At 41.0% G+C, this 72,089-nt stretch overlaps 1 protein-coding gene across 1 annotated transcript; it reads right to left on the bottom strand.

The window, feature by feature from the left end:
- Positions 1–32,091: 32,091 nt before the first annotated feature.
- Tnfrsf11b (tumor necrosis factor receptor superfamily, member 11b) lies at positions 32,092–58,722 on the bottom strand. Its single transcript, XM_005381906.2, has 5 exons — positions 58,471–58,722; positions 40,264–40,633; positions 37,030–37,221; positions 35,123–35,347; positions 32,092–33,313 (listed from the first exon to the last, which is right to left on the bottom strand). Exons 1-5 carry the CDS (start codon positions 58,501–58,503, stop codon positions 32,925–32,927), a joined length of 1,209 nt encoding a protein of 402 aa, XP_005381963.1. The 5' UTR covers positions 58,504–58,722; the 3' UTR covers positions 32,092–32,924.
- Between the last annotated feature and the right edge of the window lie 13,367 nt (positions 58,723–72,089).

Here is a 72,089-nt window from a genome sequence, read left to right on the forward strand (position 1 = left end):
CTGGTGGTTGGCTTACAGGGCCTCCAGGGAAAACAAGACAATCGCTAGATGGAGAACATCTCTAATTGGTTCCAGCTCCGTTTTTTGTCATGTGCCCTTCCAGAGTTTATTTAACTCTATTAGTAACAAACTAAAATCATGTTTCAGGGTACTTATCTGATCCACTGCCCACTCAAATATCCATGTGTTAAGAATACAATAAAAGTAAGCAAGATTTCTTTGTATGTGTAGCTCAGTATCATTTTCTATGACTTGCTTTTTATTTTAAATCGTAGAACAGGGCACTTGGTTTAAAAGCTGAGAGAATGACAGGTCATATATTTCTTTCATTGTTTATTACTTGAGTTTTTCATATTTCATGTCCTTTTGTAATGGTCATGCCAACGTCTTCTTATAATGTTCTTTGAATTTGTAACTATTTAAAAGCAAAGACGAGAAGGAAAACTCTCTGTGACCTCTGTAATTACTTTCCACATTTTCTGACCTTTTCTTTGCATGTGAACATTGTTAAACTTACTTGTATATAGGCAACACCATTTAGGAAGAATTCTCTTGTTTGAGTTCTGTGTTCATTCTTCCATTTTTAACACCTTGGTGGTAGATAACCATACAGGAAACACGTTATAAAGAAATCTGTCAGGAGAGAGTAAAAGGAAAATGCATACTCTCATGGGTAAATGACTATTGCAAAATGGTCTGATAGTAGTATTTAGAATGTGCTCTCAATGAATCTCAATTCTACTTTACAAAGACTTATGGAAAAAAGCTGAATTAGAAAGTATTGGCAATTTATGTTCTTCTGAATTTTGTTATTCTTGTACATTCCTTTCTGAGAGGAGAGGATACATGAGGTCTTGTTTAAATATGGAAAGGGCAGACAGGTTTAGGAAAATATTTTTTTATTTGTATAACATCTGTCCTTTTACATGTATTTGCATTTTTCCCATAGGAGTAAGTAGTTTAAAATTTGACAGATATCCCTTTTACAGCTGTTTGTTTGTGGAAAGTTTGAAGTAAGCACTTGGATAATTTATGAAGGAGTGTAGAAAGTTTCCTACAAAGAAAATTCTCACCTAGCTAAATTATCTATTAAGGGAAACCTGGATTATCCAAGCTAGATATCTTCTTATGTCCATTTCATTGACGGACTTAGATCCAACTTTGCTGCCTTTAGAGAACTAATTATTCCTTTGTTGCTTCAGTGAAATGAAATCAGAGTAGACCTTAAATTGACCTGTTTTTCTTTCTTATTTCCATATTTTGGTTCAGAATAGGAAGAAGCAGGCATTTGGAGGTGTTCTCGTTTCTCTTGGTTAAAGCATTATCCTATATTGGTTATCTGGTGTTGTTTCTATCTTTTAGGGACTAGCAGTTTTTAAAACATTTTCTGGTAGTAGCACTCTGATTTTCCATCAGCAAATTGGTCCATTTCACCTCCAGTCCCTCTGGTTTGAGTGAGGCTAACCACTACTGTCTCCACTTCTCACCCATCCCAGCACCAGGTCACATGACCCAGGTGGACAATAAAAACACCCCATTCTCACTGCCAGGATGGACACAAGATCTAAAGCCAACTATCTGGCCATATAACTAGAATATTTTCTTAAGGGGATAAAGAGGGTTGTGCCCTCTCTCTCTTGTTTTAATTCATAAGTGGCTATATGCTGAACATTTAAATGAAAAATCACCCTATCATTCTCACTTTTATTTTATTAGTATGTAGCTGGGCATGGTGGCTCATGCCTGTAATCCCATCCCTCAAGAGGATCAGGCAGAAGAAGCTCTGTGAGTTCAAGGCCAGCCTGGGCTACATAGTGAGTTGAAGGCAGCCTGAACTACAGAGTGAGACCCTGTCACAAACAAAACAATACAAAACAGAAAAGCAGTATGTTGGGGACTGCATTTGCTGCTTTTGAATATCATCCAATTATTATTCCCCAAATAACTCATAAATAGATACTTCTGTTATCTCCACTTTACACAGGAGAAGCTAAGACTTAGAAAGACCAGGTCGTTTTGTGAGGATCCCATGATAATAAGTAAATAGCCTTCTGTCTTGATCTTAGTGGTCCAAGCTGAGCAGCATCTGAAGATATTCTAGTGAGCAGAGGGAAAGACCAAATTCAACCATTCTGCAAACTGTATGCTTGGAAGAGAGAACAGGGAAAACGGGGGCAAATATACAGTGGAGTCACCAGTCAGAGGCCTTAGTCTGCCAGTGATTGGAGAGCACACTACAAACATCTTGGACAGTCACAGGATAGAAATGGGTTAATACTCAACTAAGTCGAATCCTGGCTAAGCCCTTGCCAAGCTAAATGTGCCACTCGAAGCAGTCTGAGGGGTGGCGCATCCCCATCAGCTTAAGGGGTGGCCTGGAGTGTTCTGAAGTTTGCTAAAATGAAAATGATAGGGCTGGCTTGTTTAATGTATTTTTAATTCATTATTTAACTAATTCACTCACTCATCCATTCATTCATCTTTGCTGTTTCTACACTACAGCAATAAATGTGAGTGCTTTTAGTTTAAAACAAAAAGAACGTAGAATAGATGTGGTGATGAGGGTTGTGTTATAACATACAGGTAAGTCCAGGAATATCCTTCTAATATTTAGTGTTACTGATTGCACTTATGCAATTGCAGGTAAATTTAATTCTACATATATTCTTAGATGCCTTTCCTTGCTGAGAAACATAACAGTTGTACATATAGTATCCTTCCCCCTGAGCTGGCAGGAAGTCATCAGAATTCTACAGCTCTTTCACTAGAAGCTACATTTAGAAGATTTTATACTGAATATCATGATATAATTGGGGGAAACACAAGGAATCAGGTGCATACAGGTTCCTATTCACTCTATGTAGGAGTATGTGATATTGGGCAAAATATTTCAGTATCACTGACTGAGCATATGCTTCTGCAACTATAACAAGGGGATTGATAGTCATGTTGTTCAAATGGATTTGTCAATATGAAAAACACTGTATATTCACATTCACCTGTCCAATAGATATGTTTTCCACCTTTCTATGATTTCCCAGCTTTCTCATTTGTGAACCTGAGCTCATACTATTTACTTGTAGGACTGATCATTTAATGAGAGAGCATAGTAGATCCTCAATAAATGTCAAGGTCTTCTGAGTCTTTGCTGAGATTCTTAAAACTATGAATGGCTTCATATCTTCATTGGAAAAATAGTTCTCTAGTAAATTCTAAAAAAACACTAAACATCTGAATAATTACATTTTTGACTCAAAATTCACTACAACACTGTACTTTATCTAGGAAGGCAAAATAGAGGCTTAAAGGCAAAACAGAGGCAGATTAAAAATCATATAATATATAATGGAACTAATCAAAACTTTAACTAGGATAATCTACACCTAGGCCCTCCATGGTTTGGTCAATATTGTTCTAATACTGAACTTTCAAATAAGAAGAGTGCTTTGGGACCACAGACAGAGCAAAGAAAGATCATTTGCTTTATTTGTACTTTGAATGATTTGGAATTGAAATGGTTAACAATTTGTGACATATATTTGTATCATATTAGGCCCCAGCCTTGTGGTTGACAGTCTAGTCATACGAAGGTGCTCTTCCTGTTGAAAGTAGTTTTCTACTATAAATCCATTCTATGTTCACTTTTTTTGGAATGTTGAAGAATGTGTCAGCATGCAGTTGCCTTTATCCCTGATCCGATACTAGCAAAGGAACTCCGCCATTGAATAATAGCCAATCAAAATTCAGTGTGGTATACATGGGTGGTGCATCTGGTCAAAAGGCATAAACTCTCAACCCTCCCTGTGATTGCTTTAGCAGAGGATTCCTAGACATTCCTTCCAATGATCTCAGCCATGTGTTACCAGCAATCTGGGAGGTCCAGTTCCACACCCAGCTCCCTAATGCGTTGGCTGCCGCTGAATATGGTTTTATTTCCCATTCGTTGAGCTGGAACATCCTCTCAGATTACAGAGAAGGCAATCTTTTCAGTTTATAAGAATAGCTCTATTAGAAATGAGTAATAATAGCATGGGCCCTGATTTTTTATAGCCAATTTCATTTCTACTTTGAGGAACACATTATTCAGTGCATTTGTAATCAGAGGCAGGATGGCTCTTGGTAAAAGTTAAAGCATAAATAGCACAGGAAAGGATAACTGAAATCACACATTTGAATCTGATTCCATTTGATTTATTTCCAAACAGTTATTAATCTCTTCCTATATGCAAAATAGTATGCTCAATGCATATGTCAAATTAACTTTGTCAATATTTATTATTTAGATTGTTCTGGCTACACTTGCTATAACCTCAACTTTATGGAGTTTTGCAATTTAACTTATTATGGATAACTTTGATGACCTTGTTGTCTTTTTATTGTTACCCATAATTGTTTGAAGGCTAATCTCCTGAAGGAAATCTTCTGTTAAGATCCTAGGAGGATATCAAAGAAATAAAAAAGTTTCCAGTTTAATAAACCAGCAACCTAAGATTGATCCATGTGTTGAGCAGATTCTGAGATGTCTTTTAATGATCCCTGTCTCCTGGTATGTATGTACACCCCTGCATGAGTCCTTCCCATCGAGTTCAGGTTTGCCTAGTGCTTTGCTTGGAACCACTAGAACAGAAGAAGGTGATGGAATGCCACTTCTGCCATTAGATTACGTGGCATTATGACCTCCACCTTGCTATCAGATTGTTTCTTCTGCCTTCTCATTTGGAATACTGGTAAAGCAAGTTGCGAAGCTAGATATGACATATACCTTTAGTTTACCAGACAGTGAGAAACATAAACCCTCAATCCAACAGCCCTAGACAAACTGAATTTCACCATCAAATTCATGAGATTAGAGGCAGATGTTTTCCCAGTCAAGCTTCTTTATTACACCTTGTGAAAAACTTGGAAGCAGAGAACTCAGTTTAGCTGTTCCTGAATTCCTGGTGCACAGAATCTAGGCAATAGCGTGTGCATGATGCTTTTTGCTGCTCTGTTTGTAGTACTTTGTTACACAGCAATAATTAACACTATTAGATACTAGCCAAACCTTTGTTTGAATTCTTACCTAGTCCTATCCAAACTTTACCAATACTTACTAAAAAAGGTAACTTTTTACTTGCTATCTCTTAATTTTCTTGTGAGAGCATCAAAAAATCATACAACAGTCAGAAGACTATGAGGACATCCAGATTACTCTTGCAGTCTCTAACATCTTGTTTCAGGCTAACCATTGTAGAAGCTTGGTTGTGATGTAGTGGGGAAGGTTTGTTTTGCTGCTCATTTTGTATTTAACCTGTTTGACCCTTAGGGGTTTTTTTTTTATATAAAATTAAAATAGTAACATTAAAAATAGCCAATTTCTGCAGAGCCCTATATTGTACTGGGTGTCGTATTTTTGGCATTAATTTCATAGTCACAATAAATCTTAATTTATTTTCCCAGAATCTCTGAGACAAAGACTCATGGAAGAGTCTTTGACTAGAGTATATTGTTGAAGTGATAAGAAAAAGTATATGATCACTAGAGAGTATGTTATCAAAGTGGTACCAGCAAGATAGCAGAACAAAAAATTCTGGACTTTCCTTCCTCCTACAAACACATGGCTGACAACGTGGGCAAATTCCCTGTGGAAGAAATCGAGAAGATGAGCACCAAACCAGTCACAGCAGATAGGCAGGGAAATGAAGAGATATTTTCAAAGCATACATCTGACAAGTACTTAACATCTGTAATATATAAGCAACTTCTACTTCGCTGTAGGGAATACACACAAAACCCTCCAAAACCAGACAAAAGGTCAACTAAATACATACCTCCAAAAGAAAATCAAACCTAATAGCCCAGTTAAAGATGGGCTAAGCATTTGCTTAGCTATTTCTCTCAAAAAGAGATACGGACGGCCAATAAGTACACAAAGTGAAGGTTATGTTGTCAACGCTATGGCTCTGTGACGAAACACAGACTAACTACTGAAAGAGGAAAGAGATTTTTGGCTTCTGGTTTTAGAGGTTTCAGTTCATGGCTGTTTGTCCCCACTGCTTGCGGCCTGTGGTGGCGTGGCACAATTTGCGGGACACTTTGCTCCCATAACCGTAACAGTGTTCATCATCACTAAGTGTCAGAAAAAGGCAAATCACAATCACAAGGAGATGTCACTGTGCACTTGTTAGGATGGCTTATATCAAAAGAAATACAGACAAGTGCTTTGGAGGATATGGAGAAATTGCTACCCTTATAAATTGTCAGTGAGAATGTAAAATAGTGCATCTTCTACAAGTAACAGCATGGATAGTCCCCCAAAAATTAAAATAGAAGTACCATTTGAACTAGCAATCCCACTGCCAGGTATTCAAGTGGAAAAGACTTGATATCAGGATGGTGGTGAGAAATTAGATATTATTTTCATTGTAATATTATTCATAATAGTCAAGATGTAGATATAGCCTAAAAGACCATTAACAGACAAACAGATAAAGAACCTGTAGTATATTTATAAATTGGATTATTCAACTTCAAAAAGAGAATCTTGGCATATGCAAAAATTTAGTTGAAGTTGGGGGAATTTAAGTGAAATAAGCAAGTCACAGAAGAACAAATTTTATAGAATTCAATCTATCTGAAGACTATAAATAAACTCTCAAGCACAGAGCATAATCAGTGGTGGCTACTAGCTCCTGGGGACAGGGAGGAGGAAACACAGAGCTCCTACTGAAAGGGTAGAAAGTTTCAGAGAATAAATTCTAGAGTTCTACCGTGCAACAATATGCCTACGGTTAACAATACAGCGTTGTACACTAAAAATTTTCTATAAGGGCCAATCTCCTACTGAATTCTCTTAAGACATTTTTAAAAAGAGTATAATATCTAGTGAATACTTTGGATGGTAAATGGAACTTAATCCTGTTGAGGGCAAGGGGAGGCTGCACAACACATGCACTACAGTTTCCTTTGGGAGACTTGGGGTAACCCACAGTTACGCATCCACTCCACTGAGTCGTGAGGGAGGCCTGCTGGAAGAAGGGAAGTGATGTTCTTTCCCTCAGAACCTTCAGCCTTTCCGTATATGAATGGGGTATTTTCTGGTCAGGGGACAGCTCAGGCAGTCAGCCCAAGGTGCTGTGCTTGGAAGCTGGCCCAAGTCCGCATGAGTGTGGTTAAGTGCTGAGTAGATACAGGCAGGATATCAAAAGTATCTTCCACACCAAAGGTGCTACCTATTCCGTTTTGCAAAGCAGGAAGGTAATTAAGAAGAGGTTTACTGGAGCGGAGCTAGGATTAAAACCCAAAGAGATGTGAAACACTCCTCTTAGACTTTTAATGGGAATAACTGCATCTTATTTTAAATGTATGTAAGTAGTGAACACTCAGTCAATAACAGGTATTTTGTAACTTTTCATTCTTGTATGCCTGGTGTTCTCCAAAACCAGACTGGATAACACAGTTCACAAAGTACCAGTTTTTGGGGAACTGTACTCTTAGCAATAGCAGCAAATAACAACATGCGGACACTGTAATAAATCTACCCATCTCTTCGTGCTACGGTAAGAGATGGAAGGTAGAAAAAGCTGCTCTTCCTCATCCTTAAATTTTTAATATTATAAGAAAATAAAAATCTTACTGTTATTATTTTTGTGCATTCTTTTCCAATTTCTTCTCACAGGGACATGTTTACCCGGTTGTTATCAGGTTCTGTAGATGTTACTATATGCAACATTTTAATGTCACTTTGAAAAGTGTTAGAAAGAGGCTCTCTACACCCTGAGAACAGTGTGTTACCAAATTTAAAAATGTTTTCTCTGTCTGACAGGAGAAAATGACACTTCAGTGCAAATTCTCTTACTGGAAAGATTGAATACTTCTCAATGTGGTTAAGGGCCATTCTTAGTTTTTTTCTTTAATAATATGCATTTTTTCATTGAAGTAGGCAGAATTCTAAGATGAGAGCTCAATGTAGCTGACAATTTTATTTCCGTCTATGAGCCTGGGCAGAGACTTCTAACCTATGGATTTATGAAAAATACAAACACTTTAAGTTGTTAAGTTTTGGAGAATGTGTTGTACAGTCATAGGAAAGTGGTGCATTCATGTTTCTTAGAACTTTTTCACATTTTTTTGATAGCAACCTAGATTATTGTGACACATTTGGTGTAATAAACCATTTCCTTACAGTTGAACATTTAGGTTGCTTTTAACCATTTGCTATTATACATATGACAGTGATAAACTATTCATGCATATAACTTTCCCTCTCCTTGGCATTGTTTATTTTATTGGCTTTTGTATTAAACAGGTAATCTATTTCCTGCTCCAAAATCCAATTGTACAAAGTGATAAAGAACAAAGGATTTTCTTTTTACTTCTATGCCTTTGCTATAAACTTTGCTCTCCCCCTATATCCAAGTATTAAATTATTTTAAGTCCTTCTGGAGATATTTTTACCTAACTGAGAGCGTGTTACTCCCACTATTCTTGCTTTTCAGTTAAATAACGTATCTTAAGATTATTCTATATCAACATCTAAGGGACCTCCTTTTCATGACTGAATATTTCTACTCTGTAAATGTACTGTAATTACTCACTATTGTTGCTATCTAGCCATAGTGCTAACTACAAATAAGCCATGCATTATTCTATGACATGAATATACTCTTTTTTATTACTACAACTTATTTATTGATAGACATATAAAACATATTTAGAATTTTGTTTATTTTCATGCTGAACTAGATAATATAGACGAAATTTCCGTAGAACAAAAATCCTGGGTAAATTTTTTTAAAAAAATAATGCCTGTTAATCATTTGTATTCTTTATTTTGAGAAGTGTCTATTCAGTTCCTTGCTCAGTTTGTAGTTGGGTTACTTATTTTTTTGTTAGGTTGAATACTTTATATATTCTGGGTATTTGTCAGTATCACTAGCCATTAAGGGAACAAGTCCCAGCATTAAAAAGAACCATATGGTGTTTCCTCAAAAAACTAAAAATAGATCTACGATGCGACTCATCTATCCCCTTATATATACACACACACACACACATATATATGAGATACCCACCTGTCCATGCTTACCATGGTACTATTCACAGTAGCCAAGATATGAAACAAGTATAGTTGTCCATTACTGGATGAATGGATTTTAAAAACTGTGGTACATACAAAGTGTGAACTTAAAATACAATGAATGTTTAAAAAACTTTCATTACATTAAAATTGCATTTGCACCCATCTTCCTCAACATCTCCCCCCTCGCTTTGAAAATGCTCTCCAACATTCTGGACACTTCCTAGGGCAGTCCTGGAAGTCCTCTCGCATGAGCGTCTTTGGTTGTGCTGTAATGGCGCCTTGGTAAACTGAATAGACTCAAAACTTTCATGGAAGTTTCTGTCTAAACATGACACTGAGTCTTCATTCACCTTGTTCATTATTCTGGCACTGTGTGACTTCTGGCTCTTCCCCCAAGCTAAAATGACCATGAAAGTCAGACTCAATGGAGTATTACTTGGCCATAAAGAAGAATGAAACCCTTTGACCTGGAACAAAATGGGGTTCAGAGGACTAAAGGTCATTGTGTTAAGTGCAATAAGCCAGACAACAAAAGAAAAAAACCACATACTCTTTCTCATAGGAGAGTTTTAAAAAAAGCGTCAACCTGAATAGTGGTTACTAGAGTTTGAGAAAAGAAAGAGCAAATAAAGGGAGACCAGATTTGATCTGCGCTTGCTGTGTACATGTGTTAAAACACACCTGAAACCCTACTAACATGTATATATAAAGAATGCCTGGCTAGTGATTTTCAAGGGTTCAAAGCAAAGCAGAGTGAGAAATTACTGTAGAGGAATGGAACAGAAGGAAGTCCAGGAGTCTAAGTTTAGTGTGTGAGGCGGGTTTCCACGGGAGTGAGATGATTGGAAGGACTTTGTATAGCCTCGTGAGGTTAAGAGGAGTCCTGGGTCCTCTGTACAAAGGAGCTGTTGGGGTGCCCACAATAGCTTGGAGTTGGTACCCCGACTGAATGAACTCTGGGGCAAGGGTGAATCCCAGCTGCATATTTCCTACTTCCCGAGAATGGATAGAACGACTCTGAGATCACTTGTAGCTGCTGCTGGAACCAAAAGCAAGTCTTCAGAGCAGGTAGCAACAAACTAGGCTTCGTGTTATTTTTAGGAGCCATTTGCCAAATACCAAGTCCCAACCACAAAAACCAAACAAACAAAACAACAGGGAACGAAGAGACATGACAACCAGAAAAAAGAAAGAAAGCAAAAGAAAAAAAAAAAAAGAAATAGATTGGAAACAATAGAAGACAGACACAGACCCACAGAGATCCCAACAATGCAGACCAAACTGGAAATAAGCACTGTTATAATGTCCAAGGCCATGGAAGGTGAGAATGAAATGTCAGTGAATTGGAAACGATGTTGCTTTCAACGTTTTGCTCTTATGAACAGAGCAGAGAGCACATGTGTGCAAATATATTTGTAGAGAAGATACGGAGATCTAGAATTTCTGTGCCAAACATATCTGTAATTATAACTTTGGTAGCTACAAAAAGTAAATTCTCCTCTGGAGGTATTGTCAATGTACATTCTCACTAGCAAGGTAGGAGCGAGTTTCCCTAACCCCTTGACAGCTCTTACGCTAACAAATTGTAATGTTTTCTTACTTTGTCTTTGTGTTCCGCCTTTGGTTATTGGTTACTTCCAGCCTCCACTGCTGTGAGAAATAAATTTCCATTGTTTACAAGTTACCTGGTCTGAGGGGCTTTGTTACAGCAGTGTGAACTGCCTAAGATACTAGAGTCAGGATGAAAAAGGGGCACAGAGTCAGGGTCGGTGCAACAATCATTTCAAAAACATATTTGCGCATTTGTTTAATGAACAGTGTATTATGTGTTAGGCACCGTGTCTCGGTTACTTTTCTCTCGTTGCTGAGACAAAATACCCAACGCCCAAAATGAAGGAAGGAAAGGTTTATTTAGCTTACAGTTTGTGGAGGTTTCAGTCCATACTTGGCTGGCTCCGAGGCAGAAGATAGCAAAGCAACAAGAGCAAAGGGGGAATGGCAGCCAAACAGCAAACAGCCAGAGCAAAAGGGAGGAATGGCGGCAAGCAGCTTCTTTCCCTCCCTTACATTGTAAACAGGCTACCCCCACCTAAGGGGCCTGTAGCTCTCACATAATCTCCATGCCCTCCTCTTCCACAGGCTCAGGATGTATACAAAGTAAGCACCCTGGCTTCCTGCTGAGTCACTTAGCCAAACCTCTAGACTCCCCAAGTTGACACAATGTATCAACCATAGCACACCGTAATAAATGATGGTGATACAGGGATGAGTAAGAGTTACCATCATTAAAAACACACAGCTTGGGGAGAAAGAGGCACGTAAAAAGAAATAAATTGCAGGTATCCCTATAGCAATATTAGCAAAATGCCAGGGGATGAAGGGTCTTCTATTTTATCACTCAGATTTTCCAGAGTTAAATTAATTTCTGTATTCTATTGATGACATTTTCAGAATCATATAAAAATGTGATCGAAACACTCACTGTTGGATTCAGTCAATTAAACATTTACCAGTGATTCATTTCATGGTTGTGCCAGGCATTAGGGATAAAAAATGTAAACAAAGGGACAAAATCAAGGGACAAAAATCCTTCAAATATCCTTCAAAGGGCAAAAGGTCATTGTCTGATTAGTAGTTGATTATGATCATATAGCACAGTGATCCAGAAGGTTTAACATATTCCTCAATCATCCATGTTGAATGTCAGGCATTGTAATATGTGTGTATACACAAAGGTAAGCACTTTAGTTTTGTTGTGGTCTTTACATAGAGCTAATTTCATTTGATTTTGTTAAGAAAGAACAAAGATGTACTAAAAAGAAATGCTGGACATAAGGCAGGTAGTTCTCTGGGATCTGCTCAGGCAGAGATGTCAAATCAGTTCAGCATTCTTCCACCACTGTCCCAGGCAGAAGGACACCTCCATCCATGCACAGTAAGTCGGGAATGTTTGGATTTAATGATATGTAACTGCAAAGTATGGGTTGATTATACAAAATCCAAGAGGAATCTTAAAAGATAAATGATGTCAATTTTAAAAGTAGATACAGTAATTTTATTTCTAAGGCACTGGTGGGGTCCTTGAAAGGCCAGCAACTCTAGGAAGTAGCAGTTTGTAATGCTCCACCTTTAAATTTCCACCAGGAAGTATATTGGCCCCTGAGGTTGCTTCCCACTGTCCATTCTAGTCTTTGCCCTTGAGGTATCAGCCGAAGTTTAGGTGGGATGAACTTCATCCCCAAGTCGGTGGAATAACCTTGTCTTCCTACCATAGTGATTAGCTTGTTAGCAGCCAGAGAGGGCTACATGGAGGAGGACAACTGAACTAAACTTTGGGGTGTAGAATTTTGCTAAGTGGAGCAAAACCCCCAGCAAAATTGAAGAGACAAGAACATGCAAGGTTTGTTCAGGAGAAGTGAGCAAAATTCTTTTTAACTAGAGCAGCATGTTATATTGCTTTTTTTTTTTTTAATCTCCCAGAGCTGCCTAGGTGATTACACTCACTTCTTACATTCAACAAGCAATTATTGAACGCAGCATAGTACTGAACCAAGTAATAGACAGGCTTCACAGGAAGCTGCCTTTAGGATAAGAAACCCCACTGCAAAGATAAACCCATTGATTTTAGAAGTAAAAGTGCCTAAGAAATAATCTAACACAATCCATTCATTTTCAAGTACAGAAACTGAGGCCCAGATAGCTTAAGCAAGTGTAAGCAGCAATGCATGCAGAGAAGTGCACATGTTTTAAGAGTCATTCATAATCCATCACCCACAAAGCAGCAGTAATAGCACAAGAAGTTTAGTTGGAATTCAGGGAGACAGCGCATGCAAAGCTCCAGACAGATAATAAATACACAGCAATTCTTTCTTTTGTTTTCTCTCTTTCCTGTATTAATAGTAGCATAGCAATTTGGTGGCAAAGTCAGACAACAGAACACACTGCCTTGATTCTCCAAGAGAGTGTCCTCCTGCAAATACAGAGTTTCGACATTAGAAATCCTGTAAGAACTAACACCAAAGGAGTCCAACTTTCTCCAAAAAGGACCAGCTATCCTCGCAGACTCCTTTCTTTTCTTGTTGACCCATGCATGTAGTAATCACTGCTCTTCTTAAGACCTGTGGACACCCTGTTTCCAGACTTTCCCTCCTGAAGGAACATTTTTCTTCCTTCCACCAATCTAAATCTGCTCATTCATTCATTTACTTATTCAAACAATGGGTCCAAAGAGGGTTATCAAGCATGCGTTGGGTACTTCCTGTATGGTGGGCACTGGTAAAGAGTCTGAGACCACAAACTGAGGAGAACAGCCCTGTGTCCACAGCATCTAGCTGGGAGAGTCTAGATGGAGCACAGACATGTACACCCATGAAAGATAAGGATGATGCTGCGGAGGTATTGGCCTGGTTTTTGGTCACATGGATGAGGGAAGACTGTGGTCATCTAAAGAGGTCTCTCCCAATTACAAATCCATCCTTTCCCACTGTGCCTCTGTTGCATATAGTAATGGCCACACAGCTGAGCTCAAAATGCTGTCCTGGTACTGGTGTGAAGATGTGGGTAAAAGTAAAATTTATCTAGCTTTAAAAGAAACAGGGCAATCCAGACAAGCAGGTATGTCAGGGGTATTTTGGGTGTATCTAGAAAGGCAAAGTTCACACCCAGGCGTAGAGATAAGACAGACAATTCCTTCACCAACAAACTTTAGTAATGGCCTGCTTGACACAGTGTTTCTAAACCTTATCCAGGGAACATTTGAAAAATACAAATGCCTGGACCCCACCTTGGACTACACAATCATTTGGGGACAAAGTGCCAGAATATGGACTTTCAAGCACCACATGGTGCTTGACTCTGTTGACAGACTAGCAAAAGTCGGGAAGTGCTTTTTTATATTCTACCAACATTCCCAGAATACTGAGGATACCAGAAATGGATGAAGTATAGCCAATCTTCTCCCTGCATTGCAAGAACTTCTTTGTCCAGGCAGTGGGGAGATAATATATCCTTGGCACAGAAGAACAAGAAGAGTGCTGTTGGAACACAGACATGTAGAAACAACCCTTTCTCTCAGCAAGGAGCAATTCTCTGTGGGGAAGGGCAGGAAGCTCCCTGGAGGACCTGGCCTTTTGGACGGGGTGTAAGGGAACTCCCAGGACTCTCTCAAGAGAAAGAAGTAAGGAGGAGTCCAGGCACAGGCCTGAGTGCTCAGCTCCTTTACGAGCAGCCAGCAAGTCTGAGAGCTGTGTGAGGGAGAGATTTCGGGCACTCGTCCCCTAAGGCCCGAGACTGTGCCTTTGATCTGTCTTGTCGTGGGTTTACCTCTGCTTCATCTACCATTTCCTTTTCATGGATATTTGCCGTGTACCTCTGTACCTAAGCGACACTTCCAAACAGAATCTGCAGCAGGAACCAGGAAGGAGACAACAATTTTCTTCAGTTTGAAGCCCAAGAAAAGCTTCCTGGGATGAACATGCCCAGGTAAAGAAAGAAAAACAGTGTTTGTCAAAGCAGGGAAGGACAGAAAAGGGCTGAGTCATTCTGCAAGTGAGAGGTATGGAAACAGCCTGCCCATTCAAGGACACCTTTAGGGTTGGCTGTTGGAGAAGGCAGTGCGAAGACAGGCAGCCATGGTAGGTGAGGCTGGAGGGCCACATTTGCCTCTTCTGCTCTGCAGGACATGAGAGACTTTACGCAGGTGGTCTGGGGAGCCTGGTTATTTCTTATAGGGCGTTAACTGTTTCTCATTTACTTTTCCAAAAAGTTATTCAGTTGTGGTTACCTCTTGACTTTTATTTATTTTGTGTTTGTTTCTTCATTTTTTTCATCAACAGCGCTTAGCAGGTGAGGGAGACACAACAAAAGGTCAAGAGCTCATGGCTCCAGTGATTTCGAGGTGCAAACACAAACTTGGGTTCATGTCGCAGTATGACGTCTTAGTGAATTTTATGTTGCTAATAGTACAAGGCCATAGATTGGGTGAATTATGAAGAAAAGACATTTATTCTGGTTCCGGTGCTGGTCCAAGATGAAGGGGCTGCATCTGGCGATGATCCTCTTGCAGGCAGAGTCCTGGGGTGGTGCAGGACTCATGATGAGAGAGGGACAGCGATGTGAGAGACCGAGCCAACTACCCTTCCTAACAGATCCAATTTCATGACAACCCGTTAACCCAGCAAAAGAACTGATGCAATCGTGCACCATGGAAAAGCCATAAATGTCTCCCCTTTAATATTTTACAGTGGGAATTAAATTTCAGCATGGAGTTTGGAGAGAAAAAGCCACATTCAAGCCATAGCCTATGGACACTATCCGTCCTTCGTGTTGTGGCTTATGTTTAAATAGCTCAAACTATCATAAATGGTGCTTCTTAATTTTGAAATGCACACCATTTTGAAAAGCTTCTAATACTGGAGTTCTTTATGAACTGAGGTGTTTTCTCTAAGGATTTTAGAAATGAAGAGCCTTTGCCTTGAGAAACTCCTCCCTGGCTAAAGCTCCCCGCAACTCCCTTTGGACGGGTTTTCAAGGTGATGGCATGTCTTTGATGCCTCATGGGGAGCCGTTCATACCATTTGCCTTTAAGGGAATTTCTGAGAGTGCTGCCAGCGTCTTCCTTGATCTGCCAAGCACTGAGTCCCACCAGAAAATCCATTAGTAACAGTGGAGTAGATAATAGAACAGCAGATAAAGTCAGAGGGCTCTAAAAGCAGCATGTTATCAGCGTGTAATTTCTTTGGGCCCATGTAGAATAGCATCTTTGGGCGGGGAATTTTTTAAGTTTGAAATTTGATAGCAGGCCCATTTGTAGTTTCTTGGTACTTTCCTCTTTTTGTCTGTTCACTTTCATATGCCCACTGCCGTAGGATGGCAACTGCAGTGTTCCTTGGACCTCACCAACATACATCCATGTTGGCTAGAGAGAAGTCTGCTGGCTGGATCCAGATCAGTACTTCCAATGGGAGCTTGGTCTTTATTTTGCAGTTCTCTGACATTTCTTAGTGACTCTCAGGGAAGCTTCAGGACATGTCTTCTCTCATCTTCGTTGCTAATGTGGGTTGTTGTGTAGATGTCTTACATCATTCAACAATGGCCCCACAAAGGCTGCTCACTCTCACACAGCTCCCTGAACTCTGCCACTCTCTTTCTTGTCCACCCCATGCACATATATGGTCCCCCCAGCCATTGGGTCCAAACTAGCACCCCTTTATAAGCCTCAATTGACAGGCAATCCAGGGTAGTGGCAGAAAAAATTGCCTCTGGAGACAGAATGTTATATCAACAGCTATCTGATTTGGACAAAATACTAACTGCTCTATACCTTATATTTCTTACCTGTAAAGTGAGAATCACTAGAGTTCTATAATGCCAAGATTGTTGAGAAAATAAGGTACTCCATTTAAGCACCTAACACTTCATTCTTGGCACCTAGAAAGTGCTCAATAAATGCTGGCCAGTATTCACCGCTTTTCTCTTTATCACCATGGGCAAGCTTCATTTTTCTTTTACCACAGCCCAGCTGAGACCAGTAAATACAGTCTAACAGGCCATGGCTGATGGCACAAGTACAAGAGGGGATTAAAATAAGGCACAAGTGCAACTGCTCTTTCATATGGAGACCCATTGGGCCCAAGTGTTTGTTTCTGAGATTTCTTTGAGGGACTTCTTGCTTCCCTGTATATGTCAGAAGACTTCTTTCTCTGAAGTCAAAAGAGTATCCTTGAATTTATGCAGATACTTATGTGTGGACTCAGAGATTAGGACCACCAGCCTGGGGGTCCTTCCCTTTTAAGATACCAGGTCTTCTGAGAGTTGGCAGAAGGACTCTCCGTGCTGTTCTAAAAAGAGATGATGCACCTCCCCGGGATGGAGGCTGGTGTCGCTTCCCCTCCCCAGCCTTGCTGCAGCACTCTCTCTTCCCTCCCTATGAAGAACAGCCGAACCGCCCCCATCAGTCCACACGCGGTCTTCTCACCCTCCCCAACACACAGCCTTCTACAATCATAGCAACAGCGCACCGATCCCATCTTTTCCTTGCCCCACTGCATTTAAATGAGGTTTGCAGAGCACACTTTTTATTTCACATCTTGCTGAAGCCACTTGCTGCCTTCTGGCACTTAAGGGACAGAACTTCTACTGTAAAAGGCTCTTTGCACTTACTGCTTTTGTTCTTCAGATGGACTGTCTTCCCTTCTTTTTTTCCTGCGCAAATGCCTATTCACTGGCAGGGACCACCTCAACTCTGACTAGCTTTGTGGATTTTTCTCTGCAGCCTGGCTAGTAGCCCCTCTCCCCAGATCCCAGCCATGTACCCTGTCTAGGCCCCCAAGACACCCTGTGGCATTCCTCCATTAGCATTGTGCTGTGTCATAATTTCAGCCCGGCCTCCCCCGTTTAAATGGAACTCCATGAGGAAGGAGACCGTGTCTTAATTGCAGCTTCCAGCACTGAAAACAGTGTCTGGTCATAGGAATGGCCCATGGATGAACTAAGATTCATTTTGTATGTTATGGAAATTGCACTCAACTTCTCTGATCCTCCCTCAGTGCCTGTGACATAAATAGGGCAAAGACTACTGGCCTTTCCAATTTACGTATGAGCAGAAGAGGCTCAGGGAGCCAGGGACTCACCCATAAAGTAAGGAAAAAGAGAAATAAATTCCAGCTTAGTTCTTCAGACTTTAATGCCAATAACCATTTGTGCTACTTTTTTATGCTTCCTCTTGACAGAAACTAAAGGGTAAGATCTCAAGGAAGATATAACGCAGGGCCAAGGAAGATTTAGGGGCAGTGATAACCCACTCAGAATTCCTAGGACTCTGCAGGAGGGCAGCTGGGTGGGAGATGCCCTAGGGCATGCTGTTGGCTGACTTTTAGACATGAAGGAAGATGCCCTTCGATTAAAATAAAGGCAGTAGGAATGCCGGTTCAGGGACACACCAGGAAAAGGTTATTGTGCAAATCCAAAATGCACTTAAAATCTAGTCCTGAGCACCACTTCATAGAGCGTTGTTCCTTTTCAGCAGCTCTCTGGATTGCTCTAAGTGATGGGGGATAATTTTATAAGTCTTAAACTGTAAGAAGACTTTTTTTAAAGCAGAAAGCAAAATAAACACCAAGTCCTACGGAGCTGAGAATAAGCTCTGGAGACAGTGAGGGAGGTGGAAATAGTCACCGGAGTGGAGACAGAGGACATAATGTACCCTGTACCAAGCCCCACGGCCACAGTCACCGCACCCACTTGGAAGCCCTGCGGACAGGCTGAGCCTGGCTGAGGGGCAGCCGGGGGACGCCAGGACCGAGAGCTCAGAGCTATTTCCGGCTGGAGGCCAACGTCCAGGAGCCCTCGAGTTATGTCATCGATGCTGTCTGCACTTGGGTCCCTTCATGCCAGATGCGGTTTCCAGAAAAAGGATCCACCGTGTACTTGGAAGCCCATCATAAGAGTCATCTCATCACTGTAGTGCACGGATCTTTTTATTTGTGAAGAGCATATTGTTTGGCTTAATTATGGGCTGGGGAAACAGCATTGCCATGAGAAGGCATGGGCTCTGGAGTTGGAGAGCCAGGGTTTGAATCAGGGTTCTGCCACAGCAGCTCTGGGACACTGGCCTGGGGGCCTCAATTTCCTTGTCCTGGGATTTAGAATAATTTGGGAATGATCAGCTCTGTCGTAGGGAGTTTACTAGGATTTGATGACTGATGCATGCCAAAGTCCTACACTGTCTGCTATTTAGCTGTCTGATAACCAGTAGCCATTACTAATAAAGTGCCTAACTTTAACACAAAACCATTGGCAGATGAGATTTGCCTTTCACTCCCAAAACGCATGTATGTAAAACCTCCTTTTGCTTGTAGAATACTGTTTCTATCAAATTTCCATTTCCCTAGGAGGTTTTCACAGACGAACTCTTACTGACGCTGACTTTCAGCACCTTGACAGTTTGTTATTATAAAGTACTTATAGTTTCTTTTGTAATCCTCCATACCATAATTAATTGGGCTTTTCTCAAGTAAAGGGGGCACATACAGGAAGGAGACAAGACCAGAAGCTTTCATCTCCATCACTCTGTCACTCTCTGTCTCTGTCCCTGTCTCTCTCTCTGGGGAACACATCTGGCCTGTGTATTGTACAAAAGTTTTGTTTTATTTTGCCAGAAACAAAAATCAGGTCAGATTTTAATTAGGAAAAGATTCTGAAAATAGAAAGATACATAAATGCAAGATATGGCACCTTTTAGCAACCCCTTCCCAGGTGACAGGAAAATTCCTAGTGCTGAGGGCACTTGCTGAAGCTGTTGATCGCTGGTGTTGGGTGCCTGGGAGACACCTTGAGGTCACTTACAGCCTCTTTCCACCACTGGATGGAAGGGACTAGGCCACTTTCCTGAGTCACGTTTCTTGCAGGGCCTGTTGTGACCTGTGTGCTGTCCCCAGTGAGCAAGGAATTCCTCTCTGGAGATGTTTGAGGAATATCCCCGGACTTCAGCTTTTGCTTGTTTGTTTTTACTTCTTCCATAACATCTGCTTGAGTATTTACATGATGGTGTAGACTAGTTTCAGATCTGCTATAATATGTTTACATACTCTAGGAATGACGCAAAATACTACTTTTCCAATGAGATTCTACCCAAGATACCACCCTTCTTTGGAGACCTAGTTGGGATGAAAGAGGGAAGCACATAACAGAAAGGCCAGCAAGTGGTTAAGAAACCTTTCAACTGTGAGGCATCAGCTTTCTTCCCTTATTCTGTCTCTAGTTTCTCCCTTGGCCTTCTCTCTCTCTCACTCACTTACTCTCTCTTGCTCGCTCTCTCTCTCTCTCTCTCTCTCTCCCCCTCTCTCCAGAACTGCATTCTTAGGCATAACTCACTAGCCTGATAGAAGTAGTCAGAACATGAGCAATCATAGCCATTTAGTCCAGGCCTCAGATTCTCGTTCCTTTCTGTGTTTGTAATGACCTGGAGAACTTAAAAGATACTGGTGCCTGGGCTCCCATGGAGTTATTATCTCTGGGGGAGGTAGGCCCTAGATTGATGTTTTTAAAAAGCTTCAAAAAGATTCTAATGTGCATCCAAATTGAAGACATTTAGGAAGCAAAGATTGGGCAAAAGTACCTTAAAATTAAAGTAAAATAGGATTTCTGGCTCAAAGAGCTGCAATCCTGTGGTTTGGCTACACTTTCTTGTTTCCTTTCAATCAAATAACAAGTGTTTTCTGAAAGCCACAGAAGAAAAGAGTTGGTCATGACCAGGCAAATCTTCTAGGCAATTTTACTGCTAGGTGCTGTGCAAAGATAAGGCCATGTAGCACTTTTAAAGCTAATACTGTGCTGGATGAGGGCACACTCATCTCCATGCTGAGCTGAACACTTTTACCATCATTATCTCATTTGATCCCCCCTGCCACTCTCAACAAATGGGGAAATAGGAACATCAAGAATTGCTTCACCAGCGTAGGACTCAACCACTAGTCCGAAGTCAAGCTGGGGTATTTGAACACAGCAGAGTGCAAAATCTCCCTGAAAGCATTATAGTCTCCTTTTTATACTGAGACATGGATAAAATTATAAACTTTTGTTACAGCACTGGTGCTCAATCTTATGTATGTAAGAAGAACATTGAGGGACAGCTTTGAAAAAAACTCCAGTTGCACCCCTCTGTGTTAAGAATAGGACCCAGACATTTTAAAAAAATGTTCCCAGGTGAGTGGAATGTACAGTTATGATGCAAAGGTGGGACTGAGGAAAGAGGACAGTAAAGGTAAGAGTCACCAGGGAGGGCATCCTAGGCAAAATGGTACCAGAACATGGCCGGTGATTGGCAAGATGCCCTCCCAGCAACTCAAGAGGTTCACAGCCTAACTGCTGGGCATTGTGAATCAGACCGTACAGGACAAAGGAAGACGTGACCTGCAGAGGAATGAGGTTCTTAACCAGCTGACCCTAAAATGCAGAACTAGCTTGGATTTCCCAGGTGGGCCCAATGTAGTCCTAAGAATCCTTAAAGCAGCAGAAGAAGACAGAAGTAGGAGACACAGACAGACAGCAGCAGGAGAAGGAATTGGGCCAATATTGTAGGCTTTGAAGATGAAAATGGTCCAAGGAATGCAGTTGGTCAGGAGAAAAGTCAGTAAACAAGGTCTCCCCAGAAAGTCCCCCAGGTTCACAGTCTTGCCAACATCTTACTCATAACCCACGGAGGCCCTTTTAGTGCTTCTGGTCTTCAGGACTGTGAGAAAAGTAATTCTGATTGTTTAAGGCACTACTGGTGATAATTTGTTTCAGCAGGAAATTAATATAGTGTCTTAACAAGAAGATAGAACTTAGAAAAATGTGTGGTTAAGAATGAAAAATATCAGCCAGCTGCAGATTAGATTTCCTGTTGGAGCACACAATATAATAATAATTTGGAGAAGTACATGAGGCTCTTGCCAGCCAGGCTAAAAAATGTGATTATACCCATAGAAGTAAATGCATTGGAGTTTAATAATAAGTAGTGGTATGTGGTAGATCATCTGTATCCTAGGTGCCATGCATATCTACTCTATGCAGTGTCTCTGCAGTGTAGACTCTAGAATCAGTGCTTGTCTTAGTTACTATGCTGTGTGTTTTTCTTCTTGCTAAGACCATTTGGAACTCTAGCACTTCTTCTGATTTCCCCTGAGTATAAGGCAAGAAAGTGTGATGTCGTGCGGGACCGTATGGTACAGAGAGAAGGAATTCTCATACAAACAACTTAGGAGCACATATTGCTGCTAAATAGTGCAACATGAACGGAGATTGATTTGTTGGTTGTGTGCAAGAAGGACTGAAGTATGTAGAGCTGGAGGCAAGCAGATCGGTCAGGAAGTTGGCGTAGCTTGGGTTCCTGAAGCTCTATCCTAAGGGCTTTAGCTTGGTCTCTGTACGGCAATGGCAGTGGAAGTGAAGAGACAAAAAAATCCAGGAAACCCAAAAAGACAGTCAAATCCCCCAGATTATCCTACTTAAGAAGGGCAAAGGAGAGGCGGAGTTGAGGACAGCGCCAAGTTTTTAGAACTGGAAGGATGCAAACATGGTTGGTGGTGCTCTTGACAGTTGTAGATGCTAGAAACGGGGTTATGTTTGAGCGGTAGATTGGGATAAATGGTGTCCTATAATAAGGAATTTGGCAGTGGGCAAAACTCAGAGTTAAATGAAACCAGTTTCTCCTCAAAAAGAAGATGCAAAGAACGTTAAATACAACTTTTCAGTGTCCGGTTCATGGTTCATGATTGGCCTCTCTAAGACAGCATTGGGTTTAAATTCTGACTCCATGACTTATTTTCTGTAAAATGGTGAGCAGGGAAAGGAGTCTCTGGGTGGCAGCCCTTTACCTCTGAAGGGAATGTTAATGCCCAGTTTGTAAGGCTATTCAGAGATGAACATGAAAAGGGAAGACATTGGCACAGGAGAGATGCTCAGTGAATGTTATTTTCTGCTGTCCTTTAAGATTATTTCCAGTTGGAATGGTTCTTCCCAAGAGACACGTTTCCCTCTTTCCCAGATCTATCAAAAGGAAGTCAGAGTGATTGGTGCAACTTCCTTGAGTCCACAAGGGACTGTGGGACTTGGGGGTAGGGTAGGCTCCCTCATCCTCTCAGGTGTTGGTTGGTGGTGCAAATGAAAGCTCTGTGTGTGGGGGACATGTGACTGCTCTCTGCACAGTGTCAGTCCCTGAGCTACACACACGCTCAGGAGCTCTGAATGGTGCCATTGCAGTGGGTGAGCTCTATGCTTATGCACCTTTTTCAGGGAAACCGAACAAGCCTAGAGCCCAGGGTGAAGTCAGGCCTGGGGTAGCTTCTGTACCGTCAGCTATCCTGTCCCGCCTCATCCCGCCTCACATCTCTTCCATTCTGGCTCTGAACCAAGGACCTGGTGTGTTAACTAGAGGAATGTCCCATCATCACTGCCCTTGGGAGGACCCCAGGAAAGGCTGGGCACCAGTGCTGGTGTAAGTTCATCTCTAGAGAGGAATTCACTTTATAAAAATGCTTGTTTACTACCTGGTATTCTACCGTAGAAACTTGCAGGGATGTCCAATGAAGCTTCTGAGGCGTTATTCTATCTATTATGCAAAAGGAAGGCTAAGCCTTCAACTGATTGTGTGCCTCACCTCAAAGGGACACTATTAGGAGATTAAAATCTTCTAAGTCTCATCCCAAAGCCGTTTCCCTTTGCTCATTATTTATTAACCATGGGGGTTTGCTTCTGAGAAAGACAACTGCTGATTTCTAAATGGAATCTGCCCTTTTGTTTTAAAATTCTCACCTCTCACCAAACTTCATTTCTTTTCTAGACACTTTATTATGACATTTTCTACCCTTTAAATGGGGCTTAGTCAATAGAGTTCATTGGCAAATTATTCGGAAATAATATAGTCCATCTATACCTGAGTGTCAGTCTCCTGGTTTTAAGTTTTGTTCTATACTCAGTCCCAGCTTTAGGGTTTGAGCTTTACAGAAGTTTACTCTGGAGGCTTTGGCAAGAGTTGTTTCTTTTGCCTTCTCTTCTTAGCAAACAAATCTTGTATCCCTTCCCTGCCACCAGTGCTTAATGGTAGAGCACATTCTGTCACCATCCAAGGTGACATATTCTCCTGGCGATCCAGACTCCACAAAGAACAGATGGAGTTTTCCAGCTGAAATCATTATTTCTGACTTCCTGCCTAGTGGATTTGTTTCTCGGATTTATGAACTTTTCTGTCTGAGGTTTTGATGCCATCCCATGTCAGGGTGGTGTTTGACTTCTCAGGCTTGAATCTAAACATGCAGCCACAATCAATCCTCAGTAAGGTGTGGAAAACTTGACATAGTTAAGGCTAGCACACCGGGCACATTCAGGCAGGAGAGAGCCCTAGAGATCCCGGTGAAAGAGAAAGTAGGTATCAGAGAAGTCAGCTGCAAGGCTGTTAGGATTTAATAAAATGATGATGATAAAATAAATGAGAAGTGGAGGTCAGGGAGAAGAGTGAGATAATTGAAACACTGGGACTTAATGAGACGATGTCCATAATAGGCTAAGTGTAGGTCTGTACTCTTTGTGAGTTCTCAGGAAATGACATTTACTGTGGAGTACCAAGGTTAGGGTAGGAGCAGCAGCACATCAAGACAGGTTGAATCAGTAATATATATATATATATATATATATATATATTGGTTTTACAAAATATTGCTTTCAAGAAACTTCAATAAGCTCAGAGTCTAGAAACCAGAAAGTGTGTAATGAGTGATAGGGATGATTATTATTACCATCAGCGTCAAGGAAAACAGTTAAACCGTTACCATGTCAGGCAATACAATCCAATGGTAGATGTGTGCCTCCAGATAGGATAGACTATGTCTTCCCATCTTCATGAAGGGAATCCCAAAGTTAAACAAGAGGCTTAGATGGACTGAAAAGCTCCGAGTTCTCCCACTGGCTGTGCAATTTAATATCTCAGATCCTTAATGGGGCCTTAAACATAAGGGAGAGTCATATTTCCCTAAATTGCCCAGTAAGAATTCTGGCGTTTCTCTCCCTGATCCATGTAAGCAACATCAGCTTGGAAGAGTCCTAGGAAAGAACATTTTGAAAAGGTGAAAAATTTATGTGATCTGAGGAGAAACCAGAGCACAGGAAAGAACATTTTGAACCAGTACCTCAAGTGATTCTTATGATCAGGTAAATCTGAAAAACACGCGGTGAGAACAACCTCTAAAACCTCCCAAGTACCTGCTCTAAACTTCTGAGAGTAAGAATTTCTACTAGTTAGGAAATCATTTTCGCCCAGGTCATTTCAGAGTGAGAGCTATTAAATTTGAAATTGGGTGCCACTGTCTCTGTGTGTAGGTGTGTACCCGTGTGTTTGTGTAGGGGAGGGTCATTACAGTAATAGTTAAAAGATGTTTAAATCCCAAGTCACCATGTTCCAGCATGGTTTAGGTGTGGCTGAGCCAAAGCAGTGTTACGGAGAGATGACCTTATATTATCTCTTAGAAACCCATGATTCCGGGGGAATTATGCAGGTTTCACACACCATCTGCCCTGTTTACCTCCACTTGTCTGAAGTCAATGAGTCACAAAAAACCAAAATTGCAATAGAAATGTCAAGTTGGAAGACGTCTTTGTTTTAGTTAGAAGAATTTTTGTGAAAATATGACTTACGCTTTTGTGTCTCAAAAAAATGAGGTGGATTTCCCTGAGAAAAGACTCAAGAAAACCCAAGGAAATGGAAGATTTATGTTGTATTAAATACTTGGAAAAACACAGAAGTCTCAATCCATTAGTCACAACCAAGGGCCAGTGACAGGGTTCCTCCTCATATGACTCTTCCGGAAGACTAATGGGTCTTTAATCTGACCCTCTCTTTCCATTCCGGGTCCCCACCTCCAGTCTGAGTTGCCTGCTCACCATTTCAGTCCTGTTTACCTCAGGACGCTTCTGATAGTCATCCAGCTGGTTTAGTCGCCCCTAACCTATTTCTTCTCAAATCCATTCTATACTTCAGTGCCAGAATAATCTTTTCAAAATGCTGCTTTTTGAATCATGAGCCATTCTTAAGCACCCCATCCCATTGTGTTGATAGGCAAATTTGATAACATTAAAGATTTTCAGGTGGATAGCGTCCCTGCTCAGAACAGCAAGTTTTCCAACCTAAATATCTTTGTCTGGCATTCACAGACCTCTTATGTATTCCACATGTTAGTCCAGGGTCTCGTTTAGAGTATAGGAAACTGATTTGAAGAGGAAAATTCAGTGGGTCAAAAAACTAAATAAAGCTAGGTAACAAAGAAATGTGTCTTGCAGGTTTCTCCTCTCTGTCTTGTTTTGCCAGATTTTTCCTCTGTGCTTCTGGAGGCTTCAGGGTGAGACATTTGTAGCTTTCACTGGAGAGGAAAAAAATCCCCTCAAAGTAATCCCAAATTCAAATCTTAAGGAGTCTTTGATTGAATGCACTGGGTCAGGGCCAGGGACCGTTTTGGGACATCAGGCCTGACTGCAAGCATGTGGCTGAATTGAGAGTGGACAGGAAAACAGTTCCCTGAAAGAAAAAGGTAGTTAGCAAAATGAAGATGTGAAATAAAGGGTTCTAGGTAGATAAAGCAGTTAGTTTTAGCTATTACAATGCAGAGTGTCTTTATCAACTCTTGATTTGTTATCAACTTCTCACTAGCTGATTTTATGCTAACTGAATTTTTAAACAAACTACATGGGTCTAACTACATAGGTCCTTAACATGCTGTATGTATGGTAACTTTTAGGGCTCTTCCTATACAATTCCTTATGTCTAAAAAATGCCACCTGTATTTTTCTGCCTTTCATCTCCCAGAAGATCCAGTTAAAGTTGCTGCTTTTTGCCCTGCCCTTGGGCCCAGTGATGACGCTGGATAACTGTGCTGTTTATTCGGCTCCTCCAGCACTGAGCACATACGGAATTGTATTGACAATTACGTTGCATCCTTTCCCCCCAGATAGATTGCACCATCTTCAGCATAGATGTTTTCAAACTCAGTTAAAGACAGAATTGCTGCTAGCTATTATCACAGTGAAATCCCCAGTTTTTTAATTTCCTAGATTTGGGGGGGAAAGCCATAAAGAATTATGGTTGCATTCAGCATCAACATTACAATTATACTAGCTGAACCAGTAAAGAACCATGGGGGGGCTCTGGTTAAGAGTAAAAGTTTATACCTCAGATCGAGTTTTGATGTCAGTTCAGGAAAATGGCTCCAAAGAAAGTATGATGGGAAGGAGCTCCTTCAGGTCTGAAGTCGTCTGAATTGATAGCAAATGGCTTACAGTTTTCCACCTTTGAGCGTCCCCTTACTCTCACACTCCTCTCTATACCCATGAATAAACTCCCTGCATTTGAAAACTATGATTTTGCAAATACCAAATGAAAGCAGCAGAAGGCTCGTTTGTTCTGAGGTCAGCGATGATCCATGTCTCTTGCTTAGAACTGGGCATAAAGGGCAGTGTTGTGGATCCTCTAAATCTGTCACTCAAAATATTTTTTTCAGTAAATTAACAAATGAGACTTTCGACATAAAGTGAAAACAGAGGATGATCTGTTGACTAAGACACAAAATAGATACAATGGTGTATTACATAAATAGCATTGGTAGAATGCTCTTGGTGACACATCTACAGTAAAGACTTTCAAAATTGTGTCTGGATAACATCTGAGTCCATAATACAAAGCCATGAAAAATACTTCACAACGTGCAAGTCTATAGGCGGACAAGAGAAAACAGTGGGTCTAGACTCATAGAAATAGTTTTAATTTTAAATCAATCTTTTACATTAAGTCTTCAAGCAACAAAATTGGCTAAATTGGCTGATAAATTCCAACCCTTTTATCTTCAGAACTGGAAGAGATAGAGAGTTAGTATTAATAATGCTCCCTAGTTTAGGAACAAACAGAACCGTTCTAAATTCAGATACATGACTTTTTAAAAACACACTGGAGACCTGTGGTAACAGAGCAAGTAAAAGGTCCAAAGTCTAATGCCTGACTGCCTTCCTTGCCTAGAGTATGTGCAACTGGACCACAGCAAGAATGCAGTTAGCTGAAAAATTGATGAGGACTGAGTATAGAGTAGTGGCACAGTGTGGAAGCTTCTGAAGGCTACAAAAATCAGGACAGTCTACCTCCTTTTGCAGCTCTTTCTCCATGAACTCCATTGGGTACTCAGAATAGTACTCAGAGGCATACACATTTGGTAGGAGGAAGAAGACGAACAGTAGTTCTGTGGAGAGGGCAAGACACTTCAGTTAGAGAAACAGAGAGAGCAAAAACCCTGCTTTAGGATGGCCACTTATTGCAGCTGAAGAAAAAAAATACAAGAGGAAGGAAGGAGAAGAGCAGCAGGATTGAGTGCAGAGTCCACAACTGCAGTCAGGAAAAGACCTATCTGAGACACAGCCTTATCAGAATACCAGACACTGCCTTCCAGTGTTGAGCAAGAGAGAGAGACAGGAGGGCAACAAGAATGTGCAAAGAGAAGCTCTCTGAGACATGGCTCACAGGAAATACCCCAAAATCAGAATCCAACAGACTGCTCAGTATACATCCACTGAGAAACACCTATCTACAGGAATTAAAATTGTCCATGTATTGAGTGTAACCATAGCAACAACAACAACAACAAAAAGCAGAGAATAACCCAATTCCTAATGCAAAGCTCTGCATTCAGGCCCTAGCAGAAGAAAGGAAAAAGGCATCCCCACTGCCAGCTGTAGCAACCAGCTATATTTGTTTTTACTGAACGTCACAGTCTATGTCTTTTAACAAAAAGCTGTGAATTTTTTGCCATTATCTTGGCATAAAGCCAAGAACAATAGTATATTCCAAGAGACAGAACAGTCATCAGAAATACTTTCAAGACTTACTATAAAGTGACAGTAATGAATACAATATAGTAATACTGGTGAAAGGATAGAGTCAAATTAATGAATAGAATTGAGAGGCCAGAAATATATATACACACAAATATTATCAACTGATTTTTTTGGACAAACACACAAAGCCAATTTGATAGATGAATGCTAGGCTTTTCAAAAGTCTTACTAGAACAGTTAAATGTTCGTAGGTGAAGAAATAGACTTCAGCACAATTGTACAAAATTAATTTACAGTAGACAATAAACCTAGATGTCAAATATGAAACTGTAAACAAAAACAGAAGAACGTCTATTGGATTTGTTGATACATATCTTTATATGATACCAAAAGCACAGTTCATTTTAGAGAGGATAAATTGTATTAGCGTCCAAAACCTTTGTTTTGTGAAAGAAACAGTAAGTATACAAAAATGTAAGCCACAGATTGAGCAACTAGGTTTGTAAATAATATGTCTGGGACTGGGCTTCTACCCAGAATAGGAAAACATTCTTAAAACTCAGTGATTAGAAAATAAGCAATATAATTTTAAAATGAGCAGAAGAACTAGACAGGAACTTCAGCAAAGAAGATATACAGTCATCAATAAATATATGAAATGGTGCTAAACATCATTAGAGTGAGAGATTCTGTGGTGTTCTCCTCTGATTCATATGTTAAAGCTCTACACCCTAATGGTTTTTTGAAACAAGGTCTTTCAGTAGATAATTAAGGCTAAGGAAAATCTTAGGTAGATTCTTTGTAAGACGAAGAAGAGATACCAGCACTCTCTCTGCTTTTGCAGAGGAAAGATCTTATGAGGATGTGGTGAGAGGACAGCCACTTATAAGTCAGTGAGGAAGACTTTGCCAGAAACCAGCCCTGACAGCAGCTTCACCTGGGATTTCCAAATTCCAGAGCTGTGCAAAATAAAATTTCATGGTTTAAACCACTTCAGTGTGTGGTGTTTTGTTATAGCAGCTCCAGCAGACTAGTACAGCTGGACATCAGGCAAACTCAACTGAAAAACACACTAAGGTACCATTACACAGTACACAAATGGCTAAAATAAAAATAAGTAAAGCCAACAATGTGAAGAGGTGGTGAAGTTGTAAAACAACAGCTACAGTGTGAGGGAGGCTATAGTTTTACAACATCTCCACTCCCTCACATTGTTGGGAAGAATGCCAGAGGAGAAGAGGAGCACTTTCTTACAAAGTTAAACATACGATTAGAGTATGACCCAACAAGTTTAACCCTTGGTATTTACCTACAGTAATTGAAATTTTATGTGTACATAAAAATCTACATATAAATATTTTTAGCAACTCTATTCATCATCACCTCAAACAGAAAACACTTAAAATGCACTACAGGGAGTGAATGGATAACTAAAACCTCTGGTTCGTCCTTTTAATGAAATAATAAGAAACGTGAAGGAACAAACTATTGATTTTCACAGGCATATGAGTAATCAGAAACACTTTGTGAAGTGAAGGAAAGTCACAAAAAAGGTAACATACTATATGATTTGGTTCTCATGACATTTTGGAGAATGCAAAATTATAGGGATGGGAAAGAGCTCACTGGTTTCTAAGAGTTTGTAAAAGAAAAGAACAGACAACAAAAGAGACACAGTCTTTAAGCAGGTATTTAGCCTAGGGAAAGTCTTAGGTAGACTCCTTGTAAGATGCTGGAGGTGATGGAATTGTTATGAGCCCTAGAGACAGGAGGTCCTGTGAAATGACCCTGGGTTTTTCTGGTAAATTTCTCACGGGGCCCCTGTTAGCAAGTACAAAAATACTTTATATGCAACTATAATTAAGAAGATAAATGTTTTAATGTGAGCCATGTTTATTACCTTCTGAAAAAAGTTATGAATCATCAGAGGGAAGGAAGATGAAGGCTATAATGTATTCAGTGAAGTGTGCGTATATGCGTGATAGAATATATAGTACACACATATACACATAAATATATATGTATGCATACTTGGGTTAATTTACATGCATGTGTTTACTAGCTCTGTCTATTAACAAGGCCTAAATGTAGTGGTTTTTCGGTAGCAATGAACATACCTAGCATATAGCTTTTGGTTTCTAAATGCCATTTTCTATAAAAAGGAAAACTCTGATTCTAGGGCTAGGGAAGAGAAAACCATTCCGGAACTAAAAGTTAAAAGAAAAGAAAACTTGACTGACATGGTGTTTACGTACTTTGTCTCCCTTGGAAAAGAGCTTGAGGTAAACTGGCCCCAAGGAACCACAAGGGAAGCCAATCAAATAAGAATTTAAATAACTTAGTGTTGATGCCATTTTGGGCAACTTTTCTTAAACTTAACTGGCTGGTGTGGGCCATTTCGGGTCCTGAAAATGAAAATTTTAGTAGATGGACAGGAGCTTCTGGAGGGAAGGTGCAGGCTGTTACTTCACCCCATCCTGTGGATTAACCCTTTGACATCAGATTCCCTCAGCGTCCCCATGTCAAATATGGCAACAGTCAAATGCCTGTTCCAAGTTCAGTTGCCCGAATCTATCTATGAAACTGACCACATCTGATGGGATTTCACAAACATCATGTTAATTTGTGTCAATGTTACACCCTAATAAGTCACAGTAAAATGAGGAAGGACAGAGCACGATGGACCCTTATTCAGATAGGAAGACGTATCTTGGGAATTGATACAGATAACAAGGACAGGTCCTCGTTCTCCATGTCTTTATATCAATCACACCCTACCACAATCAAAGCTTCTTCCCTAGAAACTGGGAATTTTAGACTAAAACATATAGAGATGTAAGATTAGGAGAAAAAGCTGGAACTTTAGCTCCTGTAAAACCCAGGATCATCCTCTTCTGCCATTTATGAAGCTTGGATGCCACCTGTATTAATGTCCTGTGGCTGATGTAGCAAGTTGTTAAGAACTGCCTGGCTTAAAACAATGATAGTTTATTCTCTCACAGCTCTGGAGGCCAGAGAGCCTAAATCAAGGTATCAGCAGGGCTGCCCTGCCCACAAAGGCTACGGGGCAAAGCTACACCCTCCTCTTCCTCGGCTTGCAGGTGTACCACTTCCACGACTGCCTCACCCTCTCCTGTTTGTCCATGCTGCATGTCTCTCAGGAAGACAGTTGTCATTGGATTTAGGGCCCACTTTGATAATCCAGTATGAACTCCTCATTTAAAAAATCCTTAATTACAGCTACAAGGACTCCTATTCTGAACAAGGTAGTATTCACAGATTCTTGGGATTATGATATAAGCGCATTGTGAGGGAAAAAATATTAAATCCAATCAATTTCTTTTTCTTAAGGTAAGTAAGCCAGAGCCCATTATTTGCCGGTGAAAGAGCTCCCATAGTTTGGCTTCTCAAAGTTTATGGGAACAGCTGAAAGTGGCTTACACCATCTGTATACTAAAACTAACCTCAGAAGTTCTGCAACTCCAATGTAATAATAGTTACCACAGAGCTTGTTAAAAATACAGGTTTCTACCCTCATCCCTAGAGGTTTTCAACAGATTTGCCCAGGAATCTGCATTTTTAACAACCCTTGCATGTCCTAGTGGTAAAAGGAGAACAGGGAGGGTAACCATGGAAGTTGAAGACCCATTAACATCCCATTCAAATAAAAGCAAGAGGCAAAGCAATAAAAAATAATTTGAAAACTTTAATGATATTGTTCATATATAGTAAAACCATAAAATCTTTTAAATAAAGTACATTCAATTTCTCAGAGCATCTGATATTCAGATAACATATTTCATACACTTTCCAACATTAAACAATTGACTAAATAATGCATTTTCTATAAAATGATATTACAGCTTATACAGATAAAATTATGTTGTAAAAACACCCCACACAGGAAAAATAGCAATACCTATTAGAAAATTCTATAACGTTTCCAATAAAAAATATATTTCATCTCTTTCATTTGTCATAATAATAAACAGAATATATTTTTCTTTCTAAAGTTGTCTTATACATTTCTCTCTAAAATGATAATATGTACAAATCTTATATCTGAATGAATATAAATAGCAATACTGTAATAGTGTTACAGATATATTAGCAACTTTTACAGAAAAAAAATATGGCTTTCTAATAAAAGCCTCTAACATAGCTGAAATCTCAAAGCTATTAAAGTTAGACATTCCCATATTTAGAAAGGAACAATGGAGTCTAATTATTATTATTATTATTATTTCCAGTTGAGTTACTTGTAAGCAGTAATAGAGAAAATATGTTCAGTAGGTACTGGGCCAGATCTGACAGTGGGACAAACTATTTGGGATTCACTGAGCTTCTGGGGAGACATTAGTTCTTTCCACACATCATAGCTTCTTTTAGTGCCCTGCGGCAAAATTAGGCACAGGTGACGAGAAAGAGATCACTGTACTCCCTCAAAAGCCTGAGAAACTATCTACTCATCTAGCACATCTAGCCCCTTGGGAGGAAATGGTCCAATGACCATTTCTGATTATAAGCAGCTTATTTTTACTGATTGCACCTGGTTCCCTACCATTTCCAGAAACAGCTTCTGATACAGTCTGTACATGGGAAAGCTGTGGAGGAACCTGATGGTCTTCCTCAGGCTGTGAGTGACAGTTTTGGGGAAGTGGTACGTTTTCAAGTGCTTGAGTGCATGCATCAAGCCCTTCAAAGTGTCTTGGTCGCCATTCCTTATCCTCCACAAGCTGAGCAGCTTCAGAAGCTCCTCGCTTGATTTGCATGTCTTTCTTGTTCTTTCAATGTCCTCTATTCCAACTTTCTTCCCTGGTAAGCTTTCCATCAAGCTGAGAAGCTGCTCGAAGGTGAGGTTGGCGTGCCCAATATGCCGCTGCACCCTGCTTTCACAGAGGTCGATATCTGTACAAAGCAAGAGCCCAAAGAAATAGTCATTTATATTCATCCAATGCTATTCCAAAACCAGCCTGAGGCAAAATGTTCTTGAAGAATTCATAATTTTTCTGTTAAGGATAAATTTTTCCTTTCTTCTTTTCTTTAAGGTGGCTTAAGTAACACTAGGTCTTTCTGCGGGCTAAGAGAGATATTATTTTGTGTTATAATAGAATAAGACACTACATATCTTGGGCATCCAACAAAGCTTTGTGAGAAGCCCCTAATTTTTAATATTAACTGCAGAAAAGTAGACACATCACTCTCAGTGTTCCACAATTTAGACCTTAAAGCTGTAACATTTTAGGAACACAGAAATAAAATATTGTTAGTAATTTTATAATATAAATTTCTGCATTTCAAAAATTACTATTTTGTAATGTAAAATTTTATTAGGTGACTTCTGGCATAGGCATGTTGGAAAAGAGTTGCTTTAGCTAGCCTTTAATAAATATATACAGCTCCAGAAGAGTTCCACTGTGAGATAAGGTATCTGAAAGTGCGGGGATAGGCGAATACACATAGCCTGGGGGAAGTTGCAACAATGAGCTTGGGCATAAACAAATGAGGGAGTAACTAATGTTTCTGCTAACGATGTGAGTCATTTAGTATCTGTGAGCCTTAAGGCAAGTCAGTTCATCTTTCTGGGCTGCGATGCCCTCATTTATAAAGTAGGGAACTTAGTCCCTTCCCATTCTAACAGTTTCTGATTCTTTGTTTTCCTTTCTTCTTGCTTCAGGGCTAGTTATACATTCAAAGAATACTTTTGTTTCACCACAAAGAGAAGAAAAGTTTATTCTTTGCGTAAGTGAAAGCATTCAGCTGTCAAAAGATGTTATTTTCCTAAAATCTATTGTCCTGGTTTCAGATGTTTGAAGTTTTCAGAAAAGTGTAGGAAAACTCACTTAAGGGTTTGGGAAGAGTGGAACAAATTTCTCCTTGGCACTGTCTGCAACAGGAAACCACCCCCTTCGTTTTTCTGGCACATTCTTATCCTGGCAGTTGAAGAGGGAATGCTTCACAGTATGCATTCTAAAGCTTTCAGTCTACACAGGATGAGGTTTACTTCCTCTTTGGGATTTCTTCTGCCTCACTCAGGCACCCTCTCTCCCTGTCACTGTTCCTTTCCCTCTGTCTCCCTCTCCTCTCTTCCGCACCATTTCTTAAGAAGATACTTTAGAAACTTCTAGGATACGTGATTGCATAATCTTCACCAGCCCTTTCTTCCAAGAAGCTCAAACACTTTTCAGTCCTTATCTTACTAATCCTTACCACACAGGCTATCAAAATGGTAATTTAACGCAGCCTAAGTGTGAGGATTAGTGAGAGGGTACCTGTAAGACACCTCCTGCCTCTCTGGAAAGAATTTCCACAAACACATCTCAGTCTCACAGCTTTGGAGTAGAAATGCAAGCCAAGATCCAAAGCTGCTAAAGACCTAGCTGAGCCCGAGGGTAGCTAAGCAAGAGCTGAGGGATCTACTGGAAGCAGATCCCCTCAAGTCCAGTCCTGAATGTGAAGTGCATTTCTGTTCTTTTGGGCATTCAGTGCACTTTAAAGAGAAGTAAGGGCAGGAGAGAATCAAACTTCACCTACAGGAGTACTCTTTAGGAATTGCGTCAACCTCATCAGTCGGTGGAAAATTGTTCGGCCCAACAGTAACTTCAGAGGGGAAACACCACACCCACACAACCACACAAGAACATGGTCCCGTGGCTGTTTTACAGCAAATAGATGTCCTTGACTTTTGATCGACTCGTGTATTTCAGGCAAGCGTACCTTGGATGATCTTCTTGACCATGTCCTGCTCTCTGTTTTGCTGCTTCCATAACTTCAGCAGCTGGAAAGTCTGTTCTTGTGAGCTGTGTCGTCGCTTTATCCTCTCCACGCTTTCGGCATTGACTTTCGTTCCAGGCAAACTATCTACCAGGACACTGAGCCAGTTAGGCGTAAACTTTGTAGGAACAGCAAACCTGAAGAATGCCTCCTCACACAGTGTAACATCTGAACAAAGGCAAGAAAACCAAACACAGTTACTCAGCGGCTGGATTTCCAGAAGTCTTTAAAACAAGAGCAAACACCAGCACAACTGAGTGTTCTAAGATACAATATGTTAAAATGCAAAGTTGGAAAAAAATCAACATTCTTTTGGGTGTTCTTAGTGGGACAGACCAACAGGATCGTGTGCTTTCTAATTTTGGGTTGGGGGACTTTTGCGACAGCAAGAGTTTAATTATGTCCAATATGAATACACATATTTAAATTATACTAGATTAAATTATAAAATTAAATAATGGTAAAATTCTGTAATGTAAATATTAACACCCTGTTACAGGCTTACTTCAAGTCTACAAGGTACCTCAAAGTCAGTATCACAATAAAAATAATCATTGCCCATAAGCAGCTTGAACAGTAATCTGGAACGGTACATTATTTTATGTACCCATAGACACAGATGTGTAACGATGCATTAGGGCTGGGATACAGCTCAGCAGTAGAGCACTCACCCAATGTGTGCTAGACCCTGGTTTGATTCCCAGAACCACACACATGAAAGTATGATTATATGGGAGAATAAGCATAAAAAAGGTAATTCAGTAAAGAGTTGAAGTGGTCCAAATGTCTGGGTAGAGGTAGTAAGTATATGCCAGGCATTAGGAGTTTGCTTTTAGCTTAATCAGCCATGACTTAAAATCCTAGCTCTGCCATTCACCAGCCCTATGAATCCTGAAACCACCACAGAGTTTTTGTAAGTATTGCAGCCTGAACAGCAAAGTGTATGGCACACAGTGCTCAGTTAGTTGCAAAAATAAAATTCAAAATGAATTAAGTAGACGAGCAAGAATGTTAAAGTTAGAAATTAATCTTTTTTAACCTCTTTTTTAATTGCATTTTTTAGATGAAGAAAAAGCAGAAAGGCTCAATGATTTGTCTCAGAATTCTACAAAACAGTGACAAAATGTTAGAACGTTGCTGCTAACATTAATATATCAACTCTCATTCCTATGCTTCCAAGCAGTACCAAAAGATGTTTCGGGGAGAACCAGGCTGGTTCATGCCATTGTTTGATTAATGCACACAAGCAGAGCACCTTGGTGGTGATGTGCCCTGCAGTGAAAGTCTGAGATTAGTTTGCTGGTGAAAGGTACAGGGAGGGAGCATACTGCAGCCTGACCAGGGGGATCACCACCAAGGAATGTGCTCAGATGATTGGAGTTTGGTGCTAGTGACCCTCACTGAATAAAGAATCTAAGACACCCAGAGTGCCTTAGAACTTTCATGCAACAAATCCAGTGGTACCGTTGGTAACAAAGCCAAGTATGTATTTCTAATGTGTCATCAGTCTATGTCAGTTTGTTTATTAGCTACCCATTTATACTTTAGTTAATAATACAGACTTTCTTGATAGTGATTAAAAATCCATAATTTAAAAGGTACACTTTGAACTCTAATTTGGTCTTAAGCAACAAACCTGACATGGCCCCTGAGTGTGAAAGGACAGAAGGCAGGGGTTTTATCTGTGAGACAATGCGAGCTTCACGGGGAATTTTGAGCTGTGGTGTTAGCAACAGGTAAGCTGGTTAAGATTCAAGAAGGGGAAATGTGAGTTCGACTAAGAACATGGCCATAGGCTAAAGTGCTCAATTGAGAGAGGTACCCAGGCTGACTGTTTGGACTATAATTACCTATTCCACATTTTTGAGTTGTTTCACTGTTTGCAGAACATATGTTGTCATGCGTCGTGTTTCCTTTCTGAGTTAGCAGGAGACCAAATGCATTGCAGTTCGTGTGCTTTCTGCAGGGCGCTTTAGACGACGTCTCATTGGAGAAGAATCCGTCTGGACATCTTCTGCAAACTGTATTTTGCTCCGGGGTTCCTACAGAAAGCACCAAGCCCTTTAGCACCTTCTTCTCCAACACTTCACAGCAGATAACCTGCTTCACCCGGTTCGCGGAAGACTGGGTTTTTATCGTTACTCTGATGGCGCACAAAACTTTGGGCTTCTTTATTTTTCACTTCATTAGACAGAACAAAACTTCTACAGTCAGCCCAAAGGGCAAGCTCCCCTTCCTATAATAGAAATGTGAATTTGTTTTGCCGATACCTGCAAAACACTTGTGAGCTATGAGAGGGGAAAAGAGAAGAGAATGGTGTTCATTAGTCCTGCCTCTGCTGAAGCAGCAGCAAGGCTTGTTGTCCACCACACTCTTCCCCCAGTTACTCCTTGAAAATCATCAAGATAACTGCCATGTGTCTGCCTGCTGTAACGTCCTTCTTTGAAATCAGCTCCCATGGAAAGTTGCATTGTTAAATTCCAGTCAGTTCCTACCGCAGTTCTTTACTTCCTGAATCTTAATTGTGAAGAAACTCATGGGCAGGTTAACCTTGAGAAGTAAAAATTTACAACATTCTAATAAAGTCTTGAACATATTGGTAAAGTTGGCCGCTGACTCCAAAGCATCAGTCTGCAGTGAAGTTCCACAGTAAATGGAAGATGATATACCGTTTGCTTAAGCAGTTGCATAGAGAGCACAGACCTTACGTCTTCAGAAAGAGTACCTGCAAGGACATTTTATTTCACGATGTAAAGCATTTGATAAATTTGGAGAATACACTGGTAGGAAAATCTGAACAGGTCTAATAGCTAAAGATGCTGAGAATAAATATCTTCAAACCCTTGACTCTATTCTGCATGGACAGATCATACATTATAATGTATTTGCATATGAAAATATCTCCATCTAGTGTAAGCTAGTTGAACAGATTTAGACTTCAGTATTCAGATGTAGATTTTATGAGTCAATTCTAGCTTAGGAAGATAACAAATGCAAGAGGCAAATGAAAGTTACGTGAAGCTATTCAACTTCATTTATTATAAATTTCAACCATCTACTTTACTATATTTTCTACCAAACATGGGGGTGAGGGGCAAAATGGATTGGTTCTTATTCCATCTCTTCTCTTCCTTTTGAAAAAGATTGACGATTCATTGACCTGTGAGGACAAAGGGCTGGAGGGAAAAAAATAGAGAGGAGGAAGAGAAAGCACAGCCTGAGTGTGTTATTAGATGCTATTTCCATCATTGTTGTGACATGATCTCAGGGACAAAGCAAAGTGCCTTTGTTTTGTTTTTCTTCTAAAATTTTCTTTCTTACTACATCCTTCTCCTTAAATAGAATTGTACAACCAACGTCTACCATTTTATCGACAGAGATATTTGGCCAAGACTCCTGTGACATTCATTCACTGCTAATTTATTCGGGACAAGAGACTTGGACATGTGCACCCAACTTGCTTTTTCCCAAATGCCACGTGTTCCAGGCTAGAGTTTCATCACTGTTCAGATCTGTATGTGCTACTGTGGTCTTATCATGCATCTACTGAGAGGTCATGTATGTGAGGCACAAGGAGGTAAGTTAGCCATTCAAATTCTTTAACCCAGGAAACCCAGAGCAGTGGAGCCAGAGTTTCACTAGAAGTTCAGAGGCATTGGCTCATGACCTTTCTGAATAGGATTTTCTTCTTTATATTTGACAAAACTTTTGGTGTATAAGCAAGATTTATTCATCTAAGTAATGGTTTTGCCTTATTAATGTCAATGGACGTATGAAAATTATAACCTGGCAGGCAAAATGTGAACTATTCCAGTGATGAGAGGAGTTTAGCCTTCCACTTCCTAACTCACCATGCTGGCCGTGGGCAATTCCATGGAAATGGGGTTGACCAGCAGACAGAATGATGTGAATAAAACAGACGGGAGACAATCAGACTTCAAAAGAGCAACAACAAAAATGAAAGAGTATGGTGTACTTGTCATCTAATAGTGGACTGTGTCCATCATAACTTTGGGAAGTTAAATAGCGATGAATAGCCAGCATCTGCTAGGCCAGTGGTTCTCCACAAGGGATCACTGTTCCAGCCAGGGAAAAAAGGACAAGGTCTAGAGGCATTTGGGGTTGTCGCAGTGGAGGCAGGGACTGTTATTGGTATCTAGTGGCTGGAGTCAGGGACACTGCTAAACACCCTACGGTGTGTGGGACAGCTCCCTACAGAAAAGAATTACCCAGCTCTAAACATCAATAATACTGAGAAACACTGCTTCAAAGTGAATAATCTAAATCTATAGCGATCCCTCCTTTTTTTCAGCTAAGTAAGTGAAAACTCTTAATCTTCTCAAATGTGAAGTTAACAGTGTACGCTGGACACGTGACTGTGGTAGAAAAGCTTGGGCTTGCAGCATTAAAAGATTCAGTGAACCCTCACCTTAACCTCTGCTGTTGGAAAGTCAGAGAGAAAACACTTTGTTTATAGGCAAGGGCTTCCTCTTGGCTTGATAATCTGTTTTGTCTAAGATAAAGAATAAGCAAGTTGGAGAGGTTGCTATAGTCTATCCTCCCAGGCACTCAACTCCCACGCCTGAGGAAGAACTGCCTTCATTTTTTAATAATGGAATGCTTTTCCCCTAGCCATTCTCATTTTTTACATAATTAATTATAACTGCTCATTGTTAGCACTCCAGAGCCTCATTAATATCAGCATAATTACTCTCTTGGTATCATTTCTGATGTTTGTCAGAAAGCATTGCAGTCTGAAGCTGTCCATGCTGCAGTGAACATAGAGGTATATATCATGTATGAACGGCACAACTCAGAGTGTGTTCCTTTAAAAAAGAGCAATCTATCATGCATCTCATTAGGGAGCAATTGAGATTCTTCACTAAATTACCCTGTAGTGCCAAAGTATTCCTCTGAGAAAGGTCCTTTGGAAGCCATCCAGACACACAATTTATATCTAACAGGTCCCATTACCTTTGAATTTGCTATCATATATGTCATCAGGACAAGAGCATCCCCTAAAACTTTCACTACTATCTGGCTTTGTACGGTCATAATTGGCATTGCCACACATAGACACATACCAGCTTGCAGCACTCCAAATCCGGGTGGGCAGCTCCTGTGCTTCAAGCAGAACTCCAGCTCCAGGTAGCGCCCTTCCTCACACTCACACACGCGATTGTGAGTTCGATTGCACTCCTGCTTGATGTACTGCAGCTCCTTGCACACCGGGCTGCAGTACAAACACTCATCACTGTTGTGCCAGCTGTCTGTATAGTAGTGGTCAGGGCACGGGGTGCACACGGTCTTCCGCCTCGCTGTACAGTGCTGTTTCAGGTAGGTGCCTGGAGGACATTTGTCACACAGGAGCTGGCGAGAGGTCTCCGGGTCATGATGAAGGTATTTGGGAGGGAAGGTTTCCTGCATGGTCCATTTAATGGAGATGTCTAGGAACTAGGAGAGAGAGACAAACGGACAACTTAGCATGGAAATTGGATTGTTCTTCTGTGTGAAGTCAATATTAGAATCAAAAAGTCTCCTACTGCTTAAGCCTGATGCCTTCCCTGTCTATGGAGATGTGCCACAAGATAAATTCAAAAGCCACCATTTTACTTCCAGTGGCTTAATCCCAAAGATCAAAGATGGACCAGCAGTAAATACATTAGATGACCAGAGCAATAAATATATCATAGATGACCAGAGTCAAAAGCTTGTCAGAACAGAGATTATCAAACTTAGATGCACTGCTGTGGAAGTGAACTGGAACATGCTGTGAAACATGAACTGGAAGTTACTCCATCTCCCTGGGGTTCAGAATTTCCCTAGAATAATGAGTGATTGAACCGGTGATTCTCAGAAGAGCTACACCCAAGTCACCTACACCTATTGTTAAAAATTAGACTCCTGGAAGTTGGGTTTGGGGATTAAAACAAAACAAAACAAAGAAAAAACTCTTGCAGTGATTCTAATGTATGGAGAATATACTAATAATTGTTCTTTCATCTTGTTGATTTGGTAAATAGTTACTGAGCGCTTAGTATATTCTTGACAGTCTTCTGAGCATCTGATATATAGTTCTGAATAAAACTATTTTTCTGCACTTGTGGAGTTTACAATCCTATTGAAGGAGTAGGAAAAAAATAATTAAATGATAAGAAAAATATAGGTTAGAAGATGAGTATTGTAAAAAATTTCGGGGATCAAGTAAAGAAGGAGCAAAACACAGGGAGGCAGTTAAAATTTCTGAATGTAGAGGGGATGGTAACCATATTTAGGAATAGATGGTAGCTTCCTTTCCCGCTCTAAGACTTACTGATGACCAAAGCAATGGCAAAATACAGAAAGGTGAGGTGTGGAGTCACATGATCTTATTAGCTGGCATCTTGTCACTCATTCCTTCATGTACCAGGGCCATGTTGAATGCCACTAGGAGTCAAGCACCAGGGATATGCAGGTGGTCAGGCAGGACTGCAGGCTCCGTAAGCTGATAATCTGAATTTGAATTTGAAGATTGACATCTTCTGTGAAGATCATGTGCGCTAAACTCTTGATTCTCTTGGGTGAATGATGTCTAAAAATTAAACTACCTCTCTTTACACTAACTGGAGAGATTTTCAGGAAGAAGGCAAGGTTTCAGAAGTTGCCATACATGATTCAGAAGGAAATCATAGACGTGAGGAAAAGATCTCAACAGCAAGTGTGGTTCTTGGAAGGACAGCTCCTCATGGGTCTTCCAGGGAACACTGAAGAAATGCTTCACACTCATTACAGGAAACACACGCTCAAAAGAAACAGTGTTGTTTGCATGTCGGGGGTGGTTTGTTTGGTTTTTACTGTTTGTTTTGGGTACAGGGATCAATATGGACTATTTTCAGGCTTTGGGGAGGTGGTCAGGCAAACACAGTAGCTTCTTCCACACTGTCTTCTTTGTAGAACTCAGGAAATGTTACAGAAACCCAGTGACCTGGGAAGAGCATGCCAGGCTGAAGGAACAGCACTCCTTTTTGAATCAAAGGAGGCAAAGGTAAAGAATGACCTTTTCCCATAAGCACTTAGGTATTTTAATCTAAAGAACTGTATTCACTTTTTACTGGAACATGGCGATTTTGGGGCTGAATGAACCTAATATGAGCTGGTAAACCAGAAGAATAAGAGAAAATATCTTACCAAGGGCCAGGGATTTTTTAGAAGACAGCAGTTTTCAAGGACTGTTTTGATAGCAGGGACTACCAACCAACAAAGCAGTAGAATAGAGTGCACAATCTGAGCTGCCTCTGTAGAGTTTTGACTCAAGTCTCTGTTGAGTAACAGTCTGTGGAAGAAGCATGTTCTTTAGTTTCCCTGGAACTTGGTATTGACTTGAAGGAAGCAAAGCAAGATGAAATGACTTACTAGTCACTGGTCATTTGAATGTTGTAAGACTCTTTCTAGGGTCTTGCATTGTTAATTCAAATAGTTTTAAAATCTTCAGTGCTGTGGCGTGAGGTTTTCCTGACACAACTTTGCAAACACACATGAAGTCAACAAGGAATCCTGTTTTTCTGTTGCTGTTCACATTACTTTTGAAGATTCCACCAGGTCTAGCTCAGAGGTTCGGGGGATCCTTGCTCTTGAGGGCGATTGCTATGTGAGCCACAATCTGATAGTCCTGCCCCAGCCAACTTCCCGATGTTCTCTGTTCCCATTTCAGTGTGGATCAGGTGTACCTATTCGTGCATTAGTGCTGACTTTTTCTTTAACCCCAAACTGAAGAGGGCGGAGGATGGGAAAACCCAACCAATAGCGCGTATTGTCCTCACTAGAAGCAACCACATAACTACTGATAGAGACTGAGCATTCTAATTTGGAAATCCAAAATCTGAAATGGCCCAAAATCTGAAACTTTCCTAGAGTCATATCAGCACTCAAAAAAAGTTTCTGATTTTGGAGAATATGGGAATTTGGATTTTCAGATTGAGAATTCTTAACTGGTAAAATTTATGCAAATAATCCCAAATTGGAAAAAAAAAGAAAGAAAACAAACCCTGAAATTTGAAATATTTCTGGTTCCAATGTTTTTAGAGAAGAGGTACTTGGTCAGGCCTGGTTAATGCTTGGATGGGAACGAGGAGGTACTCAAAATGCATACCTAACAATGTGAATGGAATTTATATTTTTCTAGGTAATTGGACATGATTTTGTTGGTTTCTTGAAACAATGTTTTGGAAATTATTGCCATTCCTTTAAAACACAGGGAAGGTGGAGTGAAAAAAATCCACAGAGAAAAATAAACAAGGTCGATTTCATAATTAGAGAGTAATTAGTGAGGTAAGTTTTTCAAGGCTACAGATAAAGTTCATATACATGGTTTTTAAACATCAGAAAGCCTTGAAGAACTTATTTTCAGCCAGTTCAGTTGGGTCTCTGTGTTTTACTTGAAAAATTTCCACTTTAGTAAAAAGACAGAACTCTGTGTGGCCAAAATTCAATGTTTAGGCCTCAATCTTTGGTTAGCCTCAATTCCCACACAGGATTTCTGGACTCAGTTACTGGACAGAGGATGGGCAAGATGAAGAGGGCTCTGCATCCCAGCCCTTTCCTTATTTTTTTACATTTCCTGGAAAAGTAATGAAAAACTGTCATCAGATAGATCATCTTAATGTTGGCCATAGCTCTTTTGCCAGCTGATAATATTTAAAAACTTAGAAGAGTTTAAAAATAAATGTCTCTATAATGTGGTCTCCAGGTAACCACCGACAAACCTCTGCAAAAGCTAGGCTACATATATAGCTGCGTGTGCAAAAGCATAAAGTGATTTTTATAGAAGAGGCCACCCTTTTTCTGTGTTTTATGCTTGATTCATATGGAATTAAATGAAATTTTCTGTATTTTTTTCGTTTACCCTCTTCCCATTCCCTGGCTGTCCACCATTTGGCATAGAGCACTTGTGCTTTAAGGGAACCTCAATGTCCTGAAATCCAGTGCTCCCTACTCATCCAGGATTTCTTCTCCACATTTTCCATACCTTTTTTCTTGAAAATGCATTTAAGGCTGCATCTCTGATAGCTTTGTTCCCCTTCTCCACTTCCATGTTTGTTGTTGGGCAATGGTAAAGACTTTTTTATTTCAAGCGTGTCTCCCTTTCTTGTCCTTTACGTGTTAGCAGATGATGGTGGTGGGTGATGACGGTTGGTGGGCTGCATTAGCTGTTCCCAACTGATTTTTTTAGCCATTGTGTTGTTGCTTGTCAACTGGCTGGACAACTTAATTCACCAATGAACACGAAAACCAGTATCTTAGTCTTAGCTTAACGCTGTTATACATCTTGCTCCATTTTGTGCTCAACCCCTTGGTACTGCAGACCTCTCTTTACCAATTTCTGTTTCCCATGCCTTCTACTCCCTCTGTCAAGCCTCCAGATATCCCAGGGTGCTCCTCGTTGTGCCTGCTCTCTAGCATGCCACACCTCGCTTGATCTTCCCAGAAGAACCGTACGCCTAACAAAAGTCACCTGTACATCTCTTGCTGAACTGGCTTATGCCAGTCGTACTTGTAAGTAAAGTAGGGTAATTCGATTAAAAATATCGACCAATGAACATAAGTACAAAAGGTCACTATTTTTCTATGAAAAGTAGATTGAATACTTTGGAATGGCTTAATCAAGATAAGACCCCCTCCACGCAAAAAATACTCAACAAAAAACAATAACAAGAAAACCACCCTACTGTAGAATTTGAAGTAGGTAAGACAACTTTAAAAAAAAATGAGGAAAGTATACAGGAGGATCTTATAATCAACTGCTTTTACTGATATATTTGAGGTCTAAAACTGAGTGGATGGGCAATACTTACAGAGAAGGAGGTGACAGGAAGTATACCATGAGGTTTTAGTTAACCAACACAGTCTCCAAGGAAAGAATTTACCCATGATGAATGAATGTTAGTTTTAAGTCAAAAATAAAATATTTCAGGTATATAGGTATAATTCTTATTAAGTGCTCACCTGATGTTACAAGAGATCTTCCCACTATTGATCCCAAACACATAGAAATTTCTAAGATAATTCCCCATATATAGGAGGTGGGGTGGTTATGGTAATGGTACAAGCATGCAGAACAAAAAAGGGCAATATGGGGCTGGGGATGTAACTCAGCAGCACAGCACCTGCCTGGCAAGTGCAGGGTCCTGAGTTCGATTCCTGATACCAACAAACATAAAAGAGGGCAATATGAAGATGGAATTCTGTTTTGTCTTTTCCATTCAACCATTTGTGCATAAAAACTATTCTTTGCCAGGCAGTGGACTAATAAACAACGTATATAATATTTTGGTTAGTACTCACTTTAGATATTTTTTACCATTATTATCACTAAATCTCTACCAGCTACAAATATAAGCCTTAGAACAGGTAACTGACTTGTACCAGGTCACAGTAATTAAGGCAAGCAAAATTCAAATCTACATGTGCCATATGAAATGTTTCTTTTATCAAAATCTTTAACATTTATCAAATATTTTCACTTGTACTATTGCCTCTATGCATGACTCAAAATAAGCCCTTAAGTGCTTATTTTCATTCAGATTGAAGGCATAGATTTAGGAGATCATCAAAATTAGGAGATCAACCAAAGCCTTCCTGAAGTCCAAATGAGCCAATGATGACTTCTCTGGCTTTGTGCTAAGACTAGCTCTTGTCCAAAGCTACTGAATTGGAAATTTCTTGAATGAAAAATGATTTGACTGGAGTATCCTACTGGTTTCTGAGGCTTCCTAAAGAACAAAACAAGAATACACTTCCTCCGGCAAGTTTATTTTTGCATTATGCAATGCAGTCAATCCAATACTACTGGGTTTGCTCTCTGGTATGCAGAACCATGAATGACCCAGTGGGTTTCCATTTATAGATGATTCATTAAAAGGAACCCACTCAAAGCCTGAAATAGCCTCTTGGTTTGGGAGTTCCTTTTGTGATCCCTCGTCATGATCCCTGCCACAGAGTACTATTTGAGGAATATCCAGAGTTAGCTAAACTTCTGGTCAGTTTGGAAACCATTCGACTTCCTTGTTCATGTTAGCCAGGAAAGGAAAAGCACTCACTGCAAAGTAATGCAGGATATATATCACAGTGCTTTCCCAAAGCGCTCTTATAAGGTAAGTTACAAAGATTATTAAAATACACTATTTGCTGATAAGGATCAGTCCCTATGATTTTAACAGTCTTATAGTGCTATTCCTCTCCTTTCCCCCATCCTTAAATAACTCGTTTATTCATTCAGACAGCAAATGTTTATTAAAATAAGTCTAGATGATTGAGTTAATGTTCCTCTTTTACAGAAACATTCACCTAAAAGTCAAATCGGATGTAAAATATTCATTGATCACCACTGCAAAACAATCAGCGGCGGAAGAGAAGAGAATGAAGGACAAGAAAAGACTCAGTGGAGAAATAGGGTAGAAGGTTATGAAGAGCACAGATACTCGAGGAGAAGGGTCGGATGGGATACACGGGCTGATTGCACTGGGAGAGATCGGAGCTAGAAGAATTCTAACCCTTAGCTGTGTACACTGCCATTCATTACTGATGACAAGAGAGCTTGCAACGGGGGATAAAAAGAATAAACTGAGTCTGAAGCATCTTCCAACTATGGGAGTTGAGTGATGGTTCTTAGCAAACAAGCAGAACTACGTACTGAGAACTCAGGACAGAAATGTAGCTGAAGACACAGCCTTTAGAGTTACGAGCACATAAATGTCTCTAGGAGCAGAAAGATGGCAGACAAGGGACAGCAGTACCCAAGGAAAGTGCACACAAACAAAACTGGACAAAATATTCACTTTGGGGACTTACAAACATTTGTGAGAGGGGATGAAAAAGGGAAGGTAAAAATGTGAAAACATCACGGAGAGCTTCAAGAAGGATGCTAAATGCCTGATGAATAATACATTCCGAAAAGTGTAAACCTGGGGGCTGGGGATTTAGCTCAGCGGCAAAGCGCCTGCCTGGCAAGCACAAGGTCATGAGTTTGGTTCCCGGTACCAGAGAAAAACCAAAAAAAAAAAACCCAAAGAAAAGTGTAAACCTGGTAATTTGATCGATGTGAATTCACAAAAGCACTTTCAGGTGGGAAACTGCATTTATAATATAGGTACCAAGTAATATATGTTATAACATATGTACTAACATTAGTTTAGTAACCCTGGGTTACCAACTCACCTGTAAAATGAGAATGATCCTTATTTTACTCACCCCTATACAGTTGTTGGATTTCAAGCCAGTAGGGGGGACACAAATAAACTTGGTGAGGAAGAAAGTCCAGACAAACAGGAGACAATATTATCTATGCTAATTACACAGGAGGTGGGAAACAGCAAACCTTTTGAATCAGACTCATTTCGGGAGGCAGTTTGAGGTTTTGGTCAGTAGGAAGTGAGACACATAAAATGTGCCATAAGGTGATCATCTTTCCTGTTCCTAATTGTCTCCAGAAAAAGCATCTCTGGTTTGTGCAAATTAGTTTCAGTATCCTCCCAGAAGGTGTCATTTTGTTGGTCCTGGTCAAAAGATTCAGGGCAGATCCATGGCTTTGCTTAAAAGTTCAAATAAGGAACTTTTTTTTTGTCTATATTTCTTAAATTCTTAGCATGATGCTGTACAATTAACAAGTACTCAGTACATGTAGATCCATCTTATTTAATTTGATGAATATGTTGGATACCTACATGTGTTATCGGGATCATTGGGGATTATTCATATCAAGATAAATATACAGGATATAAAGGATACATTTACAAAGACAAGCACAAAGCTTACAATTTTCTCATCTGTAAAATGGTAGGGATGATACAATTTGTTGAAAGGAAGGGTAGTTTTTAAAGTACCTTTAACCATGCATGGATGCATTTGTACTTAGCTTCTGTTTTAAGGGTGGAACCTGGGGAAAAGGTAGCTCATTTAAAAGGTCTACCTACTGGTACCAGCTCCCTTCCTGAGGGTTTACCATGCTTAACAGTTCTCACAACAACCAGTTGTCTGGCTGAGGATCGTAGGTGAGGAAGAAAGAGCTAAATGAATTAAACCTGTTGATCTCCACAGAGTCAGTTCCCTGCAAAAAGTTTTCCTAGGCAAACGAGTGAGAGGAAGCACAAACAATTATGATTTATTAGATAAATCACTGGGCCAAATGCTGTAGTATTTTGCTTCCCTTGGGGTGGAAAAATTGTCCCCAGGTAATATTTAACTTTCAATGAAATGTTTGTTCCCTTTAGAAGTTTCCTTTAGTTGCCTGAAGGTTTCACAGTTAATTAGCCATACCTTGTTTGTGTTTAAAATCAATCAGAATTGTCAGAATGAATGCTCTCATGATGTTTTTGTTGCTTTGGAGTTTTATAGACAATTAACATTTGTTAGATTAACAAATAATGGGCAAAAAAAAGAAAAAAATGTCCCATGCTCAGGAAAAAGAACTTGTAGTACAAGTAAACCCTTAAGGAAGATACACAGACATCTCACATAGTTTGACTCTTAAAGCTTAATATTTCTTCTCTCAGGCTCCTGATAGTCACCAAATTTGAGACATAGCCTCAATTCTGAGCACCAACTCCAAGCAGTGCTGGTTGCTCTGGTTGTATTTTGCCAATTCAGCCGCTCTGGGAAGGAACTGGTAACATCAGACCATGTCAGGGTTTTCTAGCTACAGTCCCCTGCTCATGGGGTTCAGAACCTACAAAACACTCTAGTATTGAATACTAGTTTTGAAATTCCATTTTATCTCTGTGGTGCTTTTCTTTGAAGATAACTCATTGCTCATAATACTGCGTGGATGCTTTTGGGTGCTAATGACTTGCACTGAAGTCCAGTTAATTATGTGGCTAAGGGCAGTTGGTGAGAGACAATCAGATAAGAAAACCATAATGACCATGGAATGGAATAGAAACTTTTACCAGCAGATCTTTGGTAAATGGAGACAAAGATCATCGGAGCTCAACAGGTGGATATTTACTGTGTGTTTCTGATGCATGAATCATCACACTAGATGTCTGGATGATATGGTCAACAATATGGTATAGTATGTTATAATATTATTAGATAGCAGACTCTAGACTAAGGCCTTTCTTCACACCTTGCCATCATCCACCCTCCTAACCAGCTGTAAGGAGATACGATTACCCTCATTTTACAGATGAAGAACCTAAGTCTCAGAGTTGAGTGGCTTTCAAAGATCACAAAGCTAGCACGTACTCTAACTGGGATTTGCATCCATTCTTGTCTGAAACTAAGCCTGCAACTAAATCTTCCATCTGGAGTTTTGCAGTCTTCTGAAAGGGATAGGCATGTAAATAATCAAATGTAACACAGTATAAAATTCAATATTATCTTTTATCTGTCTATACTCCCATCCGCTGTCTACTGATCATCTTTACATGCATCCATCCATCCACCCAGCCACTCTGATGCACAAACCCTTCTCCTGCTATGCAGTGCAGTAGTTTGCATATCATTTCTGTAGCTGGTCCTATGAGAATGTGCAGTCATTGTGCTTTATATTAAGCAGTAGGTTCTCAGTCATGTGCCCCTTGAATTGACTCACCTGTCTTTTCCATCTTGTTCTTCATACGCTCATTCCTGTTGGCCCAGGATGGCACTTTCTAATGCAGTAGTAAATATAAGCCACTTTACCTCACGCTGAGTTATCTAGGGAATCTGGGCATATACTCACATCCGGTAAAGGACCAGGAGATTTCATCACAAAAGAAAGAAAATTATGGTGCCTTCATAGGGCTGAAGGTGTTGAAAAGGAAGAAAAACAGATAATTAGCCCCATCTTTGGCAACAGAAAACTGGGTTGAAAGGACCTATAAAGGCTTTGCTATGATTCGTGATCATTTTTCACTGGACTCAGGTAGGAGATATTAGCATACCTTTTAATGAAGTCTAAAAAAAAAACTCAATCTGAATAACTCAAAATTACTCTACTTTTCTGAAACTTCCTTTCCCTGTCTGTGAAATAGAACCAGTAATCTCTGTAGAATAAGACTTTCATGACAGCAAAGTGGCACCTAAATATGATGCTTATTCTACTAATGATTGATGTCTTTCCATTCCATGGTTTCCTCCTTTTGGCTTGGCTTAAATGCATAGAAGTTATAGATGAAGATGAGTTAACTTTTATGAAGGTGGGGTCATGCAAAGCAATGATGAACCAGATCTCTGTTTGGTAAGTCTCACATAACAAGGTGTTTGATTGACTCTGCTGTTTACCATCTGTTGACTTTCCTACTTTGCAGGCAAGCAATCTCAATTGCCTAAATTTTTAAGAGACGAGAGAACAAAGGTCCTCCTTCATGTATCCTGCTAATAGCAATGATGAACAGTTTGAACTGATAATCTAGTATTATTGATTTAAATCCTTTGTGACTTTTTACTCTCTTTGTAGTTACTGCCCCTCAGTGATCAAACATAAATGGGATTTGGTTACTGTATTCAGTCAGGACTGGTTCAAACAAAACAAAACAAAAAACTGTGGGGCATACACAGCAATTAAGTACAGTACTAGTGTAATTTGGAAGTGTCATTTTAACTCATGAATCATTAGTTAGATTTGGATCATCTTCTACTATATCTTTCAAAGGAAGAGACTGGGACATACAGTCCCACCAGGTTTCTGGAAAGGAGATCTGAGAAAAATCGATCACCCTATGGACTAAAGTATCCTCTAATAGGCATCTCTCATACTTTCTAACTACATTTACTCTAGCACAACCTAGTTGATTTTTTCCCCTTTTTACTGGACATTAAAAGAAGAGATAAGAGACAGTGTAGAAGCAAAGGTTTTCTGTCTATCAGCCAGATGTATTATTATTTAAGAGTACTTTTTAATACTCTTGCCAAGCTAGCTATTATCATGCTTATTAAGCCTGAAGGTTTGACATTTATTCCAAAGAGCAGTGTGCAGTTGTCAAGTACTTCTCTGTGAATACAAATTCAAAGAAAATTCTGCTCAATGAGTCTAAGAAGATTGCTAGTGACCATAATTATACCTCTTCAGTAAGTCCTGAGGGAATGTCCCGGACATGCGTTTTAACTAAATGGAATATGGAAAAATTTCCACATTAACACCTTTTGTGCATACCAGCTGAAGACAAGAGGCACTTGTTTCAGAACATGAAAATACTTTTTGTCTTAATAGTTTGTGATCATAAAACACATAAGCCATACTACCTAAAAATGGGTAACATTTCAAAATATGCGTGCTCTTGTGGTCTTATTGACCTAAACAGAATTCCTTACACATGAACCAACAGGGCAAAGGAAATTTTGACAACTGCAACAAAACAGCTTATTTTCAAACATTCCTATAGATTTGTTTTATAGACAAACAAGTCTGATTCTTCCATGTTCGAAGTAGGAAATAGTGCATGACCAGTATTTCACTTTTCAATTCAGAAGACAAAAATCTAAACCTCAAGTAGATTTTTCATACAACATCTGGCCCAACAGCTCCCTTTCAGAAGTAGACGAAGTAACAGCAAGAGATGTGGAGGAACCAAGGAATCAGAGTCCTTGCCTCCTGTCTGCCCTTGCTGCGGCGGCAGAACTGTCACAATGCCCCATGTCAAACTCCCAACTGACACTTTGTTCTTTCTGATGATGTTGATGCAGGTTGATTGGTCTTGATATCCATATTTTCTTACAATGAAATAATCTTTTCAACAAAAAATAAATAAAAAGTTTTTGTGTGTTTGAACAAGAAAATGAAAAATAAGACCAAATCTAAGATTAGACCAAGACCAAGACAAGGCACAAGAAAAAAATGAGACTGAGCCCAGAAACAAGACCATCACAAAGAGAAGAATGAAAGTTAGAAAGAAGAGTAAGAATGGTCTTGTCTTGTCTAAAGAAAGAAATGATTTTTAAATAGGAAACACAGCAAAAGGACTGAGATATTTGAATCAAAGACTACAGAAGAGAATTTAATTTACCAAAGGCAGTCATAAAGCTTGGATGAAGCACTGTCTTATTTTAAATTTAAGGGGATAGGGATTTAGCTCAGGGGCTGGGGATTTAGCTCAGAGGCACAGCGCCTGCCTGGCAAGCACAAGGTCACAAGTTTGATTCCCGGTACCAGAAAAAAAAAAAAAAAAAAAAAAAAAAAATCTAAATTCTTCTTGTCATGTATTTCTTACTTCATAGTTGATTGTTACCTATTTGCTATTCTATAGTTGATGATTTAAGAGGCTTTTATCCAAAATGCTGCCAAGGTGCAGACCAAATTGAAGTGAAAATCTTCAGGCTACTCTTTCTATTTTTTTTTTTTTTTTTTTTTTTTTGGTTTTTCTCCGGTACCGGGAACCGAACTCACGACCTTGCGCTTGCCAGGCAGGCGCTTTTTGCCACTGAGCTAAATCCCCAGCCCCTACTCTTTCTATTTTTAAAGACGCTTCCACAGGGAGTAGAGTGGTGAGGATAGGGGTGAGGTGGGAGGGATAAGGGATGTCAGTCTACAGGTGCCACTTTGCACTGATGATGAAGAATTACGGACTCCACTGTTCGGCACAGCTGTAGAGTTAATAGAGCTGTACTGGTATTTGAAACTTGCTTAGATGGATCTTAAATGTTCTCACCATATACACACACATCTTGTACATAGATAGATGTGTTAATGGTCTGCACTGTAGCAATCATTTCACACTATACAGAAACATTAAAACTGCAGTTTTTATAAAAACATACATTTAAAAGTCAATGCTTCAAGGAAATTACACAATATATGCACAGAGAGATTATGATTCTAGAGAGATGAGTTTAAAAATCAATATAGGAAGGTGATAAAGCAAGGCTATTGATAGCACATTACTGTTCTTGGAAGGGCCCCGTCTTCTTGCATCCTTTATCCATTTATGGTCTGGCTCTTTCCAGTGCTTCTGAGAAATGGGAGTTAAAAAAAAATTCTACTAAAGCACCTGGGAAATCATGTCCCCCTGAAGCTGGGAGAAACCATTTCAGAGTGTGTAGCGTACTCTGGCTTTGGAACATTTGGAAATGCCAGGTAAGTCTGAAAAGGCATCGTTATTACATAGCTTCTTACCTAATGGGTTACATACTATTCTTATCCCGTACAACTGTCTAAAAGAATTCTTTTTTAAGACACTCTATGCTAGTTACCCCAAAATATTCTGTGGTAGTGAGTTCCAAAAACTAATTACATGTCACATAAAAATACTCTCTTTGTATCTATTTCTAGTCTGCCATACTTCACTCTTCTTGCGTAGATAGTTTACAGATGTTGCTAGGATTTCCGATTCACTAGTTCTTGCTCTTGTGGGTTGCTAAGTCTGATTGTTATTTTCTTTTCCAAACATGGCTGCTATTGCTATTCATATTTGCATTTTGTTTACCAGGCTACTCATATCAGAAATTGGCTCTGGTGAAGCTTCTTCCTTCCTCTTCTGACCTCTGGATCTTTCTCTATGGCTCTCTCTGACAATGACCCAGATTTTTTAAACCTCTAGCCCAGCAGTCTTCCATGGTCTGAAATTTCTTGAATCTAAAATCCTGGCAACTCTGTTGGGATGTATTACAAACACATAAAATTCATCAAACCCGAAGTGAATATTTACTGTCCAAAGTGAATACCACAAACCCTGTGGGCTTCACTCAGTAGACAAGATGGGAGTCCAATCCAACCAGATGGGAGGGTGGAAATCTAGTCCAGCTGAGCTTACACTGCATCTCCACAGGATTCACATATATGAATCTGGTTCACTTTTGTTATTTGCTATTGAAATCAATGTTTATAGTAGAAATTTATGAAAGAACATTTAAAATATTGATCAGACAGGTAGAATGTTATATTAATATCCTGAAAGATATCAAAGCCAACAGGATAAATGTCAGATTGTTAAATCACTGTCAATAAGCTAAATTCTGTGGTAATATGCATGGAAATTGCTGATAGATTACCTACTACCCTAGAAAAGCTCACCATAGCTTCTTAGACTCAGCAAATGCACGTTATGTTGGGGACTGTGGAGGCCTTGGAGTGGTAAGTGAGAAAAATCTGTACTTGTAAAGAGTTCATACTTGGCTTGCAGCATGAGTATTGCTCTTCCCCTGGAGAAGCCCTGCAAGTTGCCACTGGTAAGAGTTCTCTGCAATCAGAACAATCCCATGTCCCCATGTACTCAGATGTCCTATTGATAACTGTTACAAATGATCTATGTGGAAAACTTGTTGATCATTATAAGTCCCTGGCTCACAATTTCATTTTATTTATATACAGAGGGATTTTTGCATATTAGTTTTACATACTGAATTTTCCAGGGACTTAACAACATGATACCTGATAGAAGTCTGTACTTTGTTTTGGTTAAAACTCTAGGAGGATGTGTTCACCATTTCAGAAAGTGACGGCACTCAAGTCAGCCCCGGTCACACATTCAAGTCATTGGGGTGACATGTGGGCCCTCAATTCCAGTCCTAACCATTCATCTGTGTTGATGGTTCTACATAAAAATGCTAGCCTCCCGTGACTTCTTTATGTCTTCCAGTGCAGCTTATTTTATTATGAATTACTTTCTTTTTATTACCACTTTATAGTACAGTTATGCCAGTATATTGATTTTATAAAAATTATATGTGTAGGAGATATATATATATATATATATATATATATATATATATATATATAATTCCATTTCAGGAGACAAGGAGGTTGTTACAGAGGATTTGTTATAAAAGTGCAGGGAAGGAGTCTAATATAATGGAGAACTACTGCCCTACAGGGTAAAACATACAAATACACTGATCATTTTGGCATTTCTGCTCCTTCCTAGCCATGTAAGGGGCAACCAGGCATCATTAGTCAAACCTTGAGTAATACACACATGAACGTTTTTTAAACATTACTCTTTTTCTGTAGTATATATTTCCCAGGCTTTTTTTTTTCTACAAAAGAACAGCTCAGCCTACGGAAAAGGAAAAGGGTTAGTAAGACGCTAAAGAAAAAAACCACCCTCACAGAAAGCTTCCACACAAGGGGAGCCCCTAGGCAGGGAGCCAAACACTGTGGAAAGCAAAACCCCATAGGCAAGTTAGTGGACAGGAGCACAAGGACATCCGAGTGTGTGTTCGGTGCCCCTTTGGTAAACAGTGCTGTCACTGTCCTCTGGACCTGACTGGATGAAACATCCGGCACACAATGTTTTCTTTCTCCACCAATGGTGTCTGACAACTGTGACTGACATTAGGGACTGCACTGAAGGTTGCTAAGTGATAGAGGCCAGGGAGGTTGCTATGGACAGGGATTAGGGCAGGTCTGGGTTGACTAGTCAGATTATACTAGAAACTTCAGAGTATTCACTTTCTTAAAGGAAAAATTACAAAGAAGACGAAAAGAAGAGGAGGGGCTAAAAAAAAAAAAAAAAAAAAAAAAAAAAAACCCAGGTAAATACATAGTCCCAACCACTGGGGGAATGAGAGGGACACCAAAATACACAAAAAGGGTCAAAAGCCCCAGGGGCATTATCTAACAGAAGACAGACAGGTCTGGCAGTTGTCCTGAGGCAGAAACATCTATTTCTCCAGCCCTGCCACCCTTATACCTCAATTCCCAGGATCATAGCGTTCCTCAGAGCTTAGCTTGTGCAAGTTGAAGGAATAGCCGGGCACTGCCTCATGGGACATTTGCGTACCACATCATGGGACATTTTAGCCACAGATTAAACTTAGGGCTAAGCAGAGTGTTCCCAGAGAAACGGGTAGTTCATGGGCAACCGTGGCAGCAATGACTCTGCTGTTGCGAACTCCCTTAGTAGAGCAGCAACATACTTAATATGCCCAGGAACATTCCAGGAAAGCCTGTGACTGTGGATTGCATCCTAATGATGACCTTCCACTGCTTGCTTACCAGCGTCTCCTGTTCTCACAGAAAAACAACCTACAACACTACCTTGTCACACAATATTGCCTTCTCCCTCGTCTTGAATTCAGGATGCCTGGACTTCCTCACCAACAGTGCGCCATCCTCCCTCTGCTCATCTCTCTCTCCCGTGAGTACATCAGTTCTTCTATTAGATGACTCATTGGGCTCTAGACTGTCCTATAGTTAAGGGTGAACATAAAGCTGAGGACCCATGTTAACACAGCACAGGAGCCTTGCGTGGTTATCTTGGACGTATGTATATCAACATGGCGAGTTTATAGAAGAACAAGCTGACACTCCAGGGAGCAGGACTTGGCACTGTCCTTCCTCAAGTAATCGGTGGTGCTGAGATTTGAATTTTGGTCTGGTTCATAACCACTGCACGAGGACCCTAAAAGTTCCTAGAGAGTTGGATTTTTTGTATGTCCAAGCCAGAGTAACTTCCTCTTAGGTAACTAATTGTATACTTAGGAATACAATCATATAACACCTTCTTGTCCAATTCCTGCACAGGATGCAAGGCCTCCAGTGTAGGAACGGAGCACCTTGCTTTTTACTCTGTCCCTGAGGCCTGTGGTGAGTCCAGCGCAAAGGAGCAAACCTTTACAATACTTCCAGCCCCTAGGACTATACTTCAGTGTTTACAAAAGACCATTCAGGCTCTTTATGGGTAACTATCAGGTAACCCTTTCCAATCATTTATAAAATAATCTCAGAAACAAAAGGAAAGGAAAGCAAAATCTTTCTATTTAAAGTATTTACTATGCTTAAGATTCATACAAAGTTTTTTCTCCACTAATGTTTCTGCTAATGTGTCTCTGAACATATATCTTTTCACTGTACATATCATACATAAAAATATGTACATGTTTATCACTAGGAACACATTATATAATGGGAATCTTGAAAATTGTCACTAGTAGTATGCTTGTCATTAATTCAATGTTTAGCAGAACACAAAGGGTTAGGAGGAATACAAACTTCTCCATATTAAATAAATCCATGTCAGTAGCAGAGCTATCTGTGCTACCTAAACCTGGAATGATTAAATAAGATGTGTGTCTATACAGTGGAATATTGCACACTGATGAAAATGGACAAACTAGAGTACTACATCCAACACTCGAGCTGAATCTCACAGCAAAACTTTGTGTGAAAAGAGCCAAATGCCAAAAGTGTGTCGAGCTCAGGTACATAAAGTTCAAGTACAAGCTGAACAAGTTTGCAGTGTTCAGTTCATTGATTATTCTGGCCACAGACAAAGCAGTGATAGGGGAGAAGCACAGGAAGATTTCAGGGTACTGATAATGTAGCTTCTGATCCATGGGTCAGCTCACAAGAGCTCAAACTGAGAAACTTTACTGGGCACTTATGACTTATGTAATTCTATGTACCGTATTTTTGTAGAGATTCACCTTTTTTAAAGTTTCCCATACTGTCCACACTTGGGGATGTGTGTATGTATAACAGGCTGACAGGTAGACCCCACACCAGCTTTTCCTGCAGGAGTTTGCTGTTCTTGCACTATTTGTGTTTGTGTATCCCAGGACCTAGTAGAAGACTACATAGCCATCTATTCATTTGAGGGTTGGGGGTTGAAATTCAATAATTCCAACACCTGGAACCCAGCTGCGGCTTCAATAAGGAGTCCCCTAGTCTAGCAGAACTGTCTGATTTACAACTTTTCCACCCTCTACTGACATGAAGGAAATGCGTCATTTGTCACAGAATAACCTACAGAAATCTCAATGGTTAATCAAATGGCATTTCAGAAACAGTTAAAGTTTGTAGTCCTGTTTACATAGTTTAAATATTTTCTGAAACGCAAGTCACATCATCTCACCAATAGTTTCCCCATTGCATTGAGGTTAAGAACTGGCACCATCTGTTGTAATAATAAAACGTTATTAAAATATGAAATCACACGGAAAGCTGCGTGTGTTTGTTAAGTGCGAGGCAAAGAAATCTTTTCTCTAGGACAAAGTCTTCAAAACTGCCCAGAACTCTTGTACAAGCGACCTCGATAATGTACCATGTCATGTGCACTGCATCAAGATTGTATTCTACACAATCGTTATTTAAAACACCTTTTGTAACACTTTCTAAGGGGCCACTTGCTGGCTAATAGTAATAAAAAGTCCAAGTTGCTGAAGCCAAAGCTATGATGAACTACACGAGAGCGCGAGGAATCAGAGCTGATAAAGTCAATGAAAGGTGCAGAAACCGTCCTGCGCTAAGGGCCCCCCTCCTCTTCCAAGACAGCAGCAGCTTGGCGAGGTAAAGCCCGGGCCAGAGCGCAGCGCGTGGCTCGGAACCCCAGCCCCTCCCGGGAGCGGAGCCCCCGTCCCCGTCCAGGTGGCCCTGCTCCCGGAGCCGGCCGGGACAGACTTACCAGCAGCGCGCAGCACAGCGTGTGGCTCCTCATCGCGGCGGGGCCGGGACCTGGGCGAGGTGCGCGTCTCCAGCCAGTGCGCGCCTGACTTTTTATACAGCGTCCCGGCAACAGGAAGTGTCGCCTGGCTTTGATCTGTCATTTTTCTCCCCAAACCTTGCACCTTTCCTTTTTAGGAACCTGGGGCGGGAGCTCCAGGGTTAACGCTTTCTGAGCCGGGGCCCCCCCGGGGGTGGGGCGTGCAGGCCGGGGCGGGGACGTCTGGTCGCTGCAGGAGGGAAAAAAAAAAAAAAAGAGGCCACCGGGCTGCGGAACAAGGCACCGCTGTCTGCGCCTGGCGGGAGGGTTCCCGGCTGCTCCCGCCACCCCAGCCCCCGGCAGCCGGCTCGGGTGGGAGTGCGCTCGCGCGGCGCCCCTGTGCTGGGCCCTCCAGCGTCCCGGCCACTCGGTCCCCTCCGGGAGAAAACCCAGCTCCTGCTTCGCGCTCCCTGCCTGGGCGCTTCTCTGACCCCTCTGTGGGCGCTGATTGCCCCCAGCCCTTGTGCTGTCCTGAAAGTTCAGTCATTCATCAATCCTCCGGGCTGCACAAATCAGCTGAGAAGGAACTTTTCCAACTCGTGTTTCGCTGGCTCCCACACCCCTGCTTTTCTCCATGGGCTTGTTGTCTGGGGTCGTCCGAGCCTGAAAATATCAGCAAGGTCTTACTGCCTGGCGCAAGGGAACACCTTGCAAGCCATTATTTTCTCTACCAACACTGTTATCAGGAAAGGCCAGTTGGTACCTCAGCGACCTACACACTGAGTTCCAGAGGGCCCCTCGAAGGCCGGCCCACTGCTCCCGGGTGTTGACAGAAGTTAAGAGCTTTGCAGAAAGGATTCTTGGCGCGGTGCCTGCCCCCCGCCCCCCCCCCCCGCCTCCCCCGGCATCCACCCCATCCCCTGCTGGTCTGGAAGTTGGGTTTGGTCACTTCTAAACTGATCTCAGGTTCTGAAGTTTTGCATGCAGTGCACGGGTTGGAACTTTCCGGTTGTTACCCGAACTCTCTGTTTACATAGGGCTGAAAAAATCCCTGCAGAGCCTGCTTTGCCATTGGGGCCAAACGTTCCAGGCTAGATCTCCAGAGAAGGGCAAATTCCGCTCTCAGCAGCCTTCAGAGAGAAGGGCTGGCAAGTCCGGAAGGAGGGGTATAGAGGGCAAGCTTTGCCAGCAGGGATAGGACATCATCCCCTCAAAGGACACCTTTCCATCTGGAGGTCCAGGTGGATCACACAAAGATTCTCAGCATAAACAAATGGCAACTGGAAAGAAAAATGAACTTACCCTTTGTGAATCCTGGGACACAGGGGTCATGCTCAGGTCCCTCTCCAGGCCTGGAACCTAGCAGCATGTGGATGTCCTCAGTGGACCAGTAAGCATAAACTTCTGGGACTCCCCACCCGCCCCTCACACTTTGAGCTTTGGTTTTGAAAACTACAACCTGAGATATTAACACTTAGGCTTATGCTAAGTCTTAAGGAAATCCAAATTTTAGTAACTGAAGTCCTATATAAATAGTGATATTATTGTTTCTGTTATAGTAAAATTTTTCTAGGATATTATTGAAGACCTTTTCCTCAAAACACAATACATCGTCAATATTTGGAAGTCAGACCTTAGAAAAAACTGGCCAAGGATTAAGTCCTGCAGTGTTAACCCTTGAAAAGTTCATGTTTCTCTAAGCTGCCATTTCCTCCTTCATAAGATGAAAATAAAACTGGCATTGCAGAGGAAAGAAGCAAATAGAAACTTCAAAAAAGCGATGCAGAAATGACCATAATCGCTTGTGAGTATGAAATAAAACAATTTATGTACAGTACATTAGCCCAGTGACCATAAGAAATACCTGTTAAATTCTAGCTGTGCTGGTTGTGGAGGAATAATAGATGCCGACTTTGGGATTCAGGCACTCTTTGAACTCTAGCTCCAGTTCTTCCTAGCACCTGACCCCAGTGCACCTAACCTATTTGTGTCTTTTGCTTTGTGAAGAGGATACAGTACTTTCAAATCTACTGCACACCATTATTAAGGGTTGTATGACGGTTGAGTTAGATAAAACAGGCAAAGCACCCAAAGTAGTGTCTTGTGAATGGTATAATCTGGATTCTTGGGATATTTATTTGAGCCTAAGGTGAACCCAAGCTCCTAAGGGCAGGAACTCTGTGATTCCCCCTGAACTTTCTAGCTCAGCCTCTAGCTCTGCTCACTATGCCCTAAATCATGGGAAGACGGTGGTGGCCCAAGGTGGAGGCGGTAATTAGTTGAACTCTGGAGACAGATTGGGGTAGCATTTATCTACAGTTACAGAGTAGACTGTGTATTGACTAAGTATCACAGACCCTGACCGGAGGCCTTTCATTAATCACTCACTGGCAGGACTGTGACAGAGACGATGAGTTATTGGTGATTTCATCCGTTATATTCCTGACCCACCCTGGCCAATCCCCTGGGGTGTTCCCAGCTGACCTGCTTCTGTGGCAGCAGGCTTTGAGCACTGAAGCTACAGTTCATCTCCAAATTTAATTGGAACGAACCTTGGGATTTCTCACTGAATCCAAAGGAGACATCTGAACAGTAACCTGGATGACTCCATCCGTCTTCCTGTGACAGAGAGGTCCCTCACAGGCAGAGGCCATCAGTGACATCAAGTAGAGAGCCCCGTACATGTAACCTTTCTTTCTGGACACCTCATGAGTGATGCTAGCTTTCTAGCAGAGGCTTTATCTGATAGCCCTCATCTTCTCTTCCCTCATCTTTTCAGACACTTCTGACCATCTCTGGCGATATACTGTACGTCTTCTACCCCCTACTCCAGCCACTGCTAATGTAGAGAGATGGCTTCTGAATCTGAGCTCTCCCAGGAGAACACACTTCTTCCCTGCAGCACTGCAGCTTGGCCCCTGATACTGAAGGTCATTTGTAATCATCATCAGAATGGGAAGAGCTGAAGCTCAGACAGCAACTGATTTAGGTGATCGGGAGACAAAGCATGCTCTGAGAGGACAAGGACTCTGAGGTGACTGATCAAGTGTCTAAAATCTGACTCTCAAGCTTCGTTACCTGAGTATTGCAAATAACTCATTCTGAGGTTGTGTACATGGAGGGACATTAACTTGATGGACAAGAACACGTTCTTTGTTATTTCACTGTTGCCAAAAAGCGGCTTTCTTCTGCTTTCAAAGAAGGAATAGGAGGGAAGAAAGAATTTGTGCAGATAGCTTATGCACCTTACTTTGTTATTGCTTTGTTTCTTCATTAACAAATGCTATTTTAACCGCATGAACTCTCTAGGCAACAATACTGCGACTTTGCCTGTGTTCAGAATTGGATGTGGACTTGGTTTTGAAATAATGTGCACAGGAAGGCAAGGTTGTCTGATGATCCACTTTCTGGTGGGGTTGGTCACCAGCTCCTTAAGGAGCTTCTGTTCCCTCATTTTCTCGTCTTTCTGCAAAGAACCACAGGAAGCCCTGGAAAGCTGTAAGCAGTGCGTCTTAATTAGTTCAGGCTGCTGTACCAAAACATCATGGACTGAGTGGCTTACGAGCAGTAGCAATTTATTTCTCACGTTTCTAAAGGCTGGAAGGACCAGATAGGGGCCAACATGGCTGGAGTCTGGTAAGAGCCTGGCTCACAGAGTGGGCCCTTGTCCTTGTGTCCTCACAGGGCAGAACGAGAGTTAGAGAACTTCCTCAGAAGGGCACTAATCCTGTTCATAAGGGCTCCATGCCCAGGACCTCAGCAATTCCCCAAACCTCCTCCTCCTAATGCCATTACACTGGGGTTAGTTTTCAATTCATGAATGTGGTGTAAGTGGGGGCAACACGTAGTCCCTAACAGTGTCACGTGATCATTAAAGCTGCTCTCGGCCCAGTTTTCTTAACTTCACCCTGCCAACTTCTCAAGGTCATACACGCCAAACTCACATACGTCAGAGGAAGCTCTCTTAAACTACAAATCACAGTAAAATCCTTGTCACCCGTGGACGTGGAAGTTGGGAAACAAGGGGCAATAATTTCCACAGACCATAACAGAAACCCCGTTGTTTCCAGCAGCTGGAGGAAGAGGCACAGCCACTCACTGATAAAATGTGTGGCCTTCTCCGTCAATCACCCCAGTCGCTTCTACTGGAATTTCTTGAAAACCAGATACCATCTAATGCTTGCACAGTCCCAAGAAATTGCTTTCTTAATTAAACAGCCAACCATATCCCAAAGAAGCACTCACCTGGAGGCTTCTGAACAAATAAATGTCTATGTCAATAGAGTATTAAAGAATACTGCATGCTTACACTGGGCTACTCCTCCAAATCCTTGGTGGAATTTGCTCATCTCTAGTATTAATTCAAAATATTCTCAGACTAGTGTGGGGGCCCACGCCAGCAGTCCTAGCACTGGAGTGGCATCTAGGGAACCCATCAAGACTCTGCTTTAAAACGAAAAATAAAAATGGTGTATATACCTCAGTGGAAAGGTTCTAGGTTTACTCCCCAGTATCACACACACACACACACACACACACACACACACAGACAGACAATCTCTCATCCCTAAATTGTTTGTGCAATTTGTCTGCATCTGAAGACACAGTGAACTGGGGGAACCCCTGGAGTTTTCTCTTACAGACAGCTAGGTACTTATATCTGAGATTATGTCCTTTAACTAAAGCAAACCTCTAGGAACCAAGGTAGGTAGATGAGGTAGGTAGTTTTCAGAGCAAAACGCTTCCTGAAACAAAGGTTATAACCTGTTGAGACTAAAGAAAATTCTCACTGAATATGAAGTTAACAAGGGGAATGAAGTTATGCAATGCTCAGTAAAGGGACAGCATTAACAAAACAGGAAGGAAGGTCTATCTTAGCCCCACCATATTACTCATCTGTTCAGAAAATATTCATTTAGTATCTATTACATTCTGGGCACTGTGCTGAGTACACCTGCTGTGGAAAGAAAATGCCCCCACGCAGTCTTGAAGCTTGTGGTCAGCTGGGGGAGCAAGAGTAACCAGATAGGCATAGAAGTCAGCTCTTCAGAGGGTCGTGGAGCTATGTTAGTGGGGCGACAACCAGCAGGCAGGTTGGTGTAGTGGTGGATGCCCAAGAAGGGCGACTCCGGCCAGGTGTTTTAGGGAAGCACTCCCTAAGGAATCAGCTTTGTATCAGCCAGTGGAGGTAACAGGACGAGCAAGTGAGAAGCCCAGCTGAGTGTTGTCAGTGAGACTCAGGGAGGATGGAGAATGAAACCACATGTGCCCAGAGAGCCACTCAGGGCCAGATCAGGCCATGTCTCCAGGGCAATGACAAGGACTTATCACTTGACTGTAGACAGTGGAAAGACTGGTGCTTCCTGAATGCAAGCAGTCTGACGCCCGTGTTAGAGGATCAGGTTTGATGACGGGAACGTGGCTCGTGCAGAGCGGGAGCAGCACAGGTCGTTGTACCAGGACCATCACCAGTAAACCTTGGGAAAGTATGTGAGTCTTAGTCCCGACATTTGACTAAGTGTCTCTGATTAAGTAGCTCTGGTTTTACAGTTTGTGACGTGGGTAATCCACTTACCTAGTGAATCTATGAGTGCTTCACTAGGACGCTAGAAGGAACAAATAATGTAAGCACGGTACCCCACAGATAGGTACAATTTTATGTGCCTATTAAAAATGCCCAAGAAACCAGGTGTGGTGGTGCACGCCTGTAATCCCAGCACTCAGGAGGCTGAGGCAGGAGGATCACTGCGAGTTCAAGATCAGCCTGGGCTACAAAGTGAGCTCAAGGCCAGCCTGAAGTGCATAGAGAGACCCTATCTCAAAAATATAGAAAAAAATACCAAGGAATAACAGGCAGATCCTCAAAAAGAATCATCTCTGATAAGTGCAGAAATAAACCCTTTGCATTTTAAAAAGTTTCTACATATTTTTGGTAGGTACTGGATATTTACTATTCCTCTAAATGATTATATCATCTTTGAATGCTGACAACTTGTAAAATACCACGCTAAGTATTTCACACGTGTTACCTCCCTCCATATACTTCATTACTATTCCCTTTTCACTAAGAAGAGGACTGGGGCTCAGAGCGATGAAGTAATTTATGCAAGGTCAAGACAGGTGTGAGCCCAGGAGTCTAATTCCAGAGTCTACATCCTCTACCAGCTCTCCTGCCTACAATAAATTTGAGGGTTTTCTAAAGCTAGAAGTCAGTTTTGTCATATACGTCAAGTCTTCAGAGCAGTCAAGAATTGAAAGTGATGAAGGTTAGCTTCTCTCCTAGACTAAAAGCAGCCATAGGTGCAGATATTTATTAGCAAGCAGTCCCCAGAGAGCCACACAACGTGAATGAAGACCTGAAGGAGGTCTCAGCTTTCATTAATTTGGGACAGTTCTGAACACAGCATGTGCAACAGGTCAGTCTGAACCCCCTGTGGCACCACTCAGTGACAGACTGCGGCTATAATGCTTCCACCAGAAAACAAGTATTCCTTCAGTTTAATTTAATTTCTCTTTAGTCCGTGTTTGCAGTATTGGATTACATGTCTCATGGGGAGTTGATACATGTACATAGTATATCTTAACTCTTTTTACCCACCCCATATCTCTCAGTCCCCTCTCCTCTTGCAAATGTTCTATCTCCCTGGTTCCTTTTATCTTTTAGTTTGCTCTTTAATTCATTTATAGTTTGGGTTTCTCCACACTTGATCTTAGCCAAAAGGCTAAGAAGTGATACTTGTCTCGGTTTCTCATATAAGAGAAATCATGCAACATTGAAGCTTGCATGCCTGATGTTTCACCTAACATTACCATCTCAAGGTGCATCCATTTCCCTTTGTATGACGCATGTTTGTCTTTTTGTATGCCAGAGTATTTCTAGAGTCACAAGTGGAATACAAGAGGGTACAAAAATTAAACCCAGAGCACCAATTCTGAAGATCCTAAAAGGGCTGTATTATGTATTCAGACAAAGGTGTAAAGAAAATTATAATTTAACATCATTTAATGAGACAAGTAAGAAGAAACAAGATTTTGTTGGACTTGGAAGGCCACAACACCTTAGTGATTATCTCAAACTTTCTTTCACCCACAACCCCTAGGGACCCATCACTGCCCACCTGCAGGTGTTATAGTCAATCCTCCATCATGAATACCCACAATTGCACCAGCGGGAGCCTATTTACCTCCATCACACTGAGTAACCAGGCTTGTAGCATTGCAGGACTGCTTGCTGGCGGGTGGACCTTCTGATGAAATGCTAGTTTCTATCCAAGCACTGTCTATGTGCTGGAAGTAGCTCCACCTGACCAGGGTGTGCAAACAGTCACTATGTCCATGCTGAAGAATTTTAAAACAAATTATGGCCGTTATGAGGATCCAGAGCAACTGACTGGGTGGGAAGACTTGCGTGCAGGGAGTCGCCTGGCCGAGAATTTGGGAAGGAGCAAGAGGCTGGGGTTTGATTCTGGAGGAGAATAAATGATGCATAACTAAGAAGCAGCCTGGCTTCTGTCACAGCTGTTCCTCCTCAGGTATACGAAACAGCCTTTGAGGGTTCAAGTTTCTGGAGGCGCCACATGGCACGGGTTGAGAATCCGGAGTCTGAGAGCTGTGGAATCTGAGAACAGTCAAGGTCACTGTCTGGCTTCTCGTAGGAAGGACATTAACTAACTGTGCTTTGATTTCTTCTCTCAAAAGACACACTGCATCTGCTGGGAGGAGTTCCAGGAAAGGCCAGGGTGCACTTGAACTTCTAAGTCAGTATTTCACATGGTGGCACCAAAGGTTGGGTCTGTCCTTACTTCTCACTCCGGTCAGTATGGCGAGAATGCTTTTTTGGCAAGACAAAGCCTCACAGCTGGAGTTTTTAAATTCATAAAAATGGTGGGTCTTATGCCCAGAAAAGTATACACAGGTTCACACAAACCTGGAGTTCGACCCCAGAAGGTCTGTAGCCATGGCTCTGGTGGGGAAACAGACTTAGTAGAATACAATGGAACTTTTTGCTGCTCAGTGTTAAGGAGATGTTTGTACCTTGGTTAATAATAATATTGTTGTAGAATCACTTGCCGTATTTCAATATTTACCTTCCCAGGATCAGTGTCCTGAATGTTTAGTGTTGTGTAAATGAAGGTTGTTTTCTTCTCCCCAGCACATCCCTACATTCACCGAGTCTATAAATGGGCTCAGCCTTTGAAACTGTGTACTCCTGGGACAGCTCAGCTCACAGGGCGGCTGATTTTGCTTGGCAGGTGTCGGATGTGTGATTGAGTCATTCTAGAATCTCAAAGGGATATTTGTTGGAGGGAGCAGAAAACAGTGACTGACTCAGGAGTCCTTGGGTTCCAAACAACCTGGTACTTACCACGGCTCACCTTTGAAGGAAGCTCTGCCCCTCTTTGGTGCTTGTGAGACACACTGAGATGAAAGGAAGGCAAAAGCAGAAGTTCCAACCGCAAGTGCAGGGGGGAAGCGTGGAAGAGGGGATTTTTTTGCAGCCTTTTATTTTTTTAAACAAACATAAGATAAGACTAAGCCCAGGATGAAGATCAGGCAGTGAAAGGCTTTAGAGACTAACAACAATAAAGCGAAGTGGCTAGCAGCTGAGACTCCACGCCACACTGCTTGCCTCTGAACCCTTGCTCATTAGCTGTGTCCTTTCGTTTACCCGTGCCTCAGTTTCTCCAGCCAGAGAATGGAGAAGCTAATAATAGTATCTACTTCTGAAGACTATTGCGAGTATTGAGAAAATAAATGCAAAGTACTTAGAAGAATGCCTGGTGAGCCTTAAGCCCTCCACATAAGCTCTCCACAAACTTAAACTCTTATCTACAATCAGGATCACCACTGAATTAATTTCAAGAGATTGAACCTTGTGGTGTGTTGACACGGTGGTCAAGGTCATTGTGGGGGGAACATTTTATAATTTTAAAGAAGGTTTCCACTATTGTGATTACCTATTTAATGTGTAAGTGAGAGAGTCAAAGCACAGTCTCCCAGAAACCCTGGCAATCAAGTCAGCTGGGATGTAAGTATTCCCAAGGGTCTGTGAAGGGTTCAGCACTGTGCTGGTCCCTGCAGACTCTACCAGTGTTGGACATCCGTGTGTCTTTCTGGTTGTCTGTCCAGCCTCTCAATCAGAGCTTGCCCTGTGCGCACACCTTTCAAAATGTTTCCAAATGTGGTGCCCCAGGGGTGAGAAGACATGCTGATGTAAGTGTGGTACACAGTCACCAGGAGTTCAGGGGCTGGCGCGGATGCACGTGAAGTGTGGTGGGGTTGGCACCTGCAGAGACCACTTGAAAGCAAGGAGCTTTGAAAAATGAACAAGTCTGTGAGAGGCACATAGGAGGAGAAAGAGAATCCCAGGCATGAGGAACAAAATAAGTGAAGGCTCAGCAGTGGAGGGAACGGGATGGGTGTGTTCTCAGTGTGGTAGGAGAACAAGTACTGCAGAGCATGTGGTTCCAGGGGAGGGAAGGCATGCAGGCTAAGAGGGGATCCAGCCACCATGCTAATGCTTGCAGGGAAGGAAGGGACTCACGGCAATGTGTGGATGACTTTGAAAGCCAGGTGCTATTGCTCAGTGGCAGTAGAAGCTCAGAAGGTGTTTGAGCCCCGTCAGATCTCTGCTGAAGGCATCACTGGTAAATTATTTTATTCTTTTAAAAGCAGTTCCTCATATTTTTTTTTATTTTGTCCTGAGAACAAGCTTGTGCAATGCAGAAGAGAGCCAGGATATATCCACCTTTCCTAGCTGTGCTGTCCCCATTGCTTTTACAACAGAACAATCTAGAAACTTTCCTGTCCATGTACAGACAAGGATTAGAAAGAAGAGAACCAGACAGTAGGGTGATCCATCAGCAAGCACACCTGCTACTCTGCAAAACTGCTTGATTGGAAACAGATTCTGCTTTAGATCCAAGCCCTATCAACAGTTTAAAGAAGAAATTGTGTCCTTATTCATAAAAGATAGCCATATTGTCATCATGTAATTAAAGATATGCTACTGATTTATAAATGAAGCCACAAGGCAAACCCTAACATTTGCACAGCTCTTTTTAGCTTGACAAATTATCACTTGATCTTTTAATCCCGTGGCCTTCCTCATACATTAAGGTTAAGCAGTTTCAGGAGGTTAAAATATGATTAATATTTCCATCATAGAGATGAGGAAATGAAGACTCAGAGGGGACCAGTGACCAATCCAAGGAGCAGTTTTGGGGAAATGGACTGAAAATTAAAGCAAGAGTTTGAACTCTGGATTCCTTGAAAACATCCATGGTCCATCTTATTTTGATAGATGTTTCTGTTTAACTCTATTCAAACACCTCAGCCAACATGTGAAAGGCTGTCCATGATCTGTAGGCGAAAGGGTAGGTTTATCGGAAGCCCATGGAAGGGGGCCAAGATGGAAGACTACTGGTGGCACGTCTGACTCAGAGCTGACCCTCTCTGCGGGAGCAGAGACTGGTCAACAGCGGTGAGGGACTCCGCCGCATTGACTTGGCTGTGAGACATGTTGCACTTTGTTGATTTCTTGGCCTGCCTTCCTCTCTCCCATCTTCCACTTTTCACTCCCTGGCCAGAGGTGGGCGGGACTCTGACACCACAGCCCTGCCTATTCTGGATGGCTCCTCTTCTGCGTCACAGTGGTGCTGGCTTTGGCGCCGGGGCGGCTGGACTTGAGATCATCCTTGAGTGGCTATTATTCCTTTCTAATAGTTTTTTGACCTTTGAAGCCCAAAGAAGGTTGTTTTTGCTTAGAGAGGCCTCAGTACTTTCATGGGAATTTTGGTTTGGGATATTTTTTAATGCCCTACTCATTTCCTTGGAATGAAAAGAGTCTAAGTTATTTTCAAAGAAATGGTTTGCAAGTTGTCATGTCAGCTAGTGGGCCGACAGCTGAGCTGACGCTCTCCCAGCCGTGCTAGTCTAAATAAGGCAGGGAGAGCAGCCACCCTCCTGTTCTTCTGGATTACCTAAAAGCCCACACTCGAACAAGACAGGGGCGGGTGCAAATTGTGACACTCAAACAAAACTGTGGAGAAAGAGCTGCCATCTCTAACTTTGTAAAGTTAGCTGCTGAGCGTAGCCTGCTGAGGCAGCACACCCAACTCCGAGTGAGAGGAGTCACTGCCTCCGAGGGTGATGGGAGAAGCCCAAGATGAGCCCTGCTCTACGCATTCAGTAGAATAGCTTTACACATTCCAGGGAGCAATGGTGTTCTCCTCAAAGATGCTGACTATTTCTAGTCAGCATCCAAATGTTTAGTTGAGTGAGTGGATGGGTGCCTGCTATGATCATCAGGAAGGAAATAACCAAAACGATCCCTTTACCTAGAAGGTCATTTATCCAACACATTTGCCTCTCTAAAACATTTTTAGTGGGGTATAAATGATATACAAAGAACTGCAAATATCCAGTGCATACAGTTTGGTGAGATTTGGTCTGTGCAAAACCTGAGAAACCGTTACCACAATCAAGGTAATTAAGTGGTCCCAGCACCTTCGTTTTCCCTTTGTTTTTATAGTAAGAACCCGTGACATCCTACCTATCCTCTTAACAAGGTGTGAATTTACCTGAACATACAATTTTGACAGTTTTGATACTATGTTAATAAATCCACAGAGCTTATCCATCCAGTATAACTGAAACTTCCTATCAGCTGAACTATTTCCTAATTTTCCACCTGCCAGCCCCTGGAAAACACTGCTGTATTATCTACTTCTATGAATTTGACCACTATCAGTTCTTCCTATACATGGAATTGGGAGTATTTGATCTTCTATAATTGGTTTATCCAATTCATTTTTTCACTCAGTCAAGAAATGCAAGAATCTTCTATCTGACCAGCACTGGATACGAATAAGTCAGGGTACACGTGCTCAAAGGATTAACTATCCAGTGGAGAGACAGATTACTTACAAGTAGAAACAGGTATAAAGCACAAACACAGAATGCTAAAAAGAGGAAGTGAGTCCAAGTGCACCCAGTCAATCAAGGACCATCAAGCTAGCACAACAAATGAACAGGAAATCTACTGGGGTCCAATTCAAGAGTTCCTGAATAAAATGATGAAGGTAATTAAAACTACCATTAACAGAATATCCTTTAAATTCAGGGTCTTTGGTATATATCACCAAAGATCTAGGAAACTGGGATTCGGAAACTTGCTCAAGTTTGCAGGTCAAATAAATGTCAGATCTGGGCCTTGGATACATCTGCCACTAATGTTGCTACATACTAAGCTCAATTCTCAATCAATATGTCAGTTCTTTATGACTGTCAGCTCCTCCCCCACACTTAATTCCAATGTCATTCATTCATCAGCTCAGGGAAAATTCCCTTGACATATTCTGCTATCTTTATAGCTCTCTTTACCACTGGTCACCATTTAGCATACAATTTACCAATGTTAAGATGCCCTTTTATTCATATTTTTATATCTCTGAATATGCATCCCCACACCTGTGACACAATAGAGTTTGTGACACTCTTTACATTGTTTATATACAAAACAACAATGCATCTTTGAAATGATGGCTTCTGAAATTCCTGGACATTGTACCATTTTACTTATGTTCTGTTGCTTATTTTCTATCTTTCCCTAGTAGACGAGGGGCTCCAAGAGAGTGTGGCTTTTGTCTGCCTTTTTAATTTTTGTATCTACTATTACTCTTTGAACAAATTAATGACTGACTAGATATGGAGTGTCTGGTATGTGTGGGAAGCTGTGTGTAGCCTGGATAGGAGTGAGGGATAAAATAGACATTATTCTAGCTTTCCAGAGGAGATGCAAGTTGAACAAACAAGCAAGTAAATATATAAAAATGTGTGATTTATGTGAGGGGTTGAAAGGAGTTAAAGTATTCAAAGTGCTATGGTGTGAATACGTGTAGCTGAGGTGTTCTTCAAGTTTAGAATAGAAATTCTCTGAAGAAATGACATCAGAATTGACAGCAGAAATATGAAGGCAATAAATCTAGGAATCCAGACTGCTATGCAGCCTGGCACACTCAATAGTCAACTCTGACCATTTCAGTCCAATACATTTTCTCTTGCAACAATGTGAAGCATGTGATTTTCTTCATATTTTCTATGCTCCTGTATCACATATGCATTGATTCCCTTCTAAAACAGGAAGACCTTTGGCTTGGATACTGTTGGTCTGGATGATCATTCAAACTTGCCTGCCCTTTACAAACTGAGAAAGTTACATCAATTCGCTAGTCCAGTGGCTTTCCCTGTACAATTAGCAAGTTCTATTAGTCTCTTGGGGTCACCGAACTTTAACATCCTAATGCAGTAATTATTAGTTCATTTTTACAAAACTTCTTCAAAAGTTGCTATGTGCTAAAAAGCTAACTTTTCTGCAGGGCTTTGGAGAAATTGAGATAAAAAGGCATAATCTACTCATTGAAATAATTAAACATCTTGAGAAAGAGACTGGTCGTTTGATTGCTTCAATATAATATAGCATGAAATCTCCCTGCTCCTGAGTCTTCAACTACTATTGTTATCTTCCAAAGTCAGTCTCATACTATCACCCTTTTCCCCCAGCAAAAATAATTGAATCTGCCTATTGCTAACAGATGGGA

Source organism: Chinchilla lanigera, unplaced genomic scaffold (assembly GCF_000276665.1).
Source record: "Chinchilla lanigera isolate Chin_1 unplaced genomic scaffold, ChiLan1.0 scaffold00016, whole genome shotgun sequence".
Taxonomy (NCBI): Eukaryota; Metazoa; Chordata; class Mammalia; order Rodentia; family Chinchillidae; genus Chinchilla; species Chinchilla lanigera.

Excerpts from the sequence above, each read along its gene's own strand:
- Tnfrsf11b (XM_005381906.2), bottom strand. The coding sequence starts at position 58,503 with ATGAGGAGCCACACGCTGTGCTGCGCGCTGCTG. Across the intron at positions 40,634-58,470 it reads CGCTGTGCTGCGCGCTGCTG|TTCCTAGACATCTCCATTAA; the intron begins GTAAGTCTGTCC and ends TCTCTCTCCTAG. Across the intron at positions 35,348-37,029 it reads AACTCAAAAATGTGGAATAG|ATGTTACACTGTGTGAGGAG; the intron begins GTAATTATAGTC and ends GCCTTTGTTCAG.